Genomic DNA, 72,089 nt, shown 5'->3' on the forward strand with positions numbered 1-72,089 from the left:
CACCGTTATCTAAATCCCTTAGGATAGAATGGGATTTAAATTAAATTTAAATTTCAGCAGACCCATCAACGGAGTTCTAAGCCCCACCCTTAATCTCTTGCCTAGACAAGTCCAGGGGAAATTGAAATCGGGAAACTGATTAACCTGGCGCATTCAGCTGAGGCTTACCTACATACATATTCCATTCATGACCACCGCAAGCTGCAAATTAGTAAACAATGTAACAAACTAGTCAAAAGACCGGAGCCTGATTTATCCATAACATCCTGTCGCCTGACTTTTTGCCTATATTTCATAAAAAGCACCCATCCTGGGAACACTTTCTTGTTTCCTTCTGCATACAGCAGATGTTCATTCCATGATCCCAGTAAGGAACATAAACAAGGTCTAACTTTGACAAAATTAGTTTTCCAATCAGTTTAACTTTTCTTTAGCACCTCAAGAAATGTGTTAGAAAGTACAGTTAGTGACAAATTCTTACAAATGCAAGTGGCCTACAACTTTACCCTGTCAAAACATAATGGAACTTTATTATTTATTGTTTATTTACCACCTTTAATGTCTTTTTCAGAGTCAAAGATATTGAGGCAACTATCAAAGCCACTGTGTTGGTGGTGGCAATTCTCATCGATTTCAGTTGCATTATGGGAATTGGTTCTAACATCATGAGTTCTTTTTATTGGGGAGTGATAAAATGCTGTGCTTTCTGTTGTTTTTATCAATAGATCAGTTTAATTTCCATTGTTAGGTTCTCTTGTCTCATCTAATCTACTGTCCAAAATCCTATATGTGTCAGTTTGGGTGTTTACAAAGGAAGGCTATATGTGCACACTGACTATTTGCTTAAAAAATACATGGACCATTCATTCAAAGTACACTTCTCCCTGTTTTGGCAAACTGTCTTGAGGTTGAACTAAATTGTAAATACTGTATTTAGAAATCGTTTTCTATAGAGAGACAGAAAGAGAGCAGTAATGATATATGTGCTTAAGTGCACAAAATACCATTCATTTTTAAAACTAGTCTTCCAAAAATGGTCCATTCATTTTTGTTTGTGAAAAGTCAACCAAAAAGCACTAAGCTCTGCTCAGACTTTGAAAGTAAAATGAAAAACGGAACACAAGAACAATCCACACCAACTTAGAAAAATAGAGCAAATTTGAAACCAAAACAACAAAGATCCAATCAGTAAAACTGGAGATATCCAGTTTCAAAGATTTAAAGTATGTATGGCACTAAAAGCACAAATTGCTACTTATGGTTATTTGGTCATGTAAGACCTGGTGAAAGTCACAAGTCAGGCCGACTGAGATGGAGCATAGCCGGACACTGGGACTAAGTTATCACAGCTGAAGAAGTTACCTTCTGAAGTCCAGCACAAAGAATCCAGTTCAGTGGAGGAGGCTGCGAGAAACAGAGAGAGTGTCATGGATGGTCATCTCTGTAGGATTATGAGCAGGCCGGGCATCATGGATGGTAGTTGCTGTGACATGAAGATATTGTTCAGCTTTGGGGATAGTCACTGCAGTAAATATGCCTTGGCAGTCACCGCGGGCTGTCAGTCTTATAGCATGAAGTGCAGATCTCACGTTGCCGGTCGTTGCCGGTGGTTCCTCTAGTGCAAACAGTGAGGTTCACTGGAGCTTCATGTTGGCAGTCAGAGCAGATGGACAGATCTTGACATGAACTGGCCCATTCGCCATCATAAAGAGCCCCAAACTTCAGGATTTCTCTTTTTCTTCTAGGAGGAGCCTAACAGATGTCACACCGAGGGTCCAGGGGCTGGAAGGCACCTCTGGGGAATCAGGACCTCACTCCAGCTGCGGACAGTAGGGCTCAAGTAGGTCCAGTTGCTGGTCCAGACAAGTCCAGTGCAAAAGGTCAGCTGAGCAGTTGCAGAGAGGCTTCTGGAGCTTGTTGTGTCCCTGTAGCTCAAAACAGTAGGTCAGTTAGCAGATGTTTGGAGTTACTTCGGCCTTGGTACAGGTCCAGTCTTCCTTCTCAGACATCTGGACAGGCCGCAAGCAGCAGGGCAGGCACCTGCCAGCAGGGAAGTCCTTCTTCTGTATTATCCACAGGTCCAGGATTGTACTGAAGACTGTGTCTGTGGGTCCCATGTTTATACCTACTGCTAGCTTTGAAATGGGAGAAACTTCTGGAGTTTCCCCCCCTCAGAGGTGCTTGGAATTTCCAGCATCCCTGTCCTGATCCCAGTTTTCCTGCAGTCGCAATAGGCTAGTATGAACTTCTTTGTGTGTTAGATAAGGCAGTGATTTTGAAGTGCTATTGTGACAGGCAACAGCTCTACCTCCCCTTCCTAATTTGGATGGTCCCTGCTGCCAACACCCAGGCCCACTTTTGTGTGGCTGTCTGGGAGGAATACACAAAGCCCAACTATCCATAGTCATGTGAACTAAGAGAAAGCATGCAGGCACCAAATGGTTAGGACATGAAAATGCAAACTTTCTGAAAGTGCATTTTCAGAATTGTGACTCAAAATCCTCATTATTATTCCTCAGACACCAAATATGGCATTTCTACCTGACCCCAAACAAAAGTTATTGCTTATTAAATATAATAAGGTAACAATCTTATCCTGTGCATTAGGTAGGCCTCACAGTAGTGCATTTTTTACAACCAGAACATGTAAATCTTTCAAATATATGTTCAACTTTTTAAATACAATTAACACTGTCCTAGGGCCTGTTTAGAGACTGCCCCTAGGGGTGACATATATTAAAAAAGGAGTTTTAGGCTTGGCAAAAGGTTTATTTTGCGAAGCCGAATTGGCGGTTTAAAACTGCACATGCAGTCTGCTATGGCAGGCGTGAGACATATTTAAGAGTGGCTGCTTGAGGGGATGGCACAATAAATGCTGCTGGCTCACAAGTAGCATTTAACTGACAGGACCTATGAACATGTCGTACCACTTTACTAGGGACTTACAAGTAAATTAATTAGGCCAATTGGTAGTAAGCCAATTTTACCATGTTTAGAGGCGAGGGCACAGGCACATTAAAACTGGTCAGTAGTGGAAAAGTGCACAATGTTCTAAGGACAACAAAAACAAACTCAGCAAGCAGGAGGGGTGAAGGCAAAAAGTTTGGGGATGATCCAGCAGCAACAAATAACTTAAGCGTTTTCACATTTCTCGTTTAAAAAACTAATCAATTATTATTTAGAGGATGATAGAGACCAACTTCAAAGTTGGATTTTAATTAATGCCTAGTCTTAGACATGGCAGGACTTGTCGTAATTAAAGCCCTGATTAGAAACATAACCAAATGTAAGTAAATGCCTCTTTTTGAATGGTCACCCCCACCTTTTTGGACTGATGCTGCTGGCTTGACTCTGAGAGTGCACTGAGGCCCGCTAACTAGATCTAGGTGCTAGGGTTTTAACACTGTGCAAGCTACATGTTGAATTGTATACACTCAGTTGACAAGGCCTGATTGACTTACAAGTCCATAGTATATGGTACCCAGCTACATTTTGACTGGTACTACCAAACTGGGTCATGTGAGATATCAAATTAACCATTACATTAAATGTGATCCCATGCTAAGGTCAAAATTAATGTCACTACTAATGGTTGGCCACTTGTAGAAAAGTGACCACTCTGTTCTCCGCCGGTACAGTAGCCTCACAAAGGCACACACACACATAGACAACTTTCTGATCACCTGGTGAGATATGTGAATGACTCCTAGGCTCAGAAACAAAGGCAGTGCCACAGTAGCGAGGTGTCACCTCCACTGCCAGGGGGCCACTCGGAGGGTTAGCCCAGCGATGAGATTTAAAGGGGAAGCCTCATTTGATGGACTGCCTGGTGCAACATCTCTGAGCAGGATGCCTTTTGTTCCTTGCACCTGTATCTTCTGATCCTGGGAGTGCTACCCAGGACCGAACTCATCATACCCAAGGGACACTAGAACCCACCTATTCATTTTGTTCCAACCACGGTGCAGACTGATCAGTAGCCCAGCTTCGGCTGGCCTGCTACATCAACATAGAGTGCTTTGAGGGACCCCATCCTCTGTGGCCAAGTTTGTCCCAATTCACACAGGGTCTGCGGAACACCTACAAAAGAACCCCGTCGACCATACCACAACTGGAGCATCCTTTGAGCATCTTTTTGCCTGCATAACTCAGCATCAAGACCACTCCATTGATGTCTATGGCAGTTATCCTGTAAAGTTTGGACCTTGCCTTAAAAATACTATGGTGCCCATGTAACTGTCCAAAGTATCCTTTTTGGCCCCTAGTCCTCTGTCCTGCCTGAATTTGTCACCCAGCTCGGGCCGGAGTTGCCAACCTAACTTTTATACATTTTTCAAAAGTTAATATGCTTGTTTGCAGTTGATATCAAAGTTATTAATTGCTTTTAGAATTTGTAGCTCCAGAACCCTCTGGTGGATTTTGATGCTTATGGCCTCTAAAAAACCATAAAAATAGAATCTATTTTTATACATTTGTGTCTGGTTTCTTTTGTGTCATGTGTCTTTCTTATTTTGTTGTTTGGTGCTGTTAAATGCTTTACACATTGTTCTTTTGCTAAGCCCTACTGTTCGCAGCCACTGCTACCCATGGTAGTGCGTAACATTGAGTAAATGCACCTAAATGGACCCAAGATGTTATTTGTGAGTGTACTGCACGAAAAGGCCTCCTAGCTATAGCACATAGTACACCCAAATCATCACACCAATTTTTCAGAAAGCTATATTTTACTTATATGAAGCAAGACATTTAACACAGAAATTCCAAGTAAGTGAGGAGTAACAATTGCTTTCTTAAATGGAGCTTGAGGTCCATTATCCTTTGCGTGTGCTTTGGGCACTTGGAGATGACAATCTGGTGTGACGGAACTCTAATTAAGGCATTTGGGAAATCTTATGTCTTTGGGGCACATGTATCAAGTGGATCGATGCAGCCCATTGTTGGAAGTTTTTGGGCCCAGGAACGCTATCAAACTTTAGCTAAATGGCATACCTTTGGGCTATTACGGTGACTTTACAGATTGGATTGATATGCATTTTTGTCAACATCTTAAATGAACTAATGCCAGGAATTGAAACAGGATCTGAATATACAGCGGGAGCGTAAAGAAAAGGTTAGCTGGTTTTGTCAACAATACTGAACTATGTGGAGCACTGAGCTGTATTAATATGCAGACTTTAAAAGATAACTAATTGGTGCACATTTTACGCTGATTTGTAACACCTTTAATCTGCCATAATACATATTGAACAACAACTCCCAGAATACATTGTTACAGATGGAGAATATAAATAGCCTAATTAAGACAAGGAATGCATTCGCCATGAATCACCGAACAAGACAATCTGTTGAAATTCATCGGTAGTGGTGTTTGGTTCTTTAAAATGGATGCAATTCGATATTAAATGTTTGGAAATGCAAGTTCCTTGGTAGTGCAGCCTTCCTTTTTCTTTATATTCATTATGGGAATGGTCAATCCCCACACGCCTGCACCAGCAGTTAAAGGTGTCCTGGCTTTCCTTCCACTTACAAGGATTTCTGTTATATATTTTGGGTTTCCGGACCCCTGCCCGGACCCCCACGGAAGAGCTTCCACATCCCGGATTTTTTTATACACATACATATAATTCAAAGAAAATACTAAAGCCTAAGGATAAGATACAGTTAGGAAAACTGTAGTTATTCGTTTTATATGAACACAACTTCAAACTACAAAAACATTAGAAATTCTAAAGTTATAGTTATAATATCTAATAATTTGCACACCACCTTCAATTTAATATGTCACACACCTCCTTACATAGCCTTGTCACCTCTCTCGCCATGCTACATTAACTATAACTCACATTTCTCCATGCACTGGTTATCCCTTGCTCTATATGTGAGTTTTAGCATGTAAAATGATATCTTAAATGACATCATTTCTGAGAACACAGTGCATGGTAGAGTGGTGAGTTATAGTTAATGTAGTGTGGCGAATGAGGTGACAAGACTGTGCACAAAGGTGCGCAACATATTAAATTGAAGGTGGTGCAGAAATTATAAATGAAGTTATAATTATACCTTTAGAATTTCTAATGTTTACATAGTTTAAGTTGGATTTTTATACAAATAGATAAAGTTTTCTTAACTATAACTTATACGTCATTAAGCTTGACAAACGCCCAAAGTTCTGCCCCATAAAGGGCTGAACCTACAGCTTTTGAATCCTAGATCTGTAAAGCAGCGGCTATTGGTTTGCTAAATGAGCGATGTTCCTTCAAGAGCACACTGGCCAGTTGCATATGCTTTAGAGACATCTTGTTCACATGTAGTTTCCAAAACATTCTATCTGACAACTTAATAACCAAGTACTCAAAGGAGTTGACCCTCAAGCGTTACCCCACTCAAAGTAGGCATCCTCCTGTAAGTTCTATAGGGGTTGATCTCCATGAATTTGGTCTTCGATTGTGTTGAACCCAAGGCCTCGCAGTACGCAAAATTCCTCAAGGCGATTTAATATAGCTGGAGTCCCCACTGGGTTTTTGACACAAGTAAGGTGTCATCTGCAAAGAAGAGAGTCACTATTTTGTCCTTTCAGAGGAATTGGGCAATGTTATTTAAGTAAATGGAAAAAAGGGTTGATGGCAACACGCACCCTTGACTGACTCCCCTATTTGCATTGATTGGATCAGTAAGCTGATCTTGCTCCCCTCAGTGTGCTCTGCCAGAGTTTGCCTGATGGAGGCAAACAATTAAGACTAGGATCTCGTTTGGCATCCCCATGTCATGCAACTCTTAGCAAAGCGTGGCTCTAGGGACCAAGTCGAAAGTTGACTTTAGATCAATGTAAGTAACATAAAGGTGCCCCTTGCCAATTACAACTGTCTTCCAGAACAAGAGGAAAAAACTAAATACCTGATCAATTGTACTGGTCTTTTGTCTGAATCCAGCTTGAACGGGTGTTCAAATGTTATTAATCCAATCATGGATCTTGGACAGGAGAGCATAGCAAAACACTTTCTGGATGGAATCAATAATAGCTAATGGGCCTTTAACTGCTGGGTAAAGACCTATTGTTCTTCCTAAATAAAGGTATAAATTCTGCTCCCTTCCAGGACCCAGGGGTCTGGGCACCCGGGCACCCCCAGCAGTAGCATTGGAGAGTAGCAATATGTACTGTGACCACTTACCCCTTGCATGCAGAATAATATCCCCAGGAATGCCATCTGGGCCTGAAGCTTTAAATCTTAAAATGTAATCAATGGAAGCCTGCAGTTTACCTAAATCAAGTAAGCTAATATTGTCTGACTGGATGAGTACAAGGGCTGTGCACTGGACTGGCTACCATCGCAGTAAAGAAATTGAAATGATGACACTAATGAGATTCCGAAATGTTGTATTCGGGAGAAGAAGCCATCATGGATCCTCCGCTTGCAACTAGGGCCCAAAATGTTTTGGAGTCTTTGCAATCACAAGCTTCCTTAGTTAGCTGTCATCTCATCACTTCCCAGTCCCTCTTTACTCTGTCTGCTTATAAGCTCTTCTGCTCATTTTAATGCAAACTATATATTTGGACTTAATCACCAAGGAAAGTGAACTCTTGCTTGCCTATACTCCTGAACCACTAAGTGGCCTCCTTGTGATTCGTTCTGGAATTCGGCAAGGACACAAACACCAAAAGATGAAGCGGCTCCCCCCAAAAAAAACATTTCATGTGTGACTGGGACCGCCAAAAACCCCTCAACCTCTTCATTCACGGCAGCAAACAATGATGTACCTTCTAACAATTCCTGATTGATAAGTTTAAGTCTGTCTTCCTGCAGGGCCACATGGTGCCACTTTAGCCAATGTTTGTCTTCAGAAGGTAGAACATTCCTAGTATTTGACGTAAGCAGGCATGTTTACAAACTACCCCAATGTGACAACAAGCTGAGGCAGAGAGGATTGTGATTGCTTTCAGAACTGTCCCTAACAACCATGTCATCCACCAAATGTCAGAGCCTCACATCCCATTTATTCTATTAAATGTAAAGTGTCAACTTGTCAGATTTCGTTCTTCCTTTTGCGGCCCTTAGCTCTAACTCAAATGTCAAGGCTTTCACTTGAAGGTCAGCTTGGTACCACTTTTTCATGGGAGCTAGATCTAGCCTAGGAACTGACCATAATTCATCTTCCTCCAATGCTTCACACACATTGCTCATATCGAGAGGTTCGAAGGGGACGTTAAAAATGGTAGAGTCTCTCTCGTCCAGATATTTCTATAGGTTTTGCAAAGTCACAGATTGCTTACTCCCCATTGCCTCTTGCATACATATTAAAAATATCAATTGTAATGCTGGAGAGCCCCCCCCCAAGATGAATTCTCAAAATATCCAAACTTTCAATATTCAACTGATTGACCTTACACCTGAGGGCAGTGTTCACCTATATCAATAAACCCCCACTTGGGCACCTCTGTTTGTTGGGAGTGGTGGGAAGATAGTAACTTAGATACCCAGGCCTAAATACTGACTCGATACTCCATGTTTCCTGCAAGATATAACTATCAAAGACATCCATAAAAACATTCCAATGGGGTGGGAGCAGTTTGGACTTCACCCCGGCCACATTCCACGACACACAGGTAATTTTGGGAGGTGCATTTGGGAAGGTTGGCAAAGAGGGGAAGATGCAGGACTATATGGATCTGCATTACCGGGGAACTATTGTCATCGCCATGGTCCAACATGTCCGCCACTATCAAATCAGAGTGAGACCTCAGCGCTTTGTATCCCCACCACTGATGAAACTATTCCCTGTCTTACAGGCCCTTCCAGGACAAGTCTCTGACCTAGGGGCACTCATGTGGGCAGAAAGATCAGAAATATTTAAAAGACTGACAGCCTGAACGTTCTGACTCTGAAGTCGATTATTCTTGCCCAAGACCAAACCACCACCTCTGTGCGAAGAAGGTCGAAGAGGAAGAGGCCACTAAACTGTCAACTGAATGCCTGTTCACCATGAGAAGTTCAACACAGCCGGTGGATCTTTTGGGGGAATCTGCATCGTCTAGCCCTCAAAACATCACCCCTCATTACCATACTACAACCTCACATGGCACTGTCAGACCTGTCAGCTCTTGGCATGCTTACCCATGTCTTTTTAACTTCTGACCTCCTGTTATGATCCTGCGCTGAACTTCATTTTTGCTGGCCTCAGAACTCTGGGCACTTTAACTCTGATGACTAGTGCTAAAGTGTAAGTGCTATCTGTCTAAATTGGGTTGGTGATTGGTTTTCTACATGATTGGCACATTTGATTTACTAGTAAGTCCTTAGTAAAGTGCACTAGAGGTGCCCAGGGCATGTAATCAATAGTTACTAGCGGGCCTGCAGCACGGATTGTGCTACTCACATGAGTAGCCCTGTAAACATGTCTCCGTGTGTGCAGTTTTAAACTGGCAGTTCCACCTGGCAAGTTCACCCACTTGCCAGGCCGATACCTTCCCTTTTACTACATGCAGGTCACCACTGAGGGAGGCCCAAATCAGCACCATAAGCAGGGTGAAGTGTATTTAAAAGGAAGGACCTGTACTAATGTTTTACATGTCCTGATAGTGAAATGCTGCTATTTATTTCACTATTGCAAGGTCTATCTCTCCTATAGGGTAGCATGGGGATTACCTTGAAATATCTTTTAAGTGCAGTTTCCCATTGGGAGTAGAAAGAGATAGGGAATTTTGGGTCTCTAAACTCAATCAATTTAAAAATGCAACTTTTTGTGAAGTTGGTTTTTAGATTGTAAGTTAAAAAATGCCACTTTTAGAAAGTGGGCATTTTCTTGCTCAACCATTCTGTGCCTCTGCCTGGCTGTGGAATGCGCATCTGGGTCAGACTGACAGTTGCGCTGTTTGTAAACTCACTTTGGACAGCCACACAAAGGGAGCTCTGTTGTGTCCTGCATATCCTGATGGATCTTCCTGGGCTAGAGTGGACAGTGAAGCTGACACTTGCTCCTGAATAGGTCTGTGCCTGTCCTTACACAAAGCAGTCCCCAGCCCCCTTGAGTGTGTCTGGGGCCAGGACAGGGAGAGGCATGGTCTTGTGCACTACAGAGACTTTTTTATGAAGTTTGCCTACTTCAAAGGCATAAATGACTATAGGTATTGGAATGCTGACCCCACAACTTCAGAACACTTCAAAAATACTTTCAACAATGGGGAACACCAGACATAGATCTGTTCGCCACCAGCGAAAAGGTAAAATGCCAAAACTCCGCATCCAGGCACCCACATCCCCTATCCAAGGGCAATGCTCTATGGATCAATTGGTCAGGGATATTTGCTTACGCTTTTCCCCCTCTCCCACTCATTCCATTTCTAGTCAACAAATTGCATCAAAACACACTCAATATGATACTCATAGCACCAACGTGGGCACGTCAACCGTGGTACACAACACTGTTAGACATGTCAGTAGTACCACACTCCAAACTCCCAAACAGACCAGACCTGTTGACACAAAACAAAGGGCAGAACAGGCACCCAAATCCCAACACACTCAATCTGGCGATTTGGCTCCTGAGGTCTTAGAATTTGGGTATTTACAACTACCATCAGAATGTATGGAAGTGATTAAGCAAGCAAGAAAACCCACTACTAGACAGTTCTATGCTAATAAATGGAAAAGATTTGTATATTACTGTCAATCTAAACAGGTTGCCCCTCTTACAGCATCAATACAAGATATCGTATGCTATTTTACTTCATTTACAAAAATCTAATTTAGCATTCTCTTCCATAAAAATACATCTTACTGCAATTTCCGCATATTTGCAAAATGTACAGCACAGCTCCCTATTTAGAGTTCCTGTATCAAAGCTTTCTTGGAAGGCTTAAAATGCATCATTCCACCCAGAACACCTCCAGTCCCTTCATGGAATTTAAACATAGTGCTTACACGACTTATGGGCCCACCATTTGAACCTATGCACTCATGTCAAATGCAATTCTTAACATGGAAGGTTGCCTTCCTACTCGCAATTACATAATTGCGAAATTCAACTTTCACTATTGAAGAACCGTTCATATAAGTACACAGACATAAAGTCGTACTACGAACTAACCCTAAATTTCTTCCTAAAGTAGTATCACCTTTTCAGATCATTCAAACAGTGGAACTACCAGTCTTCTTCCCACAGCCAGATTCTGTGGCAGAAAGAGCTCTACATACATTAGACATTAAAAGAGCACTAATGTAGTATATAGATAGAACAAAACCATTCAGAAAAAACTAAACAGCTATTTGTAGCTTTTCAAAAACCCCATACTGATAGCCCCATTTCAAATCAAGGTTTAGTAAGATGGATAGTAAGATGCATCCAAACATGCTACGTTAAAGCCAAAAGACAACTCTTAGTTATTCCTAAAGCACATTCCACAAGGAAGAAAGGTGCTACAATGGCCGTTTTAGGAAACATACCAATGGCTGAAATATGTAATGCAGCTACCTGGTCAACACCACATACATTTACTAAACACTATTGTGTAGATGTTTTAGCAACACAGCAAACCACAGTAGGTCAAGCTGTACTTAGAAGATTATTTCAAACAACTTCATCTCCTACAGGCTAACCACCACTTTTATGGGAGGACTAACTGCTTTGTAGTCTATGCACAGCATGTGTATCTGCAGCTACACATGCCATCGAACGGAAAATATCACTTACCCAGTGTACATCTGTTCGTGGCATGTTCCGCTGCAGATTCACATGCACCCACCCACCTTCCTGGCAGCCTGTAGTCGTTTGTTAACAACATTGGTGCATATGAAGATATATATATATATATATACAGTATATATATATATATATATATATATATATATATATATATATATATATTTTTTTAACATTCCATTAGCATGGACATCTCTTTTCTTTATACTCTACCACTCCTACCTTACCCTCTGCGGGAAAACAATCTAACATGGAGTCGATGCCCATGCACAATGGAGCCTAAGTGGAGGAGTCACTCAATCCTATGACTCGAAAACACTTTTTCAATGAAAAAAAACTTGTAAACCTCCGAGCCCAACACTAGATGGCAGAAGTATATGCACGGCATGTTAATCTGCACTGGAACATGCCACAAACAGATGCACACTGGGTAAGTGACATTTTCCATATATATATATATATATATATATATATATACTGTATATATATATATACTGTATATATATATATATGTATGTTATTCTATGCTTAACATGTTCATAGGTCATTGCATAGCTCCTAAATAAGTTGTTATGTTATATACTTATGAATCCCTGCTCTCATTTTACATCACACTTTGGGGCATATTTATACTCCGTTTGCGCCGGAATTGCGTAGTTTTTTTTTACGCAATTCTGACGCAAAACTAACTCCATATTTATACTTTGGCGTTAGACGCGTCTAGCGCCAAAGTCCATGGAGTTTGCGTCATTTTTTAGCGTGGACACCTACTTTGCGTTAATGATATGCAAGGTAGGCGTTCACGTCTAAAAAATTGACTCCGAGGCATGTGCGCCGTATTTACACTCCCGGGCAAAATTCACGCCCGGAAGTGGGCGGGTCAAAAAAAATGACGTACGGCCGCTTTTGCGCCGTTTTTTAGCACCTGGAAAAGGCAGGCGTTAAGGGACCTGTGGGCTCTGAAGGAGCCCAGAGGTGCCCTCCCATGCGCCCAGGGACACCCCCTGTCACACTTGCCCACCCCAGGAGGACACCCAAGGCTGGAGGGACCCATCCCAGGGACATTAAGGTAAGTTCAGGTAAGTCATTTTTTTTTTTTTTGTGGCATAGGGGGGCCTGATTTGTGCCCCCCTACATGCCACTATGCCCAATGACCATGCCCAGGGGATAGAAGGGGGCATGAATCCTGTCTTTGCTAAGACAGGATTCATTTCTATGGGGGTTGGGAGTCGAAAAAAAATGGCGCAAATCGGGTTGAGGCGAAAAATTTGCCTCAACCTGACTTGCCCCATTTTTTGACGCCCAAGCCCCATATCCCCCTACGCCGGCGCTGCCTGGTGTACGTCGTTTTTTTCCACGCACACCAGGCAGCGCCGGGGGCTAACGCCGGCTAACGTCATTGATTAAATACGGCGCCCGCATGGTGCTTCAGAATGGCGTTAGCCGGCGCTAATTTTTTTGACGCAAAACTGCGTTAGCGCAGTTTTGAGTCAAAAAGTATAAATATGGCCCTTTGTCTACCCATCACCATATGTCATGTCTCTATCAATCTATCCGCCATTCCCACTCTGACTCATCCAAAATCCATTCTATGACTTTCATCTCCTAAATAACCCTGCCTGAGCTCTTCCCTCCTCTTCCACATCTAACTCATCCAAACCCTCGCCTTACTTCCATGATCTTCCAAACAACCCTACTAAATTCTCCCTCATTTATCTCACCTGTAACTCATACAAAACCCCTCCTGCCACTATGATCTTCCTAACCCTTTCCACAGACTCTTCCCTCTTCCATCCCCCCTTTACTCATCCCAAGCCTAAATCCTTAAACAATAAACTCCCAAATAACACTTCTGGATTCTTCCCTCCTCCACCCCTCCATTACCCCAGTCAGTCCAACTAACACTCACATATCTGCAGCTCAAACTAACTCATAATAATACTAAAACTGTACTCCTATTTCCCTGTACTAATCTACCACTAATTCCTTGTGGGAATATTCTATGCTTAACATGTTCATAGGTCATTGCATAGCTCCTAAATAAGTTGTTATGTTATATACTTACAGGGAGTGCAGAATTATTAGGCAAGTTGTATTTTTGAGGATTAATTTTATTATTGAACAACAACCATGTTCTCAATGAACCCAAAAAACTCATTAATATCAAAGCTGAATATTTTTGGAAGTAGTTTTTAGTTTGTTTTTAGTTTTAGCTATGTTAGGGGGATATCTGTGTGTGCAGGTGACTATTACTGTGCATAATTATTAGGCAACTTAACAAAAAAAAAATATATACCCATTTCAATTATTTATTATTACCAGTGAAACCAATATAACATCTCAACATTCACAAATATACATTTCTGACATTCAAAAACAAAACAAAAACAAATCAGTGACCAATATAGCCACCTTTCTTTGCAAGGACACTCAAAAGCCTGCCATCCATGGATTCTGTCAGTGTTTTGATCTGTTCACCATCAACATTGCGTGCAGCAGCAACCACAGCCTCCCAGACACTGTTCAGAGAGGTGTACTGTTTTCCCTCCTTGTAAATCTCACATTTGATGATGGACCACAGGTTCTCAATGGGGTTCAGATCAGGTGAACAAGGAGGCCATGTCATTAGATTTCCTTCTTTTATACCCTTTCTTGCCAGCCACGCTGTGGAGTACTTGGACGCGTGTGATGGAGCATTGCCCTGCATGAAAATCATGTTTTTCTTGAAGGATGCAGACTTCTTCCTGTACCACTGCTTGAGGAAGGTGTCTTCCAGGAACTGGCAGTAGGACTGGGAGTTGAGCTTGACTCCATCCTCAACCCGAAAAGGCCCCACAAGCTGATCTGTGATGATACCAGCCCAAACCAGTACTCCACCTCCACCTTGCTGGCGTCTGAGTCGGACTGGAGCTCTCTGCCCTTTACCAATCCAGCCACGGGCCCATCCATCTGGCCCATCAAGACTCACTCTCATTTCATCAGTCCATAAAACCTTAGAAAAATCAGTCTTGAGATATTTCTTGACCCAGTCTTGACGTTTCAGCTTGTGTGTCTTGTTCAGTGGTGGTCGTCTTTCAGCCTTTCTTACCTTGGCCATGTCTCTGAGTATTGCACACTTTGTGCTTTTGGGCACTCCAGTGATGTTGCAGCTCTGAAATATGGCCAAACTGGTGGCAAGTGGCATCGTGACAGCTGCACGCTTGACTTTTCTCAGTTCATGGGCAGTTATTTTGCGTCTTGGTTTTTCCACACGCTTCTTGCGACCCTGTTGACTATTTTGAATGAAACGCTTGATTGTTCGATGATCACGCTTCAGAAGCTTTGCAATTTTAAGAGTGCTGCATCCCTCTGCAAGATATCTCACTATTTTTGACTTTTCTGAGCCTGTCAAGTCCTTCTTTTGACCCATTTTGCCAAAGGAAAGGAAGTTGCCTAATAATTATGCACACCTGATATAGGGTGTTGATGTCATTAGACCACACCCCTTCTCATTACAGAGATGCACATCACCTAATATGCTTAATTGGTAGTAGGCTTTCGAGCCTATACAGCTTGGAGTAAGACAACATGCATTAAGAGGATGATGTGGTCAAAATACTCATTTGCCTAATAATTCTGCACTCCCTGTATGAATTCCTGCTCTCATTTTACATCACACTTTGTCTACCCATCACCATATGTCATGTCTCTATCAATCTATCCGCCATTCCCACTCTGACTCATCCCAAATCCATTCTATGACTTTCATCTCCTAAATAACCCTGCCTGAGCTCTTCCCTCCTCTTCCACATCTAACTCATCCAAACCCTCGCCTTACTTCCATGATCTCCCAAACAACCCTACTAAATTCTCCCTCATTTATCTCACCTGTAACTCATCCAAAAATGTGCCCACCATGCGTGAGTACAACGTCTATAGAGAAATGCACTGGTGCCTAAACACGTTTTGGGACTCTAATTTCGTCTTTGCAGTCCCTTGACAAGTCACAGCAAAACTTTCCATCATCCGCCAATGTAGAAAAATCAGTAGGTCTGGGAATGTTCCTGGAGATTTGTCAAATGGGGGCAAAGTTAATGACGACAAAAATCCAAGGAATTCTTATACATAGAAATCCTAACTATGACTAGAGAGTAACTACAGCCACTCTGTAATATACATAAAGATATATATGTGGGAGCTTTACTTACCTTGCTTATACTTACCATGTGTGGTAAAGGCAAGCAAGCTAATTGCATGCATTTCAAAGACATACGACGTCCATGCACAAATGGCTTTTGGACATAATGAAGTTGCCATCCGCAACTTAGCCATCGCAATGAGTCCAATGAGCCAAAGGACCAAAAGGCATCTTCTCAATTGGCACATTGCTTATGGCCACTTGTAGGTTGCTCATGGAGTTACGCAGTCACACCACAATGTGTGTCTTCACTCACTCAGACCACTTTGACAGTTACTATTATCTACCCACCAATATTAACAATGTATTTGAAGATGGCAGATGTGATTCTGATTGGCAAATTAAGAGTTGTATTATTTTTATCAATATCAATTTGGCTAATCATGATTTTTGACAGTTAATTTCTATTATTATAATGATCATCTGTACTGTAGTCATCATGGATGAATCTTTGATGGGACTTTTGGGTATGACACCTGTCTGTTGTATTAGACTCCTTGGTCAAATTGCCCTACATGGCTCCTGTTTGGGCAGTTGATGCTCAGGGAAAATTAGAACATTTTTTGCTCCACTTTCGAGAACCAGCAAAGGCGCTCTTGTGTGACCGACTTTGAGTATTTTACCAGTGCTTAAACTGCTATTCCCTGGCCACTGCTGATTTTTTTTCATTTGGTAATGTGTCCAGTTGTCCAATTTCCCTCTTCAGTTTGCATACTTGTACAACTGATGCATTGTCAATTGCACATGCTCAAAAACCACAAGAGTGTTTGCTAATCATGGACATTTTGCTCATTTGCGAATTCCCCGTTGTTTAGCTTTAGTTTGTGCACTACAGAAGGGGAAGCTAGCAGCAGAAGGCCAATTTTCAATAAATAGTGATACACTGATCTCCTCCCTTTGCGCAACACAGCACAGCAACTTTGGTTGGTGTCTTTTGTAAAAAACGAATAAATCTGCCCCTTGGTGTATACCTTTGCATCACAACCGTTACTTAAATTTGACTTTTAAAGTGACATGCTCCCATTCTCAAAGTTGTAGTTTTTCTCCTCTTGAGCTAGAAGATGAGGAGCAAAGATGATAGAAACGAGTTCAAGAGAGGAGGTGTGAGAAAGAGAGGGTGGTTTTGAGGCAGAGAATTCTAGGTTCTAGGCTGTAAACCGCAGTCATATTCCTAGTAACAGCAACAATTATGGCATCAATGACAGAAAGGGTATTAAAGAAAAATGTGACTTTACCTGGACTGATACAAATATCTGCACTGAACTAACTAAAATGTGTCAGTTTGAAACCACTGTGCCAAAACCTTATTTACATTTTAAACTTTATTTACATTTTTTGCAGGTTCCAATCCATGGAAACTTAACCATGTCTTGTTTGTGAAGTGAGAAGAAGAGACTTCTGACATTTCCTTAACATGCCCCCAGGATCTCTTCTAGAATAGTGTTCTCAAAGCAGAGGCACCAGATCCTTTCACTGAATATTCTGAATGAGCACTACCTTCTACCTCACCCCAGTCCTCAAATATCCACTTGCAGCAAAACCCTAATGCTAGTCAGCCCACAGTGATCTAACGAAAATTAGTGAGTTTGCAAAATTTCACTTAGGCAGGTCTCCTACTTGAGACGACAAAGAATCCCAGGAGAGACATGTCACACAAAATATTGTGGCCCGGTGCCGAATGTGGTGAGGACCTTCTGCGGCTTCCGCATTTCACGTATACCCATAGGCCTTCGGTTGATTGGGCCGTGGCTTAACGGCGGGGAACCCCTGCGACTCGGGCTGCAGGAGCAGCGTGGACCTATGTTACATCCTGAACAAACTCACAGCTGGGACTAGTTTTGCCTTTCTCTTCGTCCTAGAGGAGTGAGTGGCTTCCCTTTGACCTAAAACTGTCTTCCCTACCTTTTCTCAGACACCCTAACCAACTCTTTTCCAAACCAGGGATGATTGTTCATTTCAGAGGATAAACAACCTTTTTAAGCCTCATGGGGAGGAGGAGTTGGAATGACCCCCGCCTTTTCTGTACACACGCATTTGTTATTAAAGCGTGGGACAGGCCGCCGAAGTAAAAAAAAAAACAGTAGCTATTCCCCAAACAAGTTATTCAACAGATGGAACGTGTTATCGGATGCTTGAGGGAGGATAATTACAGTGTTTGCAGATCAGGAGCACATGTAACAAAAAGGTCTACTGCTACCTCTCCAGGTTCCGCAACATGTGGGACTTGGTCGCTGATAAAATGCGAGATAAATGCTGTGCACAGGAAGCTCGTAATGTGTACTGTAGAATTAACCTTTGCAGTAAGTGCATACTTTCCGAGCGTTTCCCATTCTGATGTCAGGGGATAATTACAGATCTGTCCATGAAGGAGCGCGCGGCCCGCCCTTTCAACAGCACTAGGCAGGGCCCGGTCCTACAGATGTATGTAGGAGTCACAACAGGTGACCTGTCTATTCTATTGGCCGGCTGCTGTGGCGCTTACCCAATAACATTTCGCATACGAAATGAGTCACAACTAAGAATTCTAAGAAAAACAATTGAAATGTAGTCAGATGCCATTTGCAGAGTCCCTTGCCTCCTCCTATCACGCAACACCAAGCCACAAATTATAAACACGTTTGTTTGCAGCTAATGTGAAGAGAGATTAGTTTACTACATTTAAGCTAACAACATGTGCGAGTGGTTAAGTCTACGACTACATTCAAACATAGACCTTAAAGTTTCTCTTGTGTAGTTGGCAAATAATCATGTAAATAATGTAGATCAGTGGTTCCCGACCTTTTGATTTCTGTGGACCCCCACTTTAACATTCATGGAACCCAGGGACCCCCACTGAATCATCATTGGAATCCGGGTATGGATTCCCCACCTGAGTCATTACTGGAAGCTGGGAACCTAATTTGTCAGTATTTGTTAATATTTTTTCATTTTTTACGCTCTCGCGGACCCCCTGAGAAGGCTTTGCGGACCCCCAGGGGTCCCCGGACCACAGGTTGGGAACCACTAATGTAGATATTTCAATCCTGTGTGAAAACGGGCTTAACAAACAGCAGAAAATCAATGTAAATTGTGATGCGAAAATAATACCAATGTCAGCGATACAGGTTTGGCCCTACCTAGTGTGGTAACTCATCTTAAGGAAAAATCCAGCTGATTACCTGTGAATGGCTGGATCACTGTATGGGATCTTAGGGCCAGATGTACCAAAGGATTTTACCCATTCTGTGTCTATGGGAAAAAGTTTTCGTACATATGGCCCTTAATGTACAATGCATGATGTTCACAAACAATTTGTATAGGTTAATGGATAACTTTCAGGTGGTGGTTGCTGTATTCACGTGTTAAATTGGTACCAATGAGGTGGGACCTTTATCTAGACAGTAATAACGTTTGTTAAAATAACAGCATAGTGAAATAAGACTACCATGTAATGTTTCACATTCTACCCCATAATTTGCCATTTTATGGTACACAATTTGGCCAACATTGCAACATAATTTATTTCTAAATGGCCTTATAATTCTAGCGAGACTGCTTTTTATTGTTCCCTGCCTGTCAAGATGTCTGAACCATCAAAATGTAGTTGTCGGTTGGCCTACAATGACCCTGGAGTTAGTTGTCAAGCACCTTTGATCAATGGGTCATTGATATGATCATGAGAAGGCCTCTTACTACCACCTCAAAACCTTGTCTAGATTGTTTCTATATTAATTTCGTCAGTAATGAATAACACATTTGTAGGGGACTCCACAACAGTTTGTGCCACTGTAAGTTCATGATGGCATGTCTAAAGTTCTTCTGTGATTGCCATCTCTCACTGCTGTGGTTATCTGTAAGAGATGGTCCTTCACAGGATACAAAACCTTATGACAGGCTGCAAAACTTGAAATTGAGAGAAACAATTCAGTATTACAATGCTGTCTGTGCTATCCCACTTTCTGAGATGTAGAACCAGGAATGCAGCTGCATGAGATGTCAATATTTACCCAGTGGGGTATTACCACACATAATTAAAGGTAATTCATAATGATGTCTTAAGAGATGTGTTCTAACTGTACATGTGGTGGGTCTTTCCTAACCTGTTTGTCTAACATTCTTTGCTAGTTTGGTGTCAGGCGCATACTGTAGCCCAACGATTAAGGCTTAGACCATGGTGTTTCATTCAATTATTCCTTTTTTTATGGCCTGGTTGGTCTTGGTATAAATGCATTCTTAGCCCAGTCCATCACTCTTAGGAATTGTGGGCAATCTCTGACTTCTGACTCATACGCTCATGTATTAACTTACTTATTAATTGCAGGGCTACTTGAAATAATTTGCAAAATGGCCTCTAACAAAATGTCATCCCAATGCCCTCGCTATAAAAAGCACAGTGGATCAGTAACGGGATTAAGAATCTGGTGGCAAGTGTCAGATGCAATCAGCCTGGTGCCAGTTTCCAGAATAATTTCTGATAAACTTGGTGCAATATTACATGTATACATATATGTATGCATATGTATTTATGTATACATGCATGTATTTATGTATGTATAATGGTATTTCTAAGGCACAAATCTAGCCAAATAGTAGGGGATCACTGTACATTATTAAAGACAAGCATAAAGGTAAAAAGTAGAAAGAAATGGAGCTGGGCTGAGGATGGTTAATGCATTTTGAAGCAGTATTCTATAAAGAAGTGAGTCTTCAACTCTTTCCTAAATGGGTGCAGCGTTGGAGCAGTCCAGAAGGATAAGGGGTTCGAGGCTGCCCTTGTTTTTTGGCAATGTGTCTCTTGTAGGGGAGGTTGGTGTCAATAGTGAATCCAACTGGCATGGCATTTAGTGCAAATTGGGGTTCGAAGACATCAAGGTTCATGTAATTGACCCAGATTTGCATTATATTGTGTTTATTGTTCTTGGCAAATAACAGGAGTTCTGTCATGATTCAGCTTCTTGTAGGCACTGGGCATCCAGGTTTGGATGATATGCAGCACCTGTTTGAGCTGTTGGTTGTCTGAAGGTGAGGAGACTTTCAAGTACAGTTCTGTATTTTTGGCTTATTGGTGATTCATGCTTCTGTTTTCTGTCAGTAATGCACCAAGCAGTTACATGTATAGGTTGAAGAGGCAAGGAGACAGTATGTAGCCATACATTTATTATGAAATCTGGTGAAAGTTTACATGTACCTTTATTGGGAGCTTTGTGCTAGGTTACATGCACATTTAATATGCAGTCTGATGCAACATGACATGCTCATTTAATGGGATGGTTTGTGCTAGCTTTGAAATTCATTTAATGTGATTTCTGGTGTAGCATTACATGTACACTTATGATAAAATCTAGTGCTGCTTTACATACATTTAAGGTGAAGGTCTGTGCTAGGTCATATGCACGTTTAATTTGAAGTCTTGTGCAACATCACATTTACATTTAATAAGAAATCTGGTGACACAGAATATGGGCTTTACATTGGAAATCCATTGCGAAATTGCACGCACATTTAGTGCAATGTCTGGGACGATACTACATATACAGTTAATGTGAAGTTTGGGCCCACCTTTCATGCTTTCATGTGCATTTAATGTAAAGTCTGGTGCAACAAAAATGTACATTTTATATGAATTGATGTCACATTACATACACATTTAATGTGAAGTAAAGTGGAGATACCCTTTGTGCACATTTAATGTGAAGACTGGTCCCTCCTTTTCTGCACATTTAATGTGACGTCTTGTGCCAGTGTTCATGCTCGTTTAATATAAAGTTTCATTCAACATTGTGTTAGGTGTGCCATATCAAAGCGTAGGCCAAGTGCATTCATGTTGCCAATGATACAGCTAGAAATCTGTTGACGGCAAGTATACAATTATTGGCACTGAAACTTACTTTTGCACAGCCCAGCCTCATTCTACTCATATATTCCACTAAAGGAATAAAAACACCCTCTAAACACCAGGTATTGTATAGGTTATGATTTTTGTAACAATTTGCTCCATTTAGTTTAAATTTTCTGGGATTTGCATTAGTTCATTTGCAGTATCAACCATGGTTGAGCTTGAAACCAGTAGCAAATTTACGAACAGCTCTGAAGTCAGTTAGAACTGGTCCTAACTCATGGACCCATTCAACCAATCAGAATTGGGCAATGTGGTGGGACCATTATGTTTTGTTGATGATGGTGATTCAAAAGAAACAGTGCGTCTGTGACTGCCTGTAAATCACAAAGGACAGACATGTTCATATTTATCAAAGGGTTGCATCACATTTGCACCACACAACGGGGCGCAAAAGTGACACAACCTTTAAGTTTGATTTATCAAGCCACGAAACGCCACCTTACGTTGCCCTGAGTGGCTTGATAAATCCAGAGTAACGCAATGCTACTCAAATCGCTGCATTGTGTCACTATGCCCCAGGGCGGTATTCCATGGGTCATGGATGGATATTTCCATGCAACACCCATGGACTTCAATGCATTTCCAGATTTACCATAAGTGGTAGACCTGTGAATGCACCAAAACTGTTACTTCTCCTCAGGTGAGGCGTAACAAGGAGTAATATGTTTATTTTTCCTCGATATTTCCTCACACGGAATGAGGAAAATGCCTTAGGGGATTGTTTTTTATGAAGGAAGGTGTCCCTTCCTGAACAAAAACAATCCTGCTTACAACGCAGGAACCCTTGCACCCTGGTGCAAGGGAACCTATGCTTGAGCTAGGCAACACATTGTGCGCCGGCGAAGGGAAAATCCAGGAATGCGCCAAACAATGTTAAATATGGCACATTCCTGCTCTTTCCTGTTGTGCAGTGTAGCACAGGAAGGTAACTTGCTGTGCTGCGTGACTTTTCCATTAATCTTTCCCTCATATTTTGGTGGTCTCTGGGCTGCCACAAAATTACAGCTTGGAAGTCGCCTCATTTTGTTGCAGGCACAAGGTCGATCTGGATCTCTTGAAAAATGCAGATTTGCACCCTGATCCACATCTGCTTGTCTTACAAAATTGCCCAGCTTTGCTGAAGACCCACCCAGGGCTTTAAGTGGGCTGGGTCCTGTCGGTGTCCAGCAATGGCAGTTCTAAAAAGCAGGTGCTGAGATGGGTCCCTATCGGGCTCTCCATTTTTGCCATCACCATCAGGGTGCAAACAAATCTTAACTCAGCAGTAGTACTACCCTTCACTACCTTTGATGTAACTTCAAAGAGATTTGTTTCAGTTCTTTCACAGTCTCATTTCAGAACGGAAGCATTTTAAATATTTTTTAAACAGAAGCTGTTGTTTATTTATTTAATGCAACTTACAACCATTGACAAAGCCAATAGCCCTGGTTTTCTGTAGATGTAATGTTACTTGTTGTATTAAATATCTGGATGCAGCGACAGAAAGAAGCAGCAAAATACCAGTCGGTCGGCACACTATACTAAGCACAGGTTTTTAGCTCACGTGTTTTTAAGCCACACCCTAAATTACATTGGCCTCGCCCCTTTGAGAGACCTTCCCATTTTTTTCACCCCACTTAAAGCCCTGGAGCCACCTCCCAAGATATCAGATCTCAGAACAGTAATAGATTTTTTTTTGCCCCTTCGCAAGAATCAGACCTGATGGCGAATGCTTTTATGGCACTGGGAATGTGCCACTGTAACCACAATCACCGGGGTTTCTGTGAATATGGTTACATTATATATCATTTGCACACTTATTGTACAAGTTTTGTAACTAATTTCAGTGTTTTCAATAGGATCAGAGGTTGAATGCTGTAGTTTTCATCTTTATTTGCAAAACGTATATGGAAAAGTTTGCTAGTTTTAGTTCGGCAAGGCAAATGTGTTCAGGAATTTGAGTTCGAAGCTAAGTGTCATTAGCATGGAAAAGTTTGCTAGTTTTGATTTGGCAAGGAAAATGTGTTCAGGAATTTGAGTTCTAAGCTAGGTGTCATTAGCATGGTGCAGCGTAATGTGTCATCATTCATGTTACCTGTTTCCATTACACCTCTCTGCAGGGCCAGTGCTACAATAAGACCACTGTAGGCAGCTGCTTTACAGTATCATCACAAGAGGGCGCCAGATTGGAACAAATATGCAAGAAATGGCCTTGTTGGTTCATTTGCAGCTTTCAATGTGACAGCAGTTAATGGATCAATAAACATTTGTTTCTATACATAGTGCCTTCACTTTGATTACAAAATAATAATATTGGGGTCTATATTTTTCCCATGAAAGACATTCAAAGACATACTTGCTGAATATAAGGTGTAAAGTGTGCTGCATTTTGAATTACAGACACATTTCCACACCATCTCTTTCAGGAAAATATCACTGTTTTGCTTACTTAAGTTTTTGGCCAGTTGAAACAGAGAGATTGCTTGACTCAATTTAGAAACATTTAGGGCCTCATTATGAGTCTGGTGGTCCAAGGCCCACCAGATTCGTGGTGGTGGTAAGACCGCCCCACTGCAGGCGGTCCGACCTCCACATTATGACACTGGCGTTCGGACTGCCATGCCAACCAGGAGCATAGTTCTCGAGGGGCTGAAGGCAGTCAGAGTCATGGTCAGCCACAGCAGTGCTCAGTTCAGTGCCGCCGCACTTATCACAAGTTCAATACCCGCCAGCCTTGTAATGGTGGGGACACAGTGCAGGGGGATACAGGGAGGCCCTACACTGCCCATGCTCATTGAGGGGCAGTGCAGGGCCCCCCTGTCCAGCACCCTCGGAATACGCACTGTCTGCTTTGAAAACAGTGCTCATTCCAAGGGTGCTGGTGTGCTATGATATTGGTCTCGGCTCCATTGAGGGAGCTGAGATCAATACTGCAGCACTGTTCCCGCTGGCCTAACCACCTGAAACGTCATAAGACGATGTTCCGACGTTCCCACCAGTCAGCCCATTGGGTACATCGTGATACGGCAGGGGCTGAGGAAGACAGGTTGAAGGCTGCCTCATCGCCGCAAGTTTGGTAGTCGACTCGTCCGACCCCCAAACACATAATGAGCCCCTTATTCTTTCTCCTTCGAAAGGAAGCTTCTCCATGTTCAGGCTTAAGGTGCAATACATTTAGGCCTAAAGTGCAATAAGTTTATCACAACTAAATCATCCTGGGAAATTTAGGGTGAGTCAATGCCATCATTTAATTCCCTATAAAATCATATACTCTGGTTCATATTGAAACTGACTTATTAATTTTATATCAGGGCCAGAAAGGCCTTTTAGTCCACTGGCCATTTTCACTGGGGCAGGAGCCATTTTAGGCCAGTTTAGAAAGCCATGGACCAATCCTGTTGGTCCAATCACGTTTCTGACTCCCTGAAGCCATGAGGAGGCTTCAAGGCAGATAGAGAAAGAGAGGGAAGGAGGAGGAATGTAGAGATAGAGTAATCAGAGAAGAAGATAGCGATGAGAGGAGAGAGAGAATGAAAAGAGAGAGTTGAAGGGAGTGGGGCTGGTTGAAAGTTTTTGCCAGTGCTGCTTCTGGTTCCTAGTCCAGGTCTGTACTCTCTCCAAGACTTATGTTATTTTAATATGTTGGGTTGGCTTCAACATCTTGTAGAGATCTGGGATTTCTTCGACAGGCTTACAACTCTAAAAACCTTTCTTGTATGACAGGATTTGGGCTTCTACGAGGCTATCTGTACGCTAGCTCCTTAAACTCACTCATTCTTCAGTTTCTTACAGCACCTTCTGGGTGTCATCGGGTACAATCAGATGAAAAGTCAATAATACTGTGTTACCTCATTGCTTCTAAAACTTTAGATGTGCTGGCAGTTCGACAGGTCAATGTTTACCTCTTAGTCCACTTCTGAACCAGCAGGAATTGTGGTCTCAAAAACATAACACCTCTCTCAAGATAAACCATAGAGGGGTCAGATAATCTGTAAACTTCAGATTTATCTACTAACACAAAGGCGTCATCAGGGTTATACCAGAAATGCAGCTTCTATCCCCTGACCTCTCTCTGAACACCTCTCTGACTTCAACTCCAATGACTAACTGACAAAACATTTTTACTCATTGCGTGCATTAGACAATCTATTGCCAGGATCAATAAAAAATAAATTAATATCCCAACCATAAAAAAGAAGCACTGGAAGCAACTTTGGATGGAGTATAAAAACTAGTTCGTTTTTAAAAATGTTGTTCTTAGGTATTTTGTGTAGACCAGCTGAGAGTTCTTCAAAGAACTCTGTTGGCAAAGAGTTCCAAATCTTTGTGGCTATCACAGCAAATCTTCAGTCGCCCTTCTATCAGGGATAAACATCTTGAGTGAAGACTGAAACTACATGAATAACTGATAATGCCTGCCCTAGATAAACTGGGAAGGTGCCATTTGCGCACTTGAAAATCAGAAATATAGCTTTAAAGGCGGCATTGCACAATGAGTTTGGAATTTCTGAAATACGGCCCTTTAAGTTAAGAACAAGTCTAGCCACCAAATTTTCCATATATTGGAGCCATGTTGCTTGATCCCTTTGAGACCCCATTCAATAAAGGGTTCTGATAATCCTAGTTGGAATTAATTAGTGAAGCAGAAATACTTTTCTTTCATGATATGCCTTATCATAATTTCTTGTCACTGTAAGGCAGTGTCGTGTTAAAACAGTTGAAAACCAAAAACATCCGACTGGACGTCCAAATGTGGGCCTTAGAATTGAGTTGCACATAGCATATGATGCCCACGTTCTTTGCACTTTCAGCAAAGGGTGTTGGAATCTCATAGAACTCTGGAAATTGTGGCAGTTAACTTTTGGCTTCAAACCACAAGTAAGCACATCAGCTTTTGCTGCACACAGCTTGAAACATTGGGTTTCATCCAACAGGTGTCTTTTTCTCGGTCTTTGGTTGGGAATTATTTGTAGTCTTTGAATTGTTGTCCTTATAGACGCTGCAGACACATCACTATTCATAAGAGACACACAAGCACATTGGCGTTAACCATTCCTAGTTGAGCCTACATTTTATTTCCATGTGTGCAATACTTGGAGAACATACACTTTTTTAAAGTTTTAGTATTTTACGTAAAAAATCTTCATTTTTGACTGACTCCTTCTGCAATTATGGTAGTTGCAGCTTCAACAACTCCTCTGTTGCTTCTCCAGCTCATGAATTTCCTAATTAGAGCTGTATATTTTTCCACAACTGAATTGTGGACCCTAATCTCACAGCATGTTTCTACATCTGGCCTGTTTTAGCAAGCACATTCTTGAAAACAACTGCATAATCATAAAATTTCACAATTTAAAGTGGATTTTTCTCTTGCCAGTACATTCTTCTTTACTGTCACGTATATTAGCATGCCTAAAGTGAACACTAGTACATATGCACATTCCGTTAATTTTTTTATACTTATGTGATCTTTAACAAGCCAAAGCTTTGTGTTCGTGATTGTCCAATGAAGTGTTCTACTTGTTTTTTGTAGGGACGATTTTTACAAGAGAGGATCAAAGTAGACACAGAGGACTATATAGAAATGTATGGCTGATAGCTACCACCCTTCCCCGCTAATTTACTGGAGCTCTTTTGTTGTAGTTGTCTTGTTCTTGAAGGAAGCGATGTGTAAGGATCTTGTGCTCACAGGGGCAGCGGAAGCTGTATAATGTCTCCTAACCTCTTTGAGGGCAGAGGGGGAGCTGTATGGCTGGTATGACCTGTCCCTCAAGACATAGGCTGGGGGGGGGGGTGGGGGGTCAATACATCACTGCCAACTCCTTGCTTTGCTGCCACCACCAGGGCGTGCATAGGTCAGACTACCAGAATATCTGGATAGCTTTGAAGGCTCCACAGCCTTTCCATATTCTTCAAGTCTGAGATGGAGGGGAAGGGAGTTAAGCGGGTAAAGCTTTTAAGTGTTAGTTTGTGTGTTCTAACCAAATAAAATAGGTAGGACGTGGGTCCTGGATAGTTAACATTACTTATCCAGTAGGCTGGTGGTACCGGAGGAATTTGGATAGTTGAATAGGGAAGCTTGACCAATGCATAATGTCCCTAATTGAAGAAAACACAATACACTCCTGGCTCCAACATAGCAAAGCATAAAAAACATATAATCACAGAGCATATCATAACATAAAATGACATAACAAACCATCACATTAAATCACATAAAATTGCATAAGTTCTACATTCTCGAGGTCATAGCCTTCCTGTCCAAAATCACCGCACCGCATATGAGGACATGAACTCAGTCCCAAAGATACTGCAGTTTTCCTGATTCACATAAAATGTCACAAAAAAATAGGGAGTCAAAAACATGCAAAAACATGCAAAAAAGTTTACCTTGCTGCAGCTTTGTCAACCAAGTATGTTTGCAAACTTGTCAAGCAATAGGAAATTAAACCATTACATCTGTGTTTGAATGCCTGGATAAATAGGAGGAACATTCTTTCTTTAAACGACTGTCATGGAATGTGTTCATGGGTTTTTAAACACTATGGGGGTCATTCTGACTCCCGCCGGATGCGGTCACTGCGCGCCCGGCGGGAGCCGCCAAAATACCGTACCGCGGTCGGAAGACCGCGGCGGGTATTTTGAGTTTTCCCCTGGGCTGGCGGGCGGCCGCCGAAAGGCCGCCCGCCAGCCCAGGGGAAAACGACCTTCCCACCATGAAGCCGGCTCGTAATCGAGCCGGCGGAGTGGGAAGGTGCGACGGGTGCTACTGCACCCGTCGCGTATTTCACTGTCTGCTATGCAGACAGTGAAATACAAGCGGGGCCCTCTTACGGGGGCCCCTGCAGTGCCCATGCCATTGGCATGGGCACTGCAGGGGCCCCCAGGGGCCCCGCGACACCCCCTACCGCCATCCTGTTCCTGGCGGGCAAACCGCCAGGAACAGGATGGCGGTAGGGGGTGTCAGAATCCCCAAGGCGGCGCAGCATGCTGCGCCGCCTTGGAGGATTCTGACGGGCAGCGGAAAACCGGCGGGAGACCGCCGGTTTTCCTGCACTGACCGCGGCCAAAGCGCCGTGGTCAGAATGCCCTAAGGGGCACCGCCAGGCTGTTGGCGGTGCTCCCGTGGTCATTCGCCCTGGCGGTTTTTACCGCCAGGGTTAGAATGACCACCTATGTTGTGATCACAGCTACAGGCTACTGCTCAGGCATATTTGGTATCACTTATGTAACTTATCATTACCAAATCTCTTAATCCCTAACCAATTATACAGGAAGAGTGAAACAGATTTTGAGGTTACGTTGTCAATGGCTGTCGAATGTGTACTTTCTTGAGCACTATTAGTTACGGTACGCACGACATGTAAAGGCCATCAGCAGCGCAATGTGCCTGGGCATGTTCAGTTGTGAAAACAGCTGCACTCCACAACAGAGGAGAAAGGAGGCTGTACTTAGCAGCAACTTCTAGAATAAAAATAACTGCAGGCAAAGGAAGCTGCGCTGATTCAGAATGCATGTGTGCTGTACAGGTATCAGCCTACCTCCGGCACCAGAATATAAAAAACATAGGGCCTGATTTAGAGTTTGGTGGAGTGATTACTCCGTCACAAACATGAAGGATATCCCGTCTGCTGTATTATTACTATTCCATTATAGCCTAAGGAAATTGTAAAATTGGCGGACGGGATAGCCATTACATTTGTGACGAGTAATCCCCTCTGTCAAACTCCAAATCAGGCCCATAGTGCCTAAACTGTAGGAGGCCATTACTCTCAAGGAGCGATGACATGATTCAGTGGCTGTGGTGTAAGTTGGAACAACCGGCCTATATTTGCTAAAACCCAGGTCCATATGCAGAAATACATTTTCCCATAGACACAAAATAGGAAAACCCCTTTGATGTATTTGGTCCAAATGTAGATGAAAAATAGACAGTTTGGATCCAGATGTACAAAGACGTTTAGCATTTGCAAACTCTCTCAATCTGTAAATCAGAGAGTTTGTCAATGCTAAAACCCTTTTTCCTATACACTAACATTTAGCCATTCAGAAAAGTGTTTTCTGAATCACTAAATGTGCTTGGGCATGGGTACTGATTTGTATTTGAAAGAGGAGTGTTGGAGGCATCACATCTAAATATTGAATCACTATGCTATGTATTAATGTTTTGAGGTTGAAATCCGGTCATAAATTATTTATATTTTACTTGCACCTCAAAGGTGGTATTAACCCATTCATAAAAGGGAATGTGAATATAAAAAAAAAAGTATCTTTTTAAACACATTTCTGTTTCTTTTCTGGAGAACGGGCTGCATGTTTTTTTTAAAAACTCTTTTTATCAAAGAGCAATCACAGACATGGTGATCTGCTGACCCCAGTAGGCAACCTTTCCTGAGATGGCAGCAAATCATTGTGGGATGAAATTTGCGATCTACCTCATTAATTTTCATGAGGTAGGTTGAATTGCGACCCACTATGATTTGGTTTTCTGTGAACCAACCTTTTATTACATAAGTCATTTCCCCAATTACCACACTGTTTGTAAAAATACTGGCCACAAAGCAGGCATTTTTACATGCTAGACATGAATCATCATTATGATGGCTGCCAAATTGTATTTTAGAGTGACCTTGAATGCTGCCATATACATCATAGTTTTGATGACTGTTAGCACTTTTCATGAAATATTTTTAAAAACTAAGCACAGTTGCTATTGTCCTGCTTCACAACTTTACAAATCTCTAGTCATATATTGAAATGGGAAGTAAGGAAGAGCCTGAGGTCCTGCAGTGACTGGCTGTAGAAAAAAGCGAGATATTGATCCTTGTTTGAGTCTTCAACATGAGACTGATGTTAAAGGTAGGACATAGAAATATAGTGTTAGTTTTCCATTTGGATGTTTTTAATCTAGATTTGACTAGCTCAGATGGCAGTGCTTGTGGATCTGCAGAAATCACCAGCCCAACTCATAATGGGCTGGAGTTCCCTAAAATCAGTAACTTCAAGATGGAAAATATCGGCCTATTTTCCAGACCGGTTGTGTTAACAGGTACAGTGGTATGGAGACTGATGTTGAGTGTTTTTATGATTTTGGAATTCTGTGTGAGTGTGAAGGCAATGTCTGTAAGGGAGGTAATAATATATGTTTTTTATGATAACTGTCCATGGAACAAATAACACATGCTTATAAATTCATTTTATCTGAGCATTTTCCATGCGTGTTAATAACGATCTAAATTCTACAAAGAACTTAAAAATCATCTCAAATTAATAGTAACATCAAAGTACTGCAAAATGGACAGAATATCTGCAGCATAATATCTCATATAAATTCTATATTTTGAGAAAGGGGTTTTTCCAGCACAAAATGAAAAACAACAGCTAATCTATTAAAACATGGACAAACGTGTATTTCACCTTAAAAGGGCAAATACACAGCCTTCCTCTAGCCCTAATTGAAAAAATAAAACAGGAACCTCCATTATGGGATTGCAACATAACTTTAATTTCACAACTTCTTGATGAAGCTAGTGGTCAAATAAATAATACAAATGTAGAAAAGTGTCAGGGGTACCCCAGCTTTGCAGAGTCAACCCAGTGGAAGATGTTTGAGACATATATCTTCATCACAGATAGATATATTTAGTACTGCATCATTTCACAACTTTTTTGATGGAAAATCATCTCAACATACTATGGCTCCTAAGGATAGGTAATATTGTTTAAGTATGTTAATATATCTCAGAAGAGAACAAGTCCATCTTCATTCGCATTCACAGTTTTTTGCTTAGGACCTACAAATTTGAGACGTCTTAGATCGACTATCACCTGTCAAAAATGTACTCATGGAGTTTTACTCAGCAGAATTCCGCAGAGTTATATGAAAACTACGTGAGATCCAGTGGAATTCTGCTAATTGGTGGAAATCAGCACGTTGTAGTGCTTGTGCTCATTTTTAGTGCCAGGAGCTTGTTCCACACTGAAAAATCAGTAAGTTGCACCACACGGTGTGCCAGAGGGTGATGCTGGTCGATTTGATTTTGCTGTCCCTCGAGTAGAGTGGCAACTTTCTCACTACGAATGGTTGTGACTGCTGGCGTTGGGAAAAACTCACCAGGGGCCCTCCTAGCACCCAGAAAATCGCACTAGAGGGTGCCAAATCTCGCTTTCCAATTTACCTTGGCATACCTGGTGTGAGAAAAAACTCCACCATAAAGAAGTTGGTAGAATTTGGCTGGAACTCCGCTTTACAAGCGTAATGTGAAGTGACTAAAATTATGCCAACTCTCCGGCAGAAAGGAATTTATTGCCCACTCCTATTCATTTCACTTTGTATTATTGACCCCGTGGAGAGATTTAAAATGTGTTTTAATCATACATTTTCCACATGGACTAAAATATGACATAGATGAGATGTAGTTCAAGAAAGCATCTAAGAGTGGTGCAAGCGAGAGACCCCCCACCCTACAAGGAATTAAACACAGGAACTACTCTGTAAAAATTATCTTGTTTTAAAATATTTAGCATTTAGATCAGTCCACTTTGGGTTTGAAGGAAAATGCATCCCTAAAGGTTCGAACATTTCCTACCCTAATTTTATCTAAAAACAGTACTGGTGTAAAACTCTTTTCCCAAAAATCAGTATTTTAAGAAAGGATGTTTCTAAATTTTGTGAGGCAATATGAAAAAAAGAAGGGGCATTCAGATAAAACATGGACAATAGTTTATCTCACCTTATCACTTATATCTCTGAGTTATTTGTATCCAATGTGTGTCCACATCAATATTTTATAATTCACTAATTTTCCTTGTGGACATCAGAGTAAGTATGTCTCCACATAGCTTTCCCGCTCCATGGGGTTGCCCACATGTGCAGATAGAAAGAAACCTACCAATATTCTGGTTCGCTCACTGCCAAGTCCCTTGTAAACAAATATGATAATGCCTTGCAAGTCAGTCAAATGGCTCGCCTTTACTGATTGGTAAGAGCTACAATATATTCTGACTGTAGAACTTTAGGTTGCAAGAAAATTCTGAACTCTATGCTGAAAGATTATAAAGGGGGCAAGATTAAAAATTTATAGGAGTGAATAATGATGAATAACAGCTGTTGGAATCAAAGAATGGTACAGTTAATTTGAATAGAGATCATTAGTTAGAACAATACGTAAATTCTGTGGATCATTTATCTCAGTTATGTAAAATAGAAGTATAATAAGTACAGCACTTTTTGGAGTTGTGGAGAATAGAGAAACATCAGTCATCAACCTAGACTCATAAGCTTTGTTAAGACCAGACTGGGTCAAAAGCAAAAAAGGGGGCTTAAAGACATTGTAACAGTGTTATGCCCCATATCACAGATACCACTCTGTTTAAAAGATTACCATTTTCAATCAAAACCAATGCCAGATCATCTCTCTGAAATTAATTTGGAGATTGTGTAACAAAACAATTGTTTTCTTCCAAGGGAGTGAATACTAAAGAAATTTCATATCCTCTTTGTGATCTGTCCTGCACTTCCGAGTCCAGCATTCTTGCTAATACTAAGAACCAAGATTTAAGAGAGATGCGTGGCTCAGATGTATTATCCTCACCTGATTCGACTGTCCTGGAAATGGTCTTAGATTATCATCATCTTCCTGATTATATTGTATAATTTAAGGCGAGATTTTGGAGTCACCCCTTATATCAATTGGAGATATTACTTGATAGACTGAGTATCAATTAATGTTGATCAAGTCTGTCAGAGGGAAGTTCAGTTGTCTTTAGATGGCCATATTGTTTCTTCATTCTCATCATCAAGTATAAATATAAACTGGGTCCAAACTGGGGTGGCATGGTGAGCACAAGAACAATGGATTTAACCCAGATCTGTGACTGGGGTGAGTGTTTGTAAAGTTTCAGCACTCCATCCATCATCTTGTTGTGTTGCTATGTTTGCCCTAAGTAACCAGGGTATGCCCAGACGTGCGTCAGATGCTTGCTGTGCCACTGGATTCTAGCTAGTCTGGCTATTGAGGGGTGAATCCGCAAAACCATTCCCAGAATGTTTATGTCTGGTCCAGGGAGGACCTGGCCTGGCAGTTCAGGCTGGACTGTTCCCATGGGGGAGCAGGGTCAACACTGATCTGCATATGGCTAAGTCCAAACTAGGGTGGCATGGTGAGCAAAGAATGATGGATTTAACCTGGTCTGTGGCTGGGGGTGAGTGTTTGAAAAGTGTCATCACTCTGTTCATCATCTTGTGTTGCTAAATGTAAACCCAACATCATCTTTGGCAATATTAGATTTATTATTGCTAATGCAAGGTACCTTGCAAGGTATTTTAGAGACATTGGTAGTAGTAAATGTATCAACACGCTCCTTTCAATCTCCTGCAGAATATAACAGCTGAATTTCAGAGAGCAAATGTTTGTTTTCCTTTGCTAATAAGACCCATAATTTTAACTCTAAGTGATGAAACTAATGATTCTACCAATACACCCTCAGAAAGGGATAACATTGATTGTGAAATTCAAACTGAAGCATTTCCCCAACTTCCTGATTCAGTAAAATGTAATGGGACAGAATATATCTTATACTGCCAATAATTCCTCCTCTTGATAATACCGACATCCACACATCCCTGGCACAATATCTAGAGTCACTTTTGAGGAGAGAAAATGGTGGAAAAGGGTGCGAATATGGGGCCACAATCAGGTCAAAGGACCACGTGCCACATGACCCATATAACCACAGCTTCCAATAGAGTGGAGCTCTGTGTGCTCACACTGAGGGACCACGGGCCAGCCCCGATCAAGCCGCAATTTCCTCAGTTCCACGGTGCTCTAAATATAAATCTTCAGAGTTCAATGGTCAACTTGATGGAATGTCTTTGGTAGCTGCTGCGAATAGAGGTGCTTAGTGAAATTAAAGGATGGGAAAGAAGTCAGTAGACAGTGCAGCACCCCACCACTAGGTGCCTATTTCACTCTACCAACAATTTTATATCTTTTGAGTCTTTTATATCCTTGACGGACCAAATGTAGACTCTTCAAAGCTATTTTTTTTTTACTTAATTGGTGGACTCATTACTTTCCTCCATGGCTTTGCTCAGCTTAACCCCTATTTTGCCACCTGTAGTCTCCTAGTCAACCTTTGAACCATCGTCACTCCACCCCATGACAGGACCAAACAGGCCGTGTCTAAGGTACCTGTGCCATATTTGTGCAAAGGCGAAACTCAACGGAATCAATGGTAATATCAGTACAATGAGCACAGAGCAGTAGCTATTACAATGCCTTTCAACTGTCAACCCACCTCTGACAAGGCCCAGCAGGAACCCTTGGATACTCAGGGATTGTGAAAGACTCCATATAGGAGGGAAGTAACAAACACTGTCACTTAGCTCTTTATCTGTGACCAATATGTCAACCGGCAAGGCTCCTGATGTTACTGCAGCCTGTAGCTCACACCCACTCAGTGGATGTACCTTCAACTCGATTCGGGCTCCCAGGTTGCATTCATCATTCAAGAGAAGAAAACTGATGGAACAAGCTAGGGGCAGAGTGCACGTGCAACAAAGGACTCCAGAAGTTGCCACTAATCTGTGTTTGAGCAAGGCAAGAGATTGGAGTAGCAGCGTTGTTCTACTGCATCATCCTGGGGAAGAAGCCACAGACTAAGGTGTTAGGGAATCACACACTGTGTGAGGATCAGTAATGTTCACTAATCATAGTGCAATATGCTGTAAGGGCTGAAATGCCTGTTGCTCAACCTCCTACAGACTTTGCAGGAAACTATTGTTCAGTATCTATTTGTTCACCTGAATTTCTTTGATCATTTGTCAATAATTTCAAGGCAATATTCTGTCAAATTTAGTGTTATCCTCTACTATGTATTTGTATAATTTACACATACTTAGGGCCCCATTTAGATTTTGGCAGAATGGGTACTCCATTGCAGGAGTACCCTGTCTGCCAAACAGAAGTTCTGCCCGCCTCATTTAGAGTCAGGTGGAACTTCATTAAATCAGCTTCGGAGACACCTCTGTCTCTGCCGCTAACAAACACCTTCAGTGGTTTGATGGAGTAAGAGCCATGAGATGTTTAGCCATTTGCCCACACCCCAATTAAGAATGTGTGGTCAAATGGTCAGTATTGCCTGTCCATCAGTACCAGGTAAAACACAGCAGTACAGGGCAATGGAAACTTTTCAATGTCCTCCACACCCTGGGTGATATCTTCCATGGTGTAGGGGTCATTATTATTTTTATTTTCAAAAACAAAATCCTAATTTGGGATTTTGTATTTGAAAATTAAAAAAAGGTTAAAAGTTTGATGCTGTAGAAGTGTCTGTCAGGGTTTTAGTACATTGGCATGTCATGGCGCTACCTCCCAATGTATGAGATTTCTGTTGGGGTGACAGACATATTTTGATTGGAGGAATGGGGACTTCATCAGGGCATGCAGAATTTTACTCGGTCATTATGATAGAGTGAATACTGTCCTCCAAATTCTTAATCAGCCTCCTTTTGCATGATCACTCCCAAAGTTTGTGACTGATGCTGTTGGTTTTTTTGACTCACAATGCACTGAAACCTGCTAACCAGACCTCAGTACCAGTGCTCTAACCCATTACAAACTGTGTGCTGAATTAGCTACCCCCAATTGGCATGCGCCAACTCACTTGGGAATGTAAGCCAGCATGTCTCCCTAGGACTGCAGCACTAGTTGTGCCATCCTGTGTGTGACAAAGTACAAAACAGCTCCCACTCTGCCACTGCAGCCTGGAAGTGCAGTTTAAACTGCTAGTTCAACTTTGCCATTCAAACCAATGGCAAAGCCCCCAATTCCCCAAACAATATATTTAAGTCTCATCTAAGGAAGGGTTATGGAGCCCTCAGGTGGGGAGCTGTTTGTTATTTAGTAATACATACACTTTTGATGTGTCCTGACAGCAAATAGATGTTTTTGCTGTGGAAAAGGTAGTAGCCCCATTGGCTAACACAGAGTTACTGGCTGACCACTCAGCCCTGCTAACTTCTGAATGGGGATATTAAAAATCGTACTTAGAGGTATCAAATTAAGTGTGGCATTCAATCTGACTTATGTCCAAGTCAAATTTAGAATCACTTTTAAGAAAAGTCAACTTTTAGAAAGGGAAAGGTGCCACACCGTTGCCCAATTTATCCAATAGCCCTGCACAGCTGCTGGCTACCAGACAGCATTCTGCCCTCCTGGGGAGCACTGCAAATGACTCCCAGGCTTGGGAACAACACTAGCCTGCTACAGAGGAAGCTGTTACCTCTCCCTTGGAGGAAGCCACTCAGGGTGTTTGCCCAGAATGTGAGCTTCAAAGGTGAAGCTGCCTTTGATGGGCCAATGGCAACCACACTCCTGAAGAGCTGCCCTTTCGTTCAGTGAGACAAGCTGGTGGTGGGAATGGAGAGGGGAAACCAGTGCCCAAACCAGTTTTCCTGTAGGCGTGTAGCCCCCAGATAGCCACACCTCCAGGGTGGGGTACCAATCTCCTAACATCCAAGGAAGAGTTCAAACATCTTGGTAGTGGACAGAATAGTGCACTCAGGGATTGATGGGTGCCACACATAGCTAGAAGTCATCACAGGGCGGAAGGGATCCTGGTAGCCCTTTGGCCACTGACCACATCATCCCCTCAGAGCACATTCTGGACATAACTATAGCACCCTTGACACCTTGAATCGAAAATCGAACTGGAACTGGAGAAAGGACCAAAGAAGGACTAACCAGCTGCCCCTGGACTGGGCAAGAGAGACTGCCCCATGTGCTGGACTGCATCTGCCACACTTTGAGCTAGCAAACAGGGCAATCTGCCTGTAGCTCCTAGCTCGAGGGAAAGGATGCTTTTGAGACCTAGATAAAGGAAGTGACTCCAAGGGTCAGTCAGTTGACCCCCTAGAACCATTACCAGGGCCATCAAAGCTGAAGAAGCCTCTTCTGGCAAGTTGGTTGCCACAGACTTCGAATCCCTACTGGCTGCTGCTGGGAACCCAAGAGAATGAGCCATGATGACTGTTAGAAATGGGGTTTCTAGTTGGCTGGGGTATGTACCTAAGCCAGTTAGAACCCACCAAATCTAGTCAGGGCAAGGGAGTTACTTGTTCAAGATAACCCCTACTCGCCCCGTTGGTAGCTTGGCCCGAGCAGTCAGGACTATCCCAGAGGCAATGTGTAAAGCGTTTGCACAACACACATAACCCACATGACACACTATTCCCACCACAAAGGAAACACAACACCAACTTATACAAAAATGTACTGTATTGTACACAACGCTATTATTAGACCAAACACAACATGTCAGTAATATCCTGCTACCTTAGCAGTTGTCAGAGCGTTACACATTAGTTACTCTGCAGAACTAGCAGTAGTCACATATAACACACAGGTTACCTAGTATTCTGCAACATAAGCAGTAGTAAGGAATCACATTACTAAATAAAAGTACTTGTTATAGAAATATCCTAACCGCCCATATCAGGAACATTATAAAACTTATGGTAAGTCAGGAAAACATATTAGCATGTAATGCCCATAAAAGTAACATTTGCATACATACATGAGACATCATAAACATACGCAGATACACATATAAACTAGTATTGTCCATATAAGGAACATAGGAAATATGTCTGTCCAAGGAAAGTACCTGCATTTATGACGAAGGGTACTTCCAGTGCCACACGTTATCCATAAGGGGCCCCCGGCACCCCAGTGTGCCAAAAACGGCAGCCTCGAGATGCTGTGGGGAGAGAGCGGTGACATGCACCCTCTCTGATTTTGATAATGGGCCCCTCTGGGGGCCCGTGATCTCTAGAGGGCACCCCTGGGCCTCAACCGGCCCTCAAGAGGGGGAGCCAAAGTCAGCCCAAATCAATTGGTGAAGGAGGAGGGCGACATGCACCCCCACTGGTTTAATAACGGGGCCCGCGATCTCTGGGGGCCCCCCGGTTTATTAACGGGCCTCTCCTGGGGCCTGCGATCTCTGGGGGGTCCCCCCAGGCCTTAACTGGCCCTCTTCCAAGAGGGGGCCAAAACCGGCCTCACCTGACTCTCGTGGGGGCCCCCAAGGGAGACCTACAGCTCAGGCAGCCTCCGGCAAGGCTTCTGCCTCGCCGTCGGTCTCTAAAAACAGGCCAAGAGTTTCGTTGGGGGCAGAGGGAGCCTCTGGCGAGGCCTCCTTTCCCCCTGTCCATCCACAATGTCAGCAAGGGCCCAGTGGGGCAGGGAGCCTCCGATGAGGCTTCCCTCCCCGCCCAGCTTCTGGATGGAAGTTGCCGCCCGCCTGGGCCGTAACAAGCAGCAGGCACCAGAGTGGGTCCCTGCTTGTGCTCCGGGGGTGCTCCACAGAGCGTGCTTTTCCACGGGGGCACGGTAGGAGTGCGCTCGTGCCTTTTTGTGAATGGATGGTGCCCCGGGGTCCCAGGGCCAGCGCTCCTCTCATGCTCGGCAGAATTAGCCCGGGTCACGGCAGTGAAGGTTCAGGACATCAAAACACGCACTGGGCCAAGTGCAATGCCCGGGTCGCAGTGGTGATGTTGGGCTTCAAGACGGTGCTTCCCCCAGTGCACAGGCACCACCAAGGACGTGCTTTCAAGTGCAAAAATGTACCTGGCATGAAGCTCCTTCCAGCGCTTCAGGGAAAGATGGCAAGGCTCTCTCCAGACGCTATGGACTTATTGCACGGGTCCAGGGCCACGGCACCCAGCCCCAGGTGGACAGCAATAACAGAAAAGGAGCACAGGCAGCAATGCCCAGCAGCAGGCCAGCAAAAGGTGGATGCAGTCAAGTGGCATTTCCTTACAGTGACCAAGCAGGTCAGAGGTCAGCACAGCAGGAGCAGTCCATGGTGGTTCCTGGTGAGTCCCTCCAGCAGTCTGTGTCCAGTTCCAGGTAAGGTCCAAGAGTTCCCAAATTGTGGGGAAAATTCCCCTGCACTTATACTCATTTTTACAGTGTGTTACAAAGGAAGGGGAGAGGAGGTTCCAGCCAGTTACAACCGGTTCTGGGAGTGCCCCTTCTCTCCTCCAGCACAGGCTCCAAACATCAGTTGGGGGTAAACGACCCAATTGTGTGAGGCCAGGGCACAGCCTTTACAAATGAAGGTGTGCCCCGCCTCTCCCTTCTCTCAGTCCAGGAAGACTATTCAGTATGATGATGCACCTCTTGTGACACCTCCACCCTCCCTGTGTGCAGGCTGTCTGAAAAGTATGCACAAATCCCAACTGTCACTCTGCCCAGACGCGGATTGGAGTCAAGCTACAAAACACCAGAGTCATAATCAGAGAGAAATGCTCACTTTTTAGAAGTGGCATTTCTGTAAAAGTAATACAAAATACACCTACACCAGTAAGCAGCATTTCTTACCACCATTACAACCATACCAAACATGCCTACGCTACCCCTCATAAATTAAACAATACCACCTCTATATAAAGCAGGGCATTTCTAATGCAATCCTATGAGAAGGCAGCACTCACAGCAGTGAGACACCAAGCTAGGCTGTTTGCCACTACCAGGACATGCCACACAACCTGGCACATGTCCTGCCTTCTACATAAATAGCACCCAGCCCATATGGCTAGCTAGGGCCTACCTTAGGGGTGACTTACATGTAGTAAAAGGGGAGCGCTGGGCATGGCAAGTACATTTAGATGCCAGGTCCCTGTGGCAGAAAAGTGCGCACACAGGCCCTGCACTAGCATGCCTGAGACAGGTTTGAAAGGCTACTTCAGTGGGTGGTGCAAGCAGCGCTGCAGGCCCACCGGTAGCATTTAATTTACAGGCCCTGGGTATAGAGATACCACTGTACAAGGGATTTACAGGTAAATTAAATATGCCAAATAGGTGTAAGCCAATCATACCAACTTTAGATAGGAGAGCACCTGCTCTTTAGCACTGATCAGCAGTAATAAAGGGCTCAGAGTCAAAGAGCCAACAGCGAGAGGTCAGACAAAATAGGGGGAATTAGGCAAAAAGTCAGGGGGTGAACCTGCCACAACGGCCGGGTCCAACAATGGCCAAAAGTTGCACTCAAGTCTGCTAGACCCAAGAGTTTTCTCCAAGTCTGGATTGGTCGCCCAAAATGACCACTAGCCTCCACCAAAGGTTATCACTGGACCCACTGTGAACGGAGATCGGAAGCCCTGCCACAGCTGCCCTTCTACTAGCTCCAAGATTACTTCAATTGACCCTGATCTCTGTAGTTAAAGTCACACCATTTTACCTATGAACAGAGGAATAACTGCAAGGACATCCCAATTACCACACAGCACCCAGAGAATCCTCAGCATCCTGCATCCCCAGCACGAGGGCCCCTTCAGTGAAGTCTATGGCGACTTTCATGTAAAGTGTGGAACTGGATTTGAGACTGCTTTTGTGACCATGTACCTGTCCAAGTACTCCTTGATAGTCCTCTTGACCTTCTCCTTGCTGGAATTAGGTGCCTCACTAGGGTGTAAGTAGTCCCACACAGCTCTTTCAGAGTTTTCAAAAGTTTCTAAACTTTCAGTTATCAATGTTTGTTTGCACTTTGGACTAAAATCTACATCTCCGGAACCCTCTGGTGGATTTTGCTCATCTTGGTACATAAAAATTCATAAAAAACAAATCTATTTTTATAAATTTGTGGTGGATTTCTTTCATGTTGTGTGATTTTCTTATTTCGTTGTTTGATACTTCTAAATGCTTTGCACTAGTTCCTTTGATTTGGCATTGCTACTCACAGCTACCTAGGGTTACGCTAAACATTTTACACATGATCCTGACAGGACCCAGGACAGTTTTGCCAGTGTTTTACATGGTAAGGGTGCACAACCATGCCATATAATACACCACATTCCTCACAATTTCTAAACTCTTTGAGGATGTCTATTTATAACTATAACCCACGCCCTTGCCATGCACTGCTAATTACCCTACATATTTCATGATCTGTGACATTACTGATAACATCAATATAACATTTGAAATACATCATTGATGAGAAAAATGTGCATGGCGAGGATGCGAGTGGTGAACTTTTAGTGGTTTGTTTTTGTTAGTTTAAAATGGTATTTTTTAACTGACTTTTTCACCTAACTATAACATCCCTTTAAATTTTGTTTTTCTTCAGTAAATATATACAAATGGATGGGGTAAAAGTGGTCGCTGACCGTGAATTTTACTAAATTACTTTGTATTTTGTGAACAGACCTAAGGACTAATAGGTCAGTTTACAAAGTAACAAATTGTTCTGGGTTGCATTTTAAGCTACTATGTAAATATCAATGATAGGTTGTAAATTGTGACCCACAATGATTGGCTACAATCACAGTTATAGTGACCTGGTGACATCAGCAGGCCAGCCTGTTATGATTGCTTTTGAATAAAACAATCTTTTTTTTTTAAATGCAGGTTGCTTTCCTAAAGGAAAATGTAAACTTTCAGAAACATTCCTCCTTTGTGGGAGGATTTCGGTCACACAACATTAATACCTACCTTAAAGGAATCGGTATTGAGAAGGGACGCCCTTAACACGCCCCTTCCAAATGCCAACTCCACATAGTTTCTTAAACCCATTTAACAAATCAGAAAACCCTTTCTGAACTGTCAAGTTGGCTTAGTAGGTTTCAAAAAGGGTTTTAGCATTCACAAACCCTCTGATTTGCCAAAGGAGTGGTAAAAACCCTTTCTACCTGAGGTCCTAGATTCTCTACATTCCTAATCCACTTTCATTTTCTTTACTCGGATCCATCAAATGAAGCTTCAAACCTATCTGCATTGACAACTGAGCATGCCTCTCAATGTCTACCAACGGATAGAAGAAATTATACATGACATGAAAGAAACCACTTTGCTACTTGAAGCCAAATTCCATTTTTCAACTCTTTGGCCCATCTCAATTGAATGTCTGTTGTGAAGGGGTGCTTCACTAGCCCTCTACTGCCTGCTCACAATAGGTAGTATCCATTTCCTCTGTTGTCTCTGCTTAACTACTACCCATTCACCAGCTTCAGGGACATTTTTTTGCAATTACCGGCTGTGTTGCACATGCACCTTCTTCTTCTCCTGGTCAGTGGACTTGACCTTGTCAGGGTTCACCTGGTACTTGTGTGACCACTGTGGCAATTTGGTGTGAACAGATTGGCCAAACATGAGTGTGGAATAGTTCAATAAGCCCGTAAGACTTGACAGAGGGCCTCCTCAAGCACAATCCCTTCTTTGGTGGCTCTCTGCAAGTTTTGCTTGTGGGTGCCCATGAATTGTTCTGCTATTCCTTTGGCTTGGGGCCAAAGTGGGGTTATCCCATGATGCTCAATATGTAGGCAGTTTAAGAACCTTCTGAAGTCACAATTGGTGAATGGGGGCACATTTTCTGGCTTCAGGACTTTGGGGAATCCCCACATCGCAAAGATGTCATCCAGGGTCCTGATTACTTTGGCAGCTCTGGTTGATGAGACCATTTTGAATAGGGGGTATCATGAGTATTCCTCTACTACCACCCACAGATACTTGCCATACTCAAGTGGCCAACACTGCTATCCAGTCCCATAATTTCTCCGGCATTTCTGACATCTCAAGGGGTAGTTGCCACGTGGCTGGCAATAAACAGATGTACTGCTGCAGTTCCGTCTCTACCATGGCATCTAGCCGAAGGAACCATAGTCTGTCTCAGTGGGCCCTTTTTAGTGGCATCTATACCTCAGTGCTCTCCTTTGCCAGATCAATGACTTGTTTGTAAAGGGTTCTCGGGAATAACAATGCGTGATCCTCTTAGGATGAGTCCCCCTTGTGTAATTGTCAGCTAGTCCCTGGCATTGTGTAAAGCTTTGACCTCCTGAGAGTCACCACTCCACCCCACTCTGCTGTGCTTCCACTTGTGCCTGTCTAGGAGGCACATGATGAGGGTTAGATTTCTATCTTCTTTTGTGGCAATGACTAGTTGACGAATCAAGAGTGAGGGGGCTTGCTCGTGCTGACTATGAATTGAAGGTATTCCTCAGCAATGGACAAGTGCAGCTTCATCAGGTGTAATGATAGTCTGGAGAAGTAGTCAGCCAGGTTGTGTTCCTTTCCCGGTTTGAGGATAATGGTATAGTAATACTCTTGTTAGCGTATTCCAGATCATTCAATTCTGAGAGGCATTTTAGCTTTGTTTCCAAAGATAATGAGGAGAGTCTGGTGGTCAGTTCTGATGGTGAACTGCTTATCATACATGAAAACATGTAAATGTTCGCAAGCCCACACCACTTTATCAGTGTCGGAGAGGCTCCTGCTGGCTTGGGCAACAATTTGACATTTGGCCTCCGGGGTTCTGGGGTGTTGTGCCAGGATGGCTCTGAGACCCACTAGTCTAGTATCAACAGTCAATTATGTTGACAGTTTGGGGTCAAAGTAGGCCATGGCAGTGGTCTTAGCAGGGGCTGCCTCGATTTCGGGGGACCACTTGGAAACTGCTTTCTGCCTTGTGAGATGATGAAGTGGGGCACTGACGGTGGAATTTTCTTTTATGTACCTGACACAATAGCTCACCATGCACAAGACAGAACACTGCATGAGAATGTCTCTAGATGGACTGGCAGCTGTGAGGGCAGTGACTTTGTCCAGATTGGTCATCATTCCTTCTGCTGAGAACAGGTGTCCAAAGAATTTAAGTCTCTTAAGTCTAGCTTAATGTCCATTTTGAGTTGGTAGTTGATGGAGATGAGACCCATTTCGGGTGCAGTATCGAAGCTGAGCAGGCAGGCACCTGATGCCCTGCTTTGCAGCACATGTATTGGCACTGAAGTTGAGGTAGTGGCATGCTCTGTGGTTGCAGTAGCAGATTGGATGAAGCGCACGTATAGAGCTTGACAGGTGGCCATAAGATCTTCAGGACTGGGTTGAGTTCAGTGAAGTGATCAAACGGCAGGGACTGTCCATTAATTTCTAGGTAAACAACTGGACAGGTGTGGGTAGGTTTTTGGCAGGGCCACCAGGTGGATAGTTTCATTCTCTGAGTGTGCATAAATCCCAAGTTGGTGGCAGTGGGTAGGCAGAGGTCTCTCAGTAATGATGCTTGGCATTCTGGGATGTATAAGGTCAAATGTATAAGATTGCAGTGGCGCTTTACCCCTTATAGGTGAGCAAGGCTGTGAACTTCCCTTTGCAGTCTATTGGTGTGTCCTTGGCCACACATAGATATTCCGCTGAACATCAGTCAGCTGTACACCATCTTTGAGGCCTGCTGGGTCTTGCCTGATGATGACATTGACCGAAGCACCACTGTCAATGAAGAAGTTCATGGTGTAGCCATTTAGTGCGAGGTTGACAGTAGGTCGTGGGGCCATGAGTCTCAGTGCAGACATCATCATGAGGTAGCCATCCTTCTCACTATCACTGGCAGAGGACATGGTAAACTGTGAGGAAGGTGAGATGGGCAGCTGACATCAGGACACAGTGGGGCATTCTGCATGTGATGTCTGGGCCTGCCGCCTGATGTGTGATGGTTGTGGCTCTTACCTCTTGTTTTGTGTTTATATCTACTGTGATCTGACAGTGGGTGCTTCGCTTGGGTACGGCAGATGAACTCAAAGTGGTTTTCCTTACAACAGCCTTTGCACACCTGTCCGGTGGCTGGGCACTTCCCGTTGTGAGGTATGCCAGACTGCACCAGTAGTACAGTCTTGCAGTTTCCAGAGGCCGTGGCTTGTACTTGTCTTTGTGTGTCCAGTGGATGCTCCCTATGGATAACACTGTCTGTTTGGTGATCATACCCTCTTCTGTAGCAGCCACATGCTTGTCCATGCGTGCTTCCGTGCAGACATCGTGCCAAGAGAGTTGGTTTGTCCAAGCATGCGTCTTCTGAAAGTCCCTGATTGACAGTCATCTATGATCCTGGGGTGCATGTCTTCTTCACTGTAAGATTTGTTGAACCTGCAGTGCTTGAGCAGGCTTTCCATGACTCGACTCACCTGACTGCTGCCGGGCTTTGCTGAATGTGTATTGTTCATAGTCCACATTAGTGGCAGGGTCGAACTTCTTGGTGAGCTCATCTTTTAGCTTTCGATGCGTGTTGGCCTCTTCTTTCGGAATCTTCTTGAGGCTTCTTTGACGCCAACTTTCAAGATTCTTGGGGTATCTAATCACCTTGGTTTAATCTGGTTCATCCAGAGCTTCAATGAAGTCATCACAATTTTCAATCCAATCAGCCCACCATGTCCTAATGTTGTTCTTCTTGGACATGTCGAACTGGGGCAGCAGCTTCAGAAATGCAGAAGTACCCACACGGCTTGAATTTCTTGCACAACCTTTATTTATTCAACTTGCTCCAGCAGCCTGCTTGCACTCATGCCTGCTGTGCTTAATCTGCCTTAGAACTCACTAACTAACTCCTCCTATCGTCTTCCACCTCCGGGTGGGCTGTGTCGTCACAGCCTAAGCCTTGTGCAGCCACAGGATCTTAAGCCCAAATCTAGAGCTATCTCCAGATGTAGGTTGGTGGGGTCACACTTCCCCTTTATTTTAAAATAGTATTTTCTGTATAAGCCTTATTTTTAATATTGCCCTTTGTAGCTGCAAGGGCACTGTGTGGGCTTTTCTAAGGTTTACTTGGATTATGCTGGTGCTTTATTCCCTTGGCTTAATGAGGTTATTACGGCAGTGCCATGTTCCTCTAATCCGCACCTCTTTTTTTGTTTGTACACCTACAGGAGGGTGCCGGCAAACATATTGTGATTAAAGTACACTACAGTCCATTTGTAGTGTAAAAGGCCATTTATTAGGACAGGAACTCAATTCCAAACTGTTTCATCTACCAACACTTGACCTTAATTTTGCGTTACAACGCAATAACTTTATTGAACAAATCTTAAAATATTTCTATTTGTATAAAGCACCTTCTTACTATCCTTCTCATGATCTCTTTCCAAACACAACCCAATCTTGCTTCTTCCATCTAAGCATAGCATCTTTCCTTGCCGATCCCTCACTCTCTCCCATGTATCCCACACCCGTAATCCCCCACCATGCTCCCTTCTTTTCTCCCCTCCTGAGGGGTGGGCAGCCCACATCCGACTCTTTACCCCAACTAATGCCATCCAGTAAAAACCCCAGCAGGCGTTTTACTTCCCCACCAGCAAATCCAATGCAACAGCACCTCACCTAGCTTCCCTGCACCATACTCTCTCATGCCACAGTGAACCCAACAAATCCCTTAACTCCAATATGTAATAGACATTACCCATATTGGACAGATGAACCCATCATCCTGAAATACGCCTGCATCCTCCTCCTAAATGCCCCAATGCACTAGCACCATGGCCCCAACAAAAATACCTGCATTGCCCGATTCAGCTTCCACCATGCCCTCTCAGTTGTCCTGTGCTTCATCGCACTTCTCCATTTCATGCAGGGGTTAAACTCAGTCCATGTCAACGTTGTCCCGGCTAAGTTCCGTTGAATGAGCAATAAGTCTCCTTGCATGTGTTGCAGTAGGGTGAGCCCAGATATGCACACCAAATCATTCTCCCCCAAATGAAGCACCAGCATATCCATGCATTCCCGATGTGGAACCATAGTAGCCAAGAAAGATAGCAAATTTCCCCATCTCATTACCAACCAAAAAACCTTGTGCCTGCTGCTAGGCAAACCCAGGCTCCATCCATAAATCTGCCATTCAGCATATTTCACTGTCCAATGGATGAAAGAGTGTCCGACCAGCCATGTGATCATCTTTTCCCTCGCAAGGCCATCCATGTGCCCTAAGAGAAAGGACAAACAGTGAAACCAGAAACATACCTCCCCATAAAACATCCCCCCAAGAGGTAAGACCCTGTCAACAAATATGGCACCATTGAACTGCATGCCTAGCAATGCAAAATTGTTAGGGTGAATGGGCAACAGCCTGAAAGCTGTCTTGATGTCTCATTTTGCCAGTTCAGCACCCTGACCAAATCTGCGAATCAGCCTAATAGCAACATCCACTGAGGAATTGTAGGAGGCTGGACTGGCTTGTAGTGAGTACCAAGGGGTACTTGCACCTTGCACCAGGCCCAGTTATCCCTTATTAGTGTATAGGGTGTCTAGCAGCTTAGGCTGATAGATAATGGTAGCTTAGCAGAGCAGCTTAGGCTGAACTAGGAGACGTGTGAAGCTACTACAGTACCACTTAGTGTCATATGCACAATATCATAAGAAAACACAATACACAGTTATACTAAAAATAAAGGTACTTTATTTTTATGACAATATGCCAAAGTATCTTAGAGTGTACCCTCAGTGAGAGGATAGGAAATATACACAAGATATATATACACAATAGCAAAAATATGCAGTATAGTCTTAGAAAACAGTGCAAACAATGTATAGTTACAATAGGATGCAATGGGGAAACATAGGGATAGGGGCAACACAAACCATATACTCCAGAAGTGGAATGTGAACCACGAATGGACCCCAAACCTATGTGACCTTGTAGAGGGTCGCTGGGACTATTAGAAAATAGTGAGAGTTAGAAAAATAACCCTCCCCAAGACCCTGAAAAGTGAGTGCAAAGTGCACTAAAGTTCCCCTAAGGACAAAGAAGTCGTGTTAGAGGAATAATGCAGGAAAGACACAAACCAGCAATGCAACAACTGTGAATTTCCAATCTAGGGTACCTGTGGAACAAGGGGACCAAGTCCAAAAGTCACAAGCAAGTCGGAGATGGGCAGATGCCCAGGAAATGCCAGCTGCGGGTGCAAAGAAGCTTCGACTGGACAGAAGAAGCTGAGGTTTCTGCAGGAACGAAAAGGGCTAGAGACTTCCCCTTTGGTGGACGGATCCCTCTCGCCTTGGAGAGTCGTGAAAAAGTTTTTTCCCGCCGGAAGGACGCCAACAAGCCTTGCTACACGCAAATCGTGCGTTTGGCGTTTTTGGACGCTGCTGGGGCCCAGGAGGGACCAGGAGGTTGCAAATTGGACCTGCAGAGAGAGGAGACGTCGAGCAAGACAAAGAGCCCTCACTGAAGCAGGTAGCACCCGGAGAAATGCCAGAAACAGGCACTATGAGGATGCGTGAAACGGTGCTCGCCGAAGTTGCACAAAGGAGTCCCACGTCGCCGGAGACCAACTTAGAAAGTCGTGCAATGCAGGTTAGAGTGCCGTGGACCCAGGCTTGGCTGTGCATGAAGGATTTCCGCCGGAAGTGCACAGGGGCCAGAGTAGCTGCAAAGTCGCGGTTCCCAGCAATGCAGCCCAGCGAGGTGAGGCAAGGACTTACCTCCACCAAACTTGGGCTGAAGAGTCACTGGACTGTGGGGGTCACTTGGACAGAGTCGCTGGATTCGAGGGACCTCGCTCGTCGTGCTGAGAGGAGACCCAAGGGACCGGTGATGCAGCTTTTTGGTGCCTGCGGTTGCAGGGGGAAGATTCCGTCGACCCACGGGAGATTTCTTCGGAGCTTCTGGTGCAGGGAGGAGGCAGACTACCCCCACAGCATGCACAAGCAGGAAAACAGTCGAGAAGGCGGCAGGATCAGCGTTACAGAGTTGCAGTAGTCGTCTTTGCTACTATGTTGCAGGTTTGCAGGCTTCCAGCGCGGTCAGCGGTCGTTTCCTTATCAGAAGGTGAAGAGGGAGATGCAGAGGAACTCGGATGAGCTCTTGCATTCGTTATCTAAAGTTTCCCCAGAGACAGAGACCCTAAATAGCCAGAAAAGAGGGTTTGGCTACCTAGGAGAGAGGAAAGGCTACTAACACCTGAAGGAGCCTATCAGCAGGAGTCTCTGACGTCACCTGGTGGCACTGGCCACTCAGAGCAGTCCAGTGTGCCAGCAGCACCTCTGTTTCCAAGATGGCAGAGGTCTGGAGCACACTGGAGGAGCTCTGGACACCTCCCAGGGGAGGTGCAGGTCAGGGGAGTGGTCACTCCCCTTTCCTTTGTCCAGTTTCGCGCCAGAGCAGGGGCTAAGGGGTCCCTGAACCGGTGTAGACTGGCTTATGCAGAATTGGGCACATCTGTGCCCAACAAAGCATTTCCAGAGGCTGGGGGAGGCTACTCCTCCCCTGCCTTCACCCCATTTTCCAAAGGGAGAGGGTGTCACACCCTCTCTCAGAGGAAGTTCTTTGTTCTGCCATCCTGGGCCAGGCCTGGCTGGACCCCAGGAGGGCAGCTGCCTGTCTGAGGGGTTGGCAGCAGCAGCAGCTGCAGTGAAACCCCAGGAAGGGCAGTCTGGCAGTACCAGGGTCTGTGCTACAGACCACTGGGATCATGGAATTGTACCAACAATGCCAGGATGGCATAGAGGGGGCAATTCCATGATCATAGACATGTTACATGGCCATATTCGGAGTTACCATGGTGAAGCTACATATAGGTAGTGACCTATATGTAGTGCACGCGTGTAATGGTGTCCCCGCACTCACAAAGTTCAGTGAATTGGCTCTGAACAATGTGGGGGCACCTTGGCTAATGCCAGGGTGCCCTCACACTAAGTAACTTTGCACCTAACCTTTACCAGGTAAAGGTTAGACATATAGGTGACTTATAAGTTACTTAAGTGCAGTGTAAAATGGCTGTGAAATAACGTGGACGTTATTTCACTCAGGCTGCAGTGGCAGGCCTGTGTAAGAATTGTCAGAGCTCCCTATGGGTGGCAAAAGAAATGCTGCAGCCCATAGGGATCTCCTGGAACCCCAATACCCTGGGTACCTCAGTACCATATACTAGGGAATTATAAGGGTGTTCCAGTAAGCCAATGTAAATTGGTAAAAATGGTCACTAGCCTGTCAGTGACAATTTGGAATGAAATGAGAGAGCATAACCACTGAGGTTCTGATTAGCAGAGCCTCAGTGAGACAGTTAGTCACTACACAGGTAACTTATTCAGGCACACTTATGAGCACTGGGGCCCTGGGTTACCAGGGTCCCAGTGACACATACAACTAAAACAACATATATACAGTGAAAATTGGGGGTAACATGCCAGGCAAGATGGTACTTTCCTACACAACCCCCCCCCCAAACGAAGGACAATAAGACTAGCCATTACCTGATGAGTCTTCATTGTCTAAGTGGAAATATCTGGAGAGTCCATCTGCATTGGAGTGGCTACTCCCAGGTCTATGTTCCACTGTATAGTCCATTCCCTGTAGGGATATGGACCACCTCAACAATTTAGGATTTTCACCTTTCATTTGTTTTAGCCAAAGTAGAGGTTTGTGGTCTGTCTGAACAATGAAGTGAGTGCCAAACAGGTATGGCCTCAACTTCTTCAGAGCCCAGACCACAGCAAAGGCCTCCTTCTCAATGGCAGACCAACGCTTTTCTCTAGGGGTCAACCTCCTACTAATAAAAGCAACAGGTTGATCCTGGCCCTCAGAATTAAGTTGTGATAGGACTGCCCCTACTCCTAATTCAGATGCATCAGTTTGGACATAGAATTTTTTAGAGTAACAAGGGCTTTTCAGGACAGGTGCAGAGCACATGGCCTGCTTCAGCTCCTCAAAAGCTTTCTGACAGCTTGCTGTCCATAATACCTTTTTAGGCATGTTCTTGGATGTGAAGTCATTAAGAGGGGCTGCAATGGAGCCATAGTTCTTAATGAACCTCCTGTAATACCCAGTGAGGCCTAGGAAGGCTCTCACCTGAGTCTGAGTGGTAGGGGGAACCCAATCAATAATTGTTTGGATTTTCCCCTGAAGTGGTGCAATCTGTTCCCCACCAACAAGGTGTCCCAGATAAACCACCTTACCCTGCCCTATCTGGCACTTTGAAGCCTTGATAGTGAGGCCTGCCTTTTGCAGGGCCTCCAAAACTTTCCATAGGTGGACCAGGTGATCATCCCAGCTGGAGCTAAAGACAGCTATATCGTCCAAATATGCTGCACTGAAAGCTTCCAGCCCTTGCAGGACTGTGTTCACCAACCTCTGAAAAGTGGCAGGTGCATTTTTTAAACCAAAAGGCATTACAGTAAACTGGTAATGTCCTCCAATGGTAGAAAATGCAGTCTTAGGTTTAGCATCTTCTGACAATTTGATCTGCCAATACCCTGCAGTCAAATCAAAAGTGCTTAGATACTTGGCAGATGCCAGTGTATCTATGAGCTCATCTGCCCTGGGTATAGGGTGAGCATCAGTTTTGGTTACCAAGTTGAGACCTCTATAGTCTATACAAAACCTCATTTCCTTCTTTCCATCTTTAGAATTGGGTTTTGGTACCAGTACCACAGGAGAAGCCCATGGACTGTCAGAGTGCTCAACCACTCCTAGTTCCAACATTTTCTGAACTTCTTGCTTTATGCAGTCCCTGACATGGTCAGGCTGCCTATAGATCTTACATTTGACAGGTAAACTGTCTCCAGTATCTATAGTGTGCTCACACCAAGAAGTGGTGCCTGGCACATTAGTGAAGAGTTCTGAAAATTGTCCTAGGAGATTTATGCAATTATCTTTCTGCTCAGCAGTAAGACAATCAGCCAAAACTACACCTTCCACAAGAGCATCTTGTTCTGTGGAAGAGAAGAGATCAGGTAGAGGATCACTGTCTTCTTCCTGTCCCTCATCTGTTGCCATGAGCAGGGTGAGATCAGCCCTGTCATAGTAGGGTTTCAGGCGGTTGACATGGAGCACCCTAAGGGGACTCCTGGCAGTGCCTAAGTCAACCAAGTAGGTGACTTCACCCTTCTTTTCAACAATTGTGTGGGGACCACTCCATTTATCTTGGAGTGCTCTTGGGGCCACAGGCTCCAAGACCCACACTTTCTGCCCTGGTTGGTACTGAACCAAAACAGCCTTCTGATCATGCCATTGCTTCTGGAGCTCTTGGCTGGCCTGAAGGTTTTTACTGGCCTTTTTCATGTACTCAGCCATCCTTGATCTGAGGCCAAGTACATAATCCACAATATCCTGTTTAGGAGCTTTTAAAGGTTGTTCCCAACCCTCCTTTACAAGTGTGAGTGGACCCCTAACAGGGTGTCCAAAAAGAAGTTCAAAGGGGCTGAAGCCCACTCCTTTCTGGGGTACCTCCCTGTAGGCAAAAAGGAGGCATGGTAGAAGGATATCCCATCTCCTGCGGAGTTTTTCAGGGAGACCCATAATCATGCCTTTGAGAGTTTTATTAAATCTCTCCACCAGTCCATTTGTTTGTGGATGATAGGGTGTTGTGAACTTGTAAGTTACACCACACTCTTTCCACATGGCCTTTAAGTATGCAGACATGAAATTGCTTCCTCTGTCTGATACTACTTCCTTTGGGAAGCCCACCCTGGAAAATATTCCCAGGAGGGCCTTTGCCACTGCAGGAGCTGTAGTGGTCCTTAAAGGAATTGCTTCAGGATATCTTGTGGCATGGTCCACTACCACCAAGATAAACCTATTGCCTGAAGCAGTAGGAGGGTCAAGGGGGCCAACAATGTCAACCCCTACCCTTTCAAAGGGAACCCCAACCACAGGCAGTGGGATAAGGGGTGCCTTTGGAGTGCCACCTGTCTTGCCACTGGCTTGACAGGTTTCACAGGACTTACAAAATTCCTTTGTGTCCTCAGACATCCTAGGCCAATGAAACAATGGAACCAATCTGTCCCAAGTTTTCATTTGACCCAGGTGCCCAGCTAGGGGAATGTCATGTGCCAGTGTTAGGAGGAACTTTCTGTACTCCTGAGGAATCACTAATCTCCTGGCAGCTCCAGGTTTAGGATCCCTATGCTCAGTGTACAAGAGGTTGTCCTCCCAGTAAACTCTGTGAGAGTCACTGACATCCCCATTAGCCTGTTTGACAGCTTGCTGTCTGAGACCCTCTAATGTGGGACAGGTTTGCTGTGCCACACTCAGCTCCTCCCTGGCAGGCCCCCCTTCACCCAAAAGCTCAGCAGTGTCTGCTTCCAGCTCCTCTGGTGTAGGTTCTGCACAGGGAGGGAATTCTTCTTCCTCAGAATTAGAATCCACTGTAGAGGGAGGGATAGTAGGAAGTGGTTTGCTTCTACTAGCCCTAGCTTTAGGGAGCACTTGGTCCATTGTTCCAGGATCCAAGCTTCCCTGTCCTTTTTGCTTTTTGGCCTGAGCCCTTGTCAAAGCAAAAATATGCCCTGGGATGCCCAGCATTGCTGCATGGGCCTCCAACTCCACATCTGACCAAGCTGATGTCTCCAAATCATTCCCTAATAGACAGTCTACAGGTAAATCTGAAGCTACCACAACTTTCTTTGGACCAGTTACCCCCCCCCAGTTGAGATTTACAACAGCCATGGGGTGGCTTTGTGTTATGTTGTGAGCATCGGTTACTTGGTACTGGTGTCCAAGTATGTGTTGTTCAGGGTGCACCAGTTTCTCAATCACCATTGTGACACTGGCACCTGTGTCCCTGTAGGCCTGGACCTCAACACCATTTATTAGGGTTAGTTGCTTGTACTTCTCCAAGTTATGGGGGCAAGCAACCAAAGTGGCTAAATCAATAGCCCCTTCAGAGACTAAAGTAGCCTCTGTGGTCTCCCTAATCAGACCAACCCCAACTAAATTACCAAAAGTGAGCCCAGCTACTCCCTTGGATTGGCTATTAGTAGGTTTGCTCCCACCACCACTGCTATTAGTAGGGACACTAGGTGTAGCAGTAGGGGTTGTAGTGGTAGGAGCTGTGGTGCCTTTCTTTGGACAACTGGGATCTGTTGTCCAATGGCCTTTTATCTTACATAAATAGCACCATGGTTTCTTTTCCTTGTTCTGATTAAAGGAGGATTTGGACCCACCACCCCCACCAGAGTGTTTTTGTGGGCCTGATGAAGACTCATTTTTAGATTTGTCCCCACCCTTGTCAGAAGACTTACCATCCTTCTTTTTGTTGCCATCTTTGTCACCCCCTGTATGAACTTTTCTGTTCACTCTTGTTCTGACCCATTTGTCTGCCTTCTTTCCCAATTCTTGGGGAGAGGTCAGATCAGAGTCCACCAAGTACTGGTGCAACAAATCAGACACACAATTATTAAGAATATGCTCTCTCAGGATTAAGTTATACAGGCTGTCATAATCAGTAACTTTACTGCCATGTAACCACCCCTCCAAGGCCTTCACTGCCTGGTCAATGAAATCAACCCAGTCTTGTGAAGACTCCTTTTTGGTCTCTCTGAACTTTATCCTGTACTGTTCAGTGGTTAAGCCATAACCATCCAGGAGTGCATTCTTAAGAACTTGGAAATTATTAGCATCATTTTCTTTTACAGTAAGGAGCCTATCCCTACCTTTTCCACTAAATGATAGCCATAGGATAGCAGCCCACTGCTTTTGAGGGACATCCTGTACAGCACAGGCCCTCTCAAGTGCAGCAAACCACTTGTTAATGTCATCCCCCTTCTTATAAGGGGGAACTATCTTGTGCAGATTCCTGGAATCATGCTCTTTTGCAGGATGACTATGGGGAATACTGCTGCTGCCACCATGGGTATCTAAACCCAACTTCTGTCTTTCCCTCTCTATTTATAAAGACTGTCTATCCAAATCCAGCTGTTTCTTCTTGAGCTTCAGTCTGGTTTGTTCCACTCTCAATCTATTGAGCTCCCTTTCTAACAATCTGTCATCAGGGTGGGTGGGAGGGACATTTCTAGATACAGAGGTATGATGGGAATGAACAGAAGGAGACCTGTCCCTTACAGAGGGCACCCTAACAGCTTGGCTACCAGCATAATGTGAGAGCACACCATCAGTATGGTGTGATTCAACCTCTGTACCAACTATGCTAGACTGTCTAGTAATGGGCAGGCTGAGAAGTTTCTTTCCTGAACCTTTTCCTGGGGGAGTCCCTGGATCAGATTGAGAACCATTAGCTACTTTTTCTACAGATTGGGCACTTATGGCCTTATCCTGTACTCTAAGCATATTAATTAACAGTTCTAAGGAAGGATTCTTCCCTACACTCAAACCTCTCTCTATGCAGAGACTCCTTGCTCCTTTCCAGCTAAGGTGATCATATGCAAGTTTGGACAGTTCAACATTTTTTCCTGTGCCAGACATTTTTTAGAGAGAGTTAAAGTGATAGAAAAAGAGAAAAAAGTTTTCAGAACTTTTTGGAAAGACAGAAAAAACTTTTTAAACTTTTAAGAACTTTTTGAAAGTTTAGAAGTACTTTTCAGCACTTAGAAAAGAGTGAAAAGAGGAAATGCAAAACTTTTTGGCTATGTGTATATACACTGACCTTGTTTTGTATATTTTTCTCTTATGAAAAGTACAATGACAAGAGTGGTAAGTAGTCTCAAGCACTTATCCCACCACTGCACAACCAATGTAGGAGGCTGGACTGGCTTGTAGTGAGTACCAAGGGGTACTTGCACCTTGCACCAGGCCCAGTTATCCCTTATTAGTGTATAGGGTGTCTAGCAGCTTAGGCTGATAGATAATGGTAGCTTAGCAGAGCAGCTTAGGCTGAACTAGGAGACGTGTGAAGCTACTACAGTACCACTTAGTGTCATATGCACAATATCATAAGAAAACACAATACACAGTTATACTAAAAATAAAGGTACTTTATTTTTATGACAATATGCCAAAGTATCTTAGAGTGTACCCTCAGTGAGAGGATAGGAAATATACACAAGATATATATACACAATAGCAAAAATATGCAGTATAGTCTTAGAAAACAGTGCAAACAATGTATAGTTACAATAGGATGCAATGGGGAAACATAGGGATAGGGGCAACACAAACCATATACTCCAGAAGTGGAATGTGAACCACGAATGGACCCCAAACCTATGTGACCTTGTAGAGGGTCGCTGGGACTATTAGAAAATAGTGAGAGTTAGAAAAATAACCCTCCCCAAGACCCTGAAAAGTGAGTGCAAAGTGCACTAAAGTTCCCCTAAGGACAAAGAAGTCATGTTAGAGGAATAATGCAGGAAAGACACAAACCAGCAATGCAACAACTGTGGATTTCCAATCTAGGGTACCTGTGGAACAAGGGGACCAAGTCCAAAAGTCACAAGCAAGTCGGAGATGGGCAGATGCCCAGGAAATGCCAGCTGCGGGTGCAAAGAAGCTTCGACTGGACAGAAGAAGCTGAGGTTTCTGCAGGAACGAAAAGGGCTAGAGACTTCCCCTTTGGTGGACGGATCCCTCTTGCCTTGGAGAGTCGTGCAGAAGTGTTTTCCCGCCGGAAGGACGCCAACAAGCCTTGCTACACGCAAATCGTGCGTTTGGCGTTTTTGGACACTGCTGGGGCCCAGGAGGGACCAGGAGGTCGCAAATTGGACCTGCAGAGAGAGGGGACGTCGAGCAAGACAAAGAGCCATCACTGAAGCAGGTAGCACCCGGAGAAGTGTCAGAAACAGGCACTACGAGGATGCGTGAAATGGTGCTCGCCGAAGTTGCACAAAGGAGTCCCACGTCGCCGGAGACCAACTTAGAAAGTCGTGCAATGCAGGTTAGAGTGCCGTGGACCCAGGCTTGGCTGTGCACAAAGGATTTCCGCCGGAAGTGTACAGGGGCCGGAGTAGCTGCAAAGTCGCGGTTCCCAGCAATGCAGCCCAGCGAGGTGAGGCAAGGACTTACCTCCACCAAACTTGGGCTGAAGAGTCACTGGACTGTGGGGGTCACTTGGACAGAGTCGCTGGATTCGAGGGACCTCGCTCGTCGTGCTGAGAGGAGACCCAAGGGACCGGTGATGCAGCTTTTTGGTGCCTGCGGTTGCAGGGGGAAGATTCCGTCGACCCACGGGAGATTTCTTCGGAGCTTCTGGTGCAGGGAGGAGGCAGACTACCCCCACAGCATGCACAAGCAGGAAAACAGTCGAGAAGGCGGCAGGATCAGCGTTACAGAGTTGCAGTAGTCGTCTTTGCTACTATGTTGCAGATTTGCAGGCTTCCAGCGCGGTCAGCGGTCGTTTCCTTATCAGAAGGTGAAGAGGGAGATGCAGAGGAACTCGGATGAGCTCTTGCATTCGTTATCTAAAGTTTCCCCAGAGACAGAGACCCTAAATAGCCAGAAAAGAGGGTTTGGCTACCTAGGAGAGAGGAAAGGCTACTAACACCTGAAGGAGCCTATCAGCAGGAGTCTCTGACGTCACCTGGTGGCACTGGCCACTCAGAGCAGTCCAGTGTGCCAGCAGCACCTCTGTTTCCAAGATGGCAAAGGTCTGGAGCACACTGGAGGAGCTCTGGACACCTCCCAGGGGAGGTGCAGGTCAGGGGAGTGGTCACTCCCCTTTCCTTTGTCCAGTTTCGCGCCAGAGCAGGGGCTAAGGGGTCCCTGAACCGGTGTAGACTGGCTTATGCAGAATTGGGCACATCTGTGCCCAACAAAGCATTTCCAGAGGCTGGGGGAGGCTACTCCTCCCCTGCCTTCACACCATTTTCCAAAGGGAGAGGGTGTCACACCCTCTCTCAGAGGAAGTTCTTTGTTCTGCCATCCTGGGCCAGGCCTGGCTGGACCCCAGGAGGGCAGCTGCCTGTCTGAGGGGTTGGCAGCAGCAGCAGCTGCAGTGAAACCCCAGGAAGGGCAGTCTGGCAGTACCAGGGTCTGTGCTACAGACCACTGGGATCATGGAATTGTACCAACAATGCCAGGATGGCATAGAGGGGGCAATTCCATGATCATAGACATGTTACATGGCCATATTCGGAGTTACCATGGTGAAGCTACATATAGGTAGTGACCTATATGTAGTGCACGCGTGTAATGGTGTCCCCGCACTCACAAAGTTCAGTGAATTGGCTCTGAACAATGTGGGGGCACCTTGGCTAGTGCCAGGGTGCCCTCACACTAAGTAACTTTGCACCTAACCTTTACCAGGTAAAGGTTAGACATATAGGTGACTTATAAGTTACTTAAGTGCAGTGTAAAATGGCTGTGAAATAATGTGGACGTTATTTCACTCAGGCTGCAGTGGCAGGCCTGTGTAAGAATTGTCAGAGCTCCCTATGGGTGGCAAAAGAAATGCTGCAGCCCATAGGGATCTCCTGAAACCCCAATACCCTGGGTACCTCAGTACCATATACTAGGGAATTATAAGGGTGTTCCAGTAAGCCAATGTAAATTGGTAAAAATGGTCACTAGCCTGTCAGTGACAATTTGGAAAGAAATGAGAGAGCATAACCACTGAGGTTCTGATTAGCAGAGCCTCAGTGAGACAGTTAGTCACTACACAGGTAACACATTCAGGCACACTTATGAGCACTGGGGCCCTGGGTTACCAGGGTCCCAGTGACACATACAACTAAAACAACATATATACAGTGAAAAATGGGGGTAACATGCCAGGCAAGATGGTACTTTCCTACAGGAATATATAACTTTTGTGTCCTCTGCCACAAATAAATCATTTACTGAAGTCCCCTTTGCCAGGACAGTTGGTGGATGAGTCGAAGCGCACCTGCCTTCTTCTTTGGCACCACCCCTAATGACGAAATCATCAACTCAGGCACAGGCCAATCGTAAAAATGGCCCACTAGCTTGCCTTGCTCAATTTCTTTCTGCAGTTTGTCCTCCAACCAAGGTTCTGCTTCTGTGGCCGACTGCAAATTTTCAGTCCATCCCCCTGAGGTCCCTGATAACCTGACAAAAAACATTCTCCAAAACCCCATTTAAATCTTAGCACCCCCCCCACTGTCAGGCTATTGCAGTAGCCACAGCAGTAGTCCATCCAGCCTAATTGGCGTAGGAGCCATGTGGGCCAGGAGCGCCTTGAGATCCCCTCCCCCTACCTGCCTTCCATTGCTCTGCTTAACTGGCCAAGGTGAGGCATTGTGTGAACAGGTGTCACTCCCCACATTTTGAACATTTGTGCTTAAATTTGCATGGGTGGCGAGAGCAGATGCCTTTAATGGATGTCCAGCAAGCGGCCCCAGTGGCACTTGGTTGCTCTGGAACCATCCAGCCCCCCTGCTGAGTGTGGCACTGCAGAAAGGGTTTGTAAACTACTTCTGCAAACTGCTGGCCATATGCACGGATGTGGAGGACTGTGACAAGGCCATCCATTGTATCCATATTACGGAATCTACCTCCCCCCACAATTTGTCTGGGTTGATACTCCTCCTCTTCGTACTGAGCCATGCGAAACCCCCGAAGTGCATTTGAGCCTTCCGTATGATGTCAATGTATTTAAATAGGTCAATGGACCTATCAGGGTATTTTTTGCAATACATGCTCGCAAAAATGAGAAAGACCGATGTCCATTTCTCTATCGTAATGGGTACCCTGGGTCATCTTGCAAGCTCCCATTCCTCCTCTTTGGACACTTTTTTGGCCTGTAGGTCCCTATGCAAGAGCTTGAATATATCTGCATATTCATGTTTCCATATCCTGCCTTTTGTCTTTTTGAAAACAAGTGACCCCAATGGCATCACCAATCCCATATACAGCACTTTCTTACTGTGAGAACTCTTGTCCTCCCCGTCACCTATCACTTCCTCACCCTTTGTCTCAGCAGGTGTGTTGTTGTCCCTTTCTTTTGACCCTGTGTCTTTCATCCATGGCAAACCACTTAGATTGTCTTCCAACTCTTTCCGATGTGGCCCAGCCTCATCCACTACTCTGTTTCCCTCTCCTATTGATTTTAGGATGTACCCTCAAAGTATGTGGCTCCTCCCATACCACCCATCTGTCCTTCTTATCTGAAGGTACCCATCCAGGGGCCTGATGCACCTTGCAACTGCTTGAGAAGCCATTGAGCCACCCCCGAAATGTCTCACCCATCAGGCACTCTCACTTTCACCTTCTCCTGCAGTTCAACTTCTTCCCATTTATCACTACCACGCTCATAGTCCAGTTCCACTTCTTTACATTCCTTTGAACCAAAATCCTTGCACCCTTCCATGTCTCAACTCTGCATTATGGGAAAGCAGCTCTCCATACTTCAGCTACTGTTCTTTAGAGGTGCATACGATTTTTCCCTCGTGGTAGGGAAGGCCACCATCAACCCCCCTAGTGCTTCAGACCAACATCCAGAGGCCGTCTTGCAGCCCATTGGTGTTTCCTGCCATCTGCATGCCTCACTTGCAGGCTTTGTTCCACTGGTCACTGCAGGGCTGCTGCTGCCCAACATGCCCCTCATACTAATAAGCCCTCTGGCTGCACCGTCCTCCTTATGCCCCCAAACTGTTGCCTCAGGAACCCATACCCAATAACCCCCAGGTTCCTGCCCATGAACTGCCCGAACCCTCCTAGGCACCAGCCAAACCTCTGACCTTCTTCCACTGGCCCTCACCATCTTGCCCCCCCTTTCCCTAAACAGTTTTTCCCACTGCTACTCAGCCTCGGTTACCAGCCTGATCTGTTCCTCAATTCTTGCTTGAATGTCTGTCCCAGGCCTCTTCGTATCCAGCCCTATGTACTGCCCTGTGTACCCCTCCCCGCCCTAATCCCTTGACAGCCCTGTAGTTGAACCCACTCACCTTCCCCTGTACTCAAAAACTGAGACCTCCTGTGCTCTGCCTTCTCCCCCACCATCACCCGTGTTGTTATGCTGTTGCCCTTGCCTCTCAAATTCATGGGCCCATGCAGCAAGTCTTTTGAGCAACTCTGGGCTCTTGTGGATAGGACAAGGGGGGCATTCATTACTGGGGGCCCAGTAATATCCAGACCCCCGATCTCCTCAACCCCCAAAAAAAGCCTCTATTGCTGGCAGTTCGGGCTGGACTGTTCTCATTGGGAACAGGGTCAAGACTGGTTTGCATGTGGCTGGGTCCACACTGGGGTGGCATGGTGAGCAGAAGAACAATGGATTAAACCCAGATCTGTGACTTGGGGTGAGTGTTTGAAAAGTTTCAGCATTCTGTCCCTCATCCTTGTGTTGCTAAAGACTAGGCTGCGCCGTGCTTCCCTTGGGATCCTCCATTGTAGTATTGCGGTGAAGGCACAGTGCATCTATATGTCCATGGAAGATACTGCTGGTGCCCCTTAATCAGATTTCATCCACTTTCGGGGTTGTACCACTTGTTTTTGGTGCTTGTGTTGGCTTCACTTGATGCCGGTGAGCACTATTTTCTGGAATCGTGGTATCCTACTCAGTACAGGCAGAGGCAGAGCCTGGAGTTTTTCTTCTTCAAGCAGGCACAGTTGGAAGCTTATTTGGACCACTGTCTCTCTCTCTCTCTCTCTCTCTCTGCAGTTAGTTTTTCGCAGCACAGGTAGGGATGCTTAATTGTTGGGGACTTGTACACTATTTTAGTGCAATAAGTACATGCAGCTTCTGGAAACTACACTTACCTCATTGTCTATGCTTGCCTTCTGGCTCCTCTACCAGGAAATTACAGGGCCAATGACTCTTTCTCCTAATTAAGGGTTGGTTGGGTGTCCGAGATTTTCTTGAGTAGTTTACTCTAGAGTGTAGCTACCTTTGATAGCTCTGAAGGTATTGTTTAATCCTACATTGACGTTTTGCTGAATTTGCATACTTTACAATCCCTAGTGACGGATTTTCAGTCCCCAGCAGCTTGTATCTAGGAGGGTGAGGGCTTTTCTTAGAAGTTCAGCAGGATAGAGATCCATTTGAGGTTCCCGTCTGAAGTTATGTTTGACAATCTGAAGGTCTTGGCCCTGCCTTTAGCAGGGTCTTAAGCGGCTGGAGACATCTTTACTTGAGAAACTGGAAGGTGGAGGCAGCCAAAAAGAATTTCCTACTGAGAATGTCCTTCTCGTGTACAAAACTATTTAGTGAAGTACTGACGGTGTACTGCAAAACTATTGAAGAGCCAAAAGCAGCTTTTTCACCACAAACACAGATCATGGGACGGAAGCAAGATAAAGGCTAAATATAATGTATATCCTAAGAAGTCTTGTTTTCAATCCAAATGGGCTCAGTCTGGTTCTACACCTCAGCAGTCTGGTGCAAAGGGAAATTCCAAACAGAATTTCTGGCTATGCCGGAAGTTCCATGTTATGCTTCGCCAAATCACTTGCAATGCTCAGGTTTTTAGCAGAAGCAATGAGAGTCGACCTACTCCCTCTATTAGAAGGGAAAGGGAGGTTGGGGAAGAAAGAGAGATCTTCTCCTTGAGGCTTGGAAACTCTGACGAGGAATGTGTCAGAGAATGTGCAATCATGATTCAATTCTACTTCATGTGTTTGAATTGTCCGCACACAAGAAACACAGCAAACTATTAGGCCTTCATTTATGGTAACTTGGCATATGATACCACAGCAAGTCACCTTGCTGTGCTGCCCTGTTTCAAAGTGAAAGGGCAGGAATGCACAGTACTTATCCAATGTTGTGCATTCCTGTACTTCCCACTATGGTGCAAGGGGTGCCTGTGTTGTCACCAGGATTGTTTAAGTGTGGGAAGGTACCCCTTCCTGCATGGAAATGATCCATAGAAGAGTTTTCTTCTTTCTATGTGTGCTGCAGAATGCAGCACATACAAAAAGAGTAAAAACGAAAAGAAATAAAGATATTTCTACTCATTACGCCTGCCCTGCGGAGGTGTAAGATTTTAATGCATTCCCAGGTCTACAAATCCTTGTAAATCTGGGAATGCATCAAAACCAACAGGAGTTGCTTGGGAACACCCATTGCTATGCCCACAGAACATCCCCCCTACGCAGAGTAAGATGATGCAGTGATTTGTGCGGCCACACAAAGCCACACAATGGGGCTTTGCGTGGTTTCATAAATTTGACACAGAGCCTTGCATCATGCATGTGCCATTTTGCGGGGTGCAAACATGACACAAGGCTCTCATAAATATGCCCCCTAGTATCTCATTACAAATTTACATTCAAGGTTTTTCAGATCTGACAGTAAAAGGTACGCAGTACTGATGTCGATTGACCTGAAAGTTCCCTTGACTCCTTCTGAGGCTTGCTGTCTATTTGGTTATTATTTCTTGGTAAAGAGTTGTTACTTCATAACTTAGCTGTGCACTTGTATTACTAGGTTTGTTGTCTCTTAGTCCCAGCAATCACAGCAATAAAAATAAAGTGTACTCCAAATCTGAGAAATCTCAGCTCTCCAAATGGGTGCCCTCTAAGTCCAATATCATACAGCACTTCTAAGTGAGTGGCAACTAGAACTTCGACGTTTCAACAGGCTCTCAAAATCACACTTTCATTCTAGGTTCAAGTCTCTATCTTGTTTGTGCATGTCCTAGAATCTTTGGAGAATAAACATTAGTGCAAACTAATGTGAGAGTCCTCCCTCTTTTCTTTAAAGTATTTGGCAAGGAGCACTGTCATGCAATTGAAAACTGAACTGAGAGATGGCTTCCTTCGATGATGCTGGTAAATAAGGCAAGGCTGCAGGATCGATCGGCTGTGGGATGATGGCTCAGACCTTGGAGACAGTGGCAACATCCCACTGGTCCAGTGAGATGTCACCTTCAGCTTTTTCACTAAGTTTGGAAACACTTAGGCCCTAATTATGAGTTTGGTGGGCAATGGAGGCCGCCCGACAAACTCATAATGAGGGCCTAACTCATTCGCAAGGAAGACCGCCACACCTGTCTTCTGCCTGCCGTCCCTATTACAAGTGCCCCACTGGGTCGGCATGCAGAAAGAGCGTTTCCTCCCGCCAGCCCAGTGGGAAACAGGGCTTTAACATTGACGTTGGCTCATAACTGAGCCAGCTGCAATGTGGCAGTTCGTCAGGTGCAACATCACCTGTTGTGCTTTTCACTGCCCGTAATTTGGGCAGTGAAAAGCAAGACAGGGCTGTCCATGGGAGCCCCTGCACTGCCCATGTCCAGTGCATTGGCAGTGCAGGGGCCCCTATGGGGCCCGACACCCCCTTTCTGCCAGCCTTTGCATGGCGGGGATACCGCCATGCAAAGGCTGGCAGAAAGGGGTCTTGTGTCAAGCAGCGCTGCCCTGGTGGACTGAGACCGCCAGCACCGCCAGGCTGTTGGCTGGCAGCAACCTGGAGGTGTCGGAGGTCAGCCTGTGGCGCCTCCGCCTAGATCATAGTATAGAGGATGGACCGCTGCTGTGGCAGCAATCCGATCTCCACCATGGGCCTAACGGTCTCATGACTGCCAGGGTTGTAATGCGGCCCATAATCCCAGACAAATGGGTCCAGCAGATCAGTTCTTGAGGCCACTATGTAAAAATATCTCGAGTTTTCTGAACCTCACTTCATTCAAACATCACAGCCAGAGGACAGGCTAAGGAAAAAACTTCTCTGAGGGAGCCTTCCCCTGGAGGTAAAGAAATCAATAATTCCTGTTCAGAAAGCCTCAGGTAACTGGCTCATGATTATAGACTTGAGATTTCATAATCAGTTCATTCTCATTATACATTTCAAAATAAACACACTTCAACAACCCATCCCTATAATTTCCAGAGGGGATTTTCAGACATAAATCAGTCTTCAGGACTCCTACATTCATCTCCATCAGAGATTTCTCAGGTTTGGAGTAAACAATCTTCATTGCAAATTCTAAGAGCTTATCCTTTGAGCTCAATACCTTACCAAGGATTTTTACCAAGATCCTGGTACCAGTTTAGAGTATCTTGCATGCTTAAGGATCAAAAGTACACCCTTATTTGGACAATTTAATGATCCAGTATCCCTTCCACAGTCAATCTGTGGTGGGTATAACTTTAACAATATGACTCTCCAGAACTTCCGATTTTTGATCAACTTGCCAAAGTCACAACTCAGTCTCTCGAAAAGACTGGAATATGTAGGTACCACCTTCAGCACAGTTCAGGGGTTCCCAGAGTCCAGGAAGATCAAACTCAAGAGCCACCTGCAAATGTTGATGTTGAAAGAGGAAACACCAGCAAGGAGTGATTATGGATTCAAGGGAATATGGCAATTTTTGATTAGCTCACCATCTATTATCAATAATGACTCTAAGACAAGATTCTCTTTTTTCTTTCTTCTATTTTATAGGCAGCGATGCTGAGTGTGATCCCTTAGGTCCATTCCGTTTGAGTCATGTGGTGTCACACATACTGGACCATTGGCTTCCTTACCAGCAGAATTATGACAACCCAGTTCCTGCCAATCCCTCAATCTAAGATAAGATTTCTTACTGTCCCCTTCTCTCCAAAGAGGAACTTTCTTTACCTACTCCAATCCAGTTGCCCTGACCACAATGCCAGCAGGTTTTAGTGGAGAGTGGTTTTAGACAGCCACACTGCTTAGGGTTTCTGGGAAACAGAGCAGGAGAGATTCTCCAATTGAAGGGTGTTCATGGTGGCATGGAGATCAATTCAACGTTTTGCTAATTTGTTGTCGAAGTAAGGCTTTGGTCCTACACACTTGAAAATACAGTGACGATGTGTGATTTGGACTGGCAATTCAGCACAGGTTCCAGTTCCCTGAATCATCTACCTCAACAGCTCTTCCTCTGGAAAATAAAAATCTCCTTGACCTCCGGGCCATTCACATGAAAGGCTCTCTAAAGACCTAGGCAGATTCCCCAACCAGGAGCTTTCCATAAGTTTAATATTTTATCCTGTGTCTTGCTATCTTCCGAGAAATATGCAGGAGGTAGGAAATCTCTCTGATGTATCTTTTTGTGTTGAGACACAACTCTTAGCTTCCTGTGTTCTTGTCCAGATGTCATGATTATCATACAGCATTTAAATATTCCCTAGCCAGTGCCTGGCTGAAAGAACTCCTATATGCCTTCCCCACATTTCTCTTATTCCAAAGCGCCTGGCAGGGCTTTAGAAAGAATCTCTTAGTCCTCCAATTCTTGACAAAGAAACCATTATATCCTGACATGAAGCATCTGTAGGGGAAACAGGTTTGGATTCTACCAATCTCCCCTTCTCCCCTGTCATACCCTCCTCTGGACGCCCTAGCCACAAAAACTGTCTGTCTCAAGGTTGAGAGGGAGGATTCCTGAATAAAGATATTTTCGTTTCAGTCTCTACTTTACTACAGGCTTCTGGAAAAGCATCTACTAATCGGTTATATGACTGCCATTGAGTGTCATTTGATGAATGGTGTAGAGATAGGCAGTTTTTTCCTCTCAAAACAGTAGCAACTAATTTCCTCCAGGTTATGCAAGAGGGTTTTGATGGAGGTTTATCAGTCATTATACTCAGAGTATAGTGGCCTCAATTAAGGTGTTTTAGGTATCCTGGAATGACCTGTCTACTGTGAAAACTCTAGTATCAAGGTTATTTAGAGGATTTGAACTCTTGAAACCTAAGGATCATAATCCCCTTGAAGCCTGTCATTTACACTGCAAGAACTTTTCTCTGTGCAAATTTTGGTCCCATAAAGCACTATCTGATGAATCGAAGTTCTCTGCTGAGGCTTGTCAACAGATCAATACTTTTAAATAACATGAAGCCCATTAGGCTCCACCAGGAAGACGGAGAGTGGCTACATTTTCAAATCGTAAAGGTAAAAGGTTTACAGAAAGAAAAATCATCAAGTTATTGTCAAATCAATAATCAATATATGAATACATTAGTTGATATAAATTCCATTGTAATCAAAGTCGTCTAGGCAAGAGGGTGAACTAGCACAGAGTGGCCTAGTCACAGAATTCTAACATTGGCTACATCTACACATTGGGGGTCATTCTCGGGAGCACCGCCAACAGGCTGGCGGTGCTCCCATGGCATTCTGACCGCGGCGGTACAGCCGCGGTCAGATACGGGAAACCGGCGGTGTACCGCCGGTTTCCCGCTGCCCAAGGGAATCCTCCATGGCGGCGCTGCAAGCAGCGCCGCCATGGGGATTCCGACCCCCTTACCGCCAGCCTTGTTCTGGCGGTTTTGACCGCCAGAACCTGGCTGGCGGTAACGGGTGTTGTGGGGCCCCTGGGGGCCCTTGCAGTGCCCATGCCAATGGCATGGGCACTGCAGGGGCCCCCTAACAGGGCCCCACCAAGATTTTCAGTGTCTGCCACGCAGACACTGAAAATCGCGACGGGTGCAACTGCACCCGTCGCACCCCTTCCACTCCGCCGGCTCCATTCGGAGCCGGCATCCTCATGGAAGGGGGTTTCCCGCTGGGCTGGCGGGCGGCCTTCTGGCGGTCGCCCGCCAGCCCAGCGGGAAACTCAGAATTACCGCGGCGGTCTTTTGACCGCGCAGCGGTATTCTGCCGGCGGGACTTTGGCGGGCGGCCTCCGCCGCCCGCCAAAGTCAGAATGACCCCCATAGTTTCTATAAAGTGATCTAATCAGATTAGAGTAAAAAGACACAACATGGAGCTCAGTAGTTTCTCAGGATGCTCGACAGTACTACTTCGAGGGTCACTCAAACTTACATTGATTTGCAACAAAACAATAAAGACTGCATCAGCCTGTACCCTGTAGGTGTACTGTTGAAATTAATATTAATGTTATATATATATATATATATATATATATACATTAGTTATGGCCAATCTAAATGTGAAGAATACACAGTTAATATAGTGTATGTTCACATGTTTATGTCCATATAATGGAAAAACATTTAATGTGACAAAAAAACCTTTCAGTCTTTCAGCTTGAGCTTATTATGTAAGCTTCCTTTTCATTCCCTTGAAATTACGTCTGAGAAGTTTGTCACTATAAAGGTTTTCTTCCTTTGAAGTTATCACCATTGCTAGATTCTGGGGAGAGTTGGGGGCTATTGTGTGTAGGCATCCTTAGTTAAAGGAGTTCAAGGATCATATTTTAATCACCCAGGATCTCAACTTCATTCCAAAGATCATTAGTGACTTCCACTGAAGTTAAAAGATTGTTGTAGCTGCCTTACAAGAGGACAAGGACAATCCAGATTCATTTATCCACCTTTTGGAAGTAGTGAGAACAGTAAATATCTCTTTAAAGAGAACAGCAGAGTACAGGGTTTCAGATTCCTGTTTTATTAACTTTGGACCAGTCAAGAAGAGAGAGAAACCTTCTTCCTCAATGCTGGCTAGGTAGATAAAGAATGTACTCTCTTTAGTCTATCAGGACCATGGTAAAGAAATCCCTAATATGATCAAGGCCACTCTACTGGAATGATGACAGCTTCCTGGACGGATTGTGTGGGGGTTTCCATTTGGGATATTTGTAGAGCTGCCTCATGGACCTCCCTGTCTATATATATTTTGCATTATAGATTGAATGTGGTCCATGGTTCTGAGTTAGCTTTTGGATCACAAGTAGTTTTAGGAGCACACTCACTCACCAATTTCCTAGGTGTTATGACGCCTTTCTGTTTCCTTTTTTCCTAATGACACCCTGTCATCAAGAGTATATTTCTCAACCTTAGTTTTGTTTCTCATCGCCACATAGCTAGTGGGAGTCTTTATCCCTATTTCTAATTCTCAATTTCTACTTCGTTTCACGTGCACATCAAACTTTTGGTGATATTTATAATAATAACAAGTTTATCACTTGTGGTAAACTGTAATCACAGTTTTTTCTCTGTGGCTCCGTTTGGTAATGTCACTTGATGATTTTAGACACTCACGTGGTACTGGTGAAGGACTTGGCCACAATTTTAGTGCCAGGTATTAATTTTCCATAATCATGTATAACTACAGATTATGACCAAACTCATTATTATGTTTCTTACAGACCTGAGGAAGTCAATGAGATTAATTTCTCGGAGACGAAACACGTGTTGGCTGTTGGATCTTGTTGTGATGACCATATATGGAATCTTTCTGATGTGATGAACATGTATGAAAACCTCACACAAGAATAAAGACACTGAACTTTAACTCTGTTTGGATTATATATTGATATTCCGAAGACCAAGAACCTAACTGTACAGACTCTTCTCTTATTTCATACGAGTGCCCTGACCTTTTGAATTAGTTTTAGGATCCATGTTTTCCTAAAATGCTTTTCTTTATATTCTACATAGACAGTTGCTATTTGTTTTCTTGGAAGAGGATAAGCAGGAAATAAAATAAAAATCTTTCTCCCCTATATAGCCTACTGTGGCCTCTTTGCTTATGATGGGAAGTTGTGCTTATGCATATCTCCTAAAATAAGTAATGGGACGAGAAAAGAGAAGAGGAGGTAATGCTCTAATTACTTACTGGTAATCTTCATAACACCAATTCTTCCTTACTGGTTCCACTACTTGTGACCCTCCCTCCTACCCAGTAACCTTCATCAGCTTCTAGTCAGGGGAAATAAAGTTATATGTGGGTAGTTCCTCTACCCAAGTATGGAAATAGGAAACAACTTGGGAAGCAATGAAAGATAGGTAGTGAATGGGCAGAGGAAGGAAGAATCGGAGTAAATGTTTCGAGCATTTGTGCAGTTGTTTTTCAAACATCTGTGTAGTTTTCTGGTGTTAGCCGCTCAGGGTGCTGTGGCTTGTCATTTTCTGCTCTACACACGATGCTGCTTCCAACAAAAGCAAAAATACGTAGCAGATGTCTTATTCTGTTATGCCTTCAGTCCGCCAGTGCAGAAACCTTGAAACAGTTTGAAAGATATGACAACAAAGTTCCTCACTACAGTGAGCACGAGGACTGATATGTTTTGATTGTTTTCCTGTGTAGAACAAGACTTGTCAGTGCTCAACTGAAAAAGCTGCCAAAAACATCATCGTCTTCCGCTCAGGACGACCCAGGTGCTGTCTGGCCATTCTGACTCTTTTCAGTCGAGGAGGTTGGGCTAAACAAGCACATTGGATGAACTCAATCCCTATCCTAAAAGATGCCAGTCATGTAAAGGTATTTGGAGCTTCGTTGCAATAATAAACATAACAAAATAAAATAAAGCGGTGAATAATGCAGGCTAGATATTCACTCATTCCTACATCACAATGACCCCGCTTGGAAAAAAAAAAACTTTGTGGCCAACTCCTTACTGACGTGCACATTTATTTACTGTAGCCTTGACAACTGCACGCAAGTTAAGTCTAAAAATCACAGTGAAATGTTTGATTCGCTGCCATTGGCGAAGAAAAACTTTTACTGACGGATTGGCCGAAAGGCCTATTCAGAGGAGGCATGTCACGCTATTCAGCTGGAACTCTTATCAAAATACCTCTCCGCCGTACGCATTTTTAAGGTAGCAAAGCACACAGCATGCCAGCAAGCACAAAGCTCTTCGCTGGTACGGGATTAAAGTATACAGTGTGTATATACTTGCTGAATGATCACTTTTATTTGGGCTCATGTCTGTTTGCTCGGACCTCCATTTTGTTTCAGTAAACATCTTTCCAGCGCAGTGTTTGTTTTGATTTCCATTAACAGAAACAATAGAAGTTTGGTGAGGATGGCGGGGGAAAGACATTGGGTCATATTTTTCTCACAAAACACAAAGCAAGAATAGGAACTCGATTAATAACACTGGTGTTGTATTTTTAGGACTTTTAAAAGTCCCGACTTGTTCTCATAAGGCCACCACGCTAAGTTTTACAAGAGATTACATAGAGTTCTAAATTTACAGTTTATCTTCCTATAAATTCAATGCAAGTTGCTCTTTTCTTGTAGCAATTCTTTCAGAAAATCATTATCTATGTTACATACTATCTGTAAAGAACAGAAACTACACGGCTCGAAATACTTTTTACCACTATTAAATACTTTTTTGCAATATTTAATTTCCCATAACATATTGAGTTTCTTTGTATTTATGTTAAACCTGCATTTCTCGGAAGTGAAACTTTGGCTTTGGCTTTGCCTGATATGGCAAACTGGGCACTTTCTTACCACCAAGGAGCCTCTGTCCAGCTGCTGTGTTGATGAATATGAGTCACATTCAACATTAATAAAATGTTTTAACGCAGATATCTTAGAGCTTCTCCTAAACATGTAACAAGCTATCCTACCCTAAGAGGCTTTTGCTCGCTTTCCCTTTCCCTGACCTTCCAAGGATTTCCTCCTCGCTTCTCCCTCATTTTTCCCCATACCCCCGGCCTCCAATGATCTTTCCGTTCCCTCCATTTCCACCCTTTGAACCAACCAACTGGCAATTGTAAAACAAACAACAATAATCAAAAGTACATAGCATCAGAGATTGAATATTTTCTTGTATCTTGTGAGCAAATGCTGCCTTTTTCATTATCTTGTTTCTCAATAAATTTAATTGTTTAGACTTCGAGGTGCTGTTTAATGAAAGTTTATTCAAGACATGCTTCTTTTGTATGGAAAAAGTTATTTTCACATTGGTATTATTTTTAGTGTACACAAAAGCACCAGCAGACACTTATTTTGGCCCTGTTGCAGGAAATGCAAAGGGCTTTATTAAGGTTGGAACATAATACTAATTTTGGTTGTTAAAACACGTTGTCAGCTTTTATAGCTTGCATATTCTAACTCAAAGTGTGTATAGTAACACAGCAACTTATGACACTGCACACTCCATAAACGTAACTATATTTTGTGTAAGTGGGGTAATTCATGTGGTGGGGTCGTGCTTTATGAAATTGTGTGACATCACTAGAAAAATGACAAGATGGGATGTGGGAGGGCTGGGGATAGAACTGAGGATGGCAAGCATTACAATAATGTTAGCAATAAGAGTATGGGCTAAAGGTATACATGGAAGTATCAATGGTACCTTGGATAAATGTTAA

The sequence above is a fragment of the Pleurodeles waltl genome, chromosome 7 (assembly GCF_031143425.1).
Source record: "Pleurodeles waltl isolate 20211129_DDA chromosome 7, aPleWal1.hap1.20221129, whole genome shotgun sequence".
In the NCBI taxonomy this organism is placed as follows: Eukaryota; Metazoa; Chordata; class Amphibia; order Caudata; family Salamandridae; genus Pleurodeles; species Pleurodeles waltl.